This window comes from Oncorhynchus keta, unplaced genomic scaffold (assembly GCF_023373465.1).
Source record: "Oncorhynchus keta strain PuntledgeMale-10-30-2019 unplaced genomic scaffold, Oket_V2 Un_contig_18485_pilon_pilon, whole genome shotgun sequence".
Classification (NCBI taxonomy): Eukaryota; Metazoa; Chordata; class Actinopteri; order Salmoniformes; family Salmonidae; genus Oncorhynchus; species Oncorhynchus keta.
In genome coordinates, this window is record NW_026280944.1 from 5,073 (window position 1) to 76,973 (window position 71,901).

The 71,901-nt window shown below is 45.2% G+C and overlaps 2 protein-coding genes and 1 long non-coding RNA gene across 7 annotated transcripts in view; 2 read left to right on the top strand and 1 right to left on the bottom strand.

The window, feature by feature from the left end:
* Positions 1-3,324: 3,324 nt before the first annotated feature.
* LOC118378729 (A disintegrin and metalloproteinase with thrombospondin motifs 17-like) lies at positions 3,325-48,889 on the top strand. The gene is made up of 7 exons (XM_052503938.1): positions 3,325-8,255; positions 12,822-12,984; positions 22,266-22,401; positions 27,621-27,825; positions 28,688-28,840; positions 43,466-43,643; positions 43,964-48,889. Exons 1-7 carry the CDS (start codon positions 8,100-8,102, stop codon positions 44,113-44,115), a joined length of 1,143 nt encoding a protein of 380 aa, XP_052359898.1. The 5' UTR covers positions 3,325-8,099; the 3' UTR covers positions 44,116-48,889.
* A 2,346-nt stretch (positions 48,890-51,235) lies between these two features.
* On the bottom strand, positions 51,236-52,162 carry LOC127920145 (uncharacterized). 5 transcript variants are annotated; one of them, XM_052503942.1, is made up of 3 exons: positions 51,866-52,162; positions 51,533-51,727; positions 51,236-51,475 (listed from the first exon to the last, which is right to left on the bottom strand). In XM_052503942.1, the coding sequence occupies exons 1-3, from the start codon at positions 52,160-52,162 to the stop codon at positions 51,236-51,238; spliced, it is 732 nt and encodes a 243-aa protein (XP_052359902.1). The 5 variants fall into 5 exon arrangements, with proteins under 5 accessions (XP_052359902.1, XP_052359900.1, XP_052359903.1 ...); XM_052503940.1 differs by having other exon boundaries at positions 51,533-51,796; XM_052503943.1 differs by having other exon boundaries at positions 51,533-51,589; positions 51,728-52,162.
* Positions 52,163-65,822: 13,660 nt separating this feature from the next.
* The window catches only part of LOC127920146 (uncharacterized), a 6,719-nt gene continuing 640 nt past the window's right edge, over positions 65,823-71,901 (top strand). The window contains exons 1-8 of the long non-coding RNA XR_008105235.1: positions 65,823-65,895; positions 65,936-66,095; positions 66,176-66,244; positions 66,521-66,651; positions 66,761-67,120; positions 67,160-67,439; positions 67,480-67,559; positions 71,838-71,901. The exon at positions 71,838-71,901 is cut by the window's right edge and continues 640 nt beyond it. This is a non-coding gene — a long non-coding RNA (uncharacterized LOC127920146). The remainder of the gene's footprint in view (positions 65,896-65,935; positions 66,096-66,175; positions 66,245-66,520; positions 66,652-66,760; positions 67,121-67,159; positions 67,440-67,479; positions 67,560-71,837) is intronic.

Consider the following 71,901-nt stretch of genomic DNA (forward strand, 5'->3'; position numbering starts at 1 on the left):
AGAATTTGTTCTTAACTGACTTGCCGAGTTAAATAAAGGTTAAATAAAAATATCAAAAAGTCATCAAAGCTAGCTTTGAGGTTCTTCATCAGCTTCTGGATGAAATCGACATGGTTGGGAACATCTCTGTCTCCCTGCGTTTGCACCAGAAGATTGGAGTTCTCCCTGGGGATCATTCTTGAAAAGCTCCAATTTCAGACTGCTGCTATCATATCACACAATGTGTTGTCCTGTCCCTGCAGCTTAACATTCAGTTGATTGAGGTGTGATGTCATGTCTGTCACACTGTGTTGTCCTGTCCCTCCAGCTTAACATTCAGTTGATTGAGGTGTGATGTCATGTCTGTCACACTGTGTTGTCCTGTCCCTCCAGCTTAACATTCAGTTGATTGAGGTGTGATGTCATCTCTGTCACACTGTGTTGTCCTGCAGCTTAACATTCAGTTGATTGAGGTGTGATGTCATCTCTGTCACACTGTGTTGTCCTGCAGCTTAACATTCAGTTGATTGAGGTGTGATGTCATCTCTGTCACACTGTGTTGTCCTGCAGCTTAACATTCAGTTGATTGAGGTGTGATGTCATCTCTGTCACACTGTGTTGTCCTGCAGCTTAACATTCAGTTGATTGAGGTGTGATGTCATGTCTGTCACACTGTGTTGTCCTGCAGCTTAACATTCAGTTGATTGAGGTGTGATGTCATGTCTGTCAAAAATGCTACTGTTTCCCTCTACTCGTCATCAGAAAACTGAGTTGCCCTTGTCACTCTTTTGCTCTGATAAGAAAGCTTTGATTTCCTCCTGAATGGCCCAGAAAGGTTCCAAAACCCCGCCTTCACTGAGCCATCTGACATTGTGCAGTAGTAAGTCATCAAAGCTGGCATTAGCCTCTGTCAGAAAGCCTCGTAGCAGGCGGTGTTCTTGATCAGTTTCATCATCGTTGTCATGACCTCAGAATACTCTTTTCCCAGACTGGCACACAGGACAGACTGATGGATGATTTGATGTCAGGACAGGGTGGTCCTCTTTTAAACGTGTAACCAGTCCCCTCCTCTTCCTGCCATGGCTGGAGCTCCATCTGTGGTGATGGAGACCACTGACTTCAGATCTCTCCTCCTTTTGGTCAGCATCCCTTTGACCTTATCTCCCTGTGTGTCTGCTTCTAGATTTGTGAAGCCCAAACAGCTCATCCCAGAATTACGTCTTTGTTTCATAATAAAATCTGACAAACAACAGAAGCAGGGCATTATCAGTGTTATCTGTTGAATCATCCACAGCCAATGAAATGCTTGGTGCATTCTGAATGACCTCATCAAGTTGTGAAGTCAAATCTTCAGCTAATATTTAATTTCTCCTCATTGCTGTGGAATCAAATCAAACTTTATTTGTCATGCCGTATACAAGTGTAGACGTTACCGTGAAATACTTACTTACAAGCACTTCACCAACAGTTCAGTTCAAGAAGAGTTAATCAAATATTTACCAAATGAACTGAAGTAAAAAATAAAAGTAACACAATAAGATAACAATAACAAGGCTATAAACAGGGGGTACCGGTAATCTTTATTGTTTACCTGCAAACAAGGTGTCAGCAACTTCACACATGCGTTCTTTTACCATCTCAGCGTGTTTTCCCTAAACCCAAGCTTTCCTCAGTGAACGCTCCGTTGCACGTTGTTGGGCTTTCAGGAAATGGACATGGACTTTTTGTCTCATATTGGGATTTGAGTTGTTTAATCTAGTTTGTTCTCACCTCCGTGTTCAGAGGGTAAGTCTGATCTATATTACTATGCTTGGTGTAATGATGCTTAACATTGCCACTTTTCACGAGGGCGTCGGACTCGCTGCATATCAGGCACATTTGTTTTGTTCTGGTTGTGGGGAGAATGCATTTTCCGTTCACTCGCCGTCAACTTATTATTTTTTGAACAAGCCATATTAACAAGGATACTGGTAACTAAGCTCCTTCTATCTGTGATATTAACAGTGAAATATTTCTGTTTCTTTCTGCCTGCTTGTTCTGAGGTGTTGTGGAGGATATTTGCATTGATGTGATTGGGTAAGACATGGGCTCTTGCATTTAACCACGTGATTAGATTAGACGGGGCACTAGTAGAGGTGGGGGTTGCTTTGAGAGAGTGAGAGGAAGACAGGTTGCTGAGTTAGAGAGGCCGTGGCACCCGGGTCATTTTTGAAAGCTGTTTTAAAAAATTATTGATTGACTCTGCCAGTTGACTTTGGCTGCCCCATACAGTCTTAAGCCAGTGCTAAAACATTCTGCACTGTCTAGCATGTTTTGTTCTCTGTCGACTCTGCAGGGAAATTTGAAAGCCGATAAACACACTCATTTGTCAGACGCTTGTAAAGTGTTTGAACACTTCACTCTTGCGGTTTCCTTTTGAGTGTTCTGACAACAGCTATTAAACATTTGTCTAACTGTTAAGTGCTTTGTCAACAGGAAGGGTACACTGGGGACTGGAGACATCTAGTTCTGTGTGTAATGATAGGACAGGCTGGGATCCTCTCTAGTGATAGGAGGGAGTTGAGGGATGGAGGGAGTTGAGGGATGGAGGGAGAAGAGGGATGGAGGGAGAAGAGGGATGGAGGGAGAAGAGGGATGGGGAAGAGAGGAAGGGAAGTAGGGAGGGACAGAGGGAAGGGAGGGAGGAGAGTGAGGGAGGGAGAAGAGGGATGGAGGGAGAAGAGGGATGGAGGGAGAAGAGGGATGGAGGGAGAAGAGGGATGGGGAAGGATTACAGGCACATGCCGGGTGCGGTGGCATGTGCCTGTAATCCAAGTCACTGGGAGGCTGAGGTTGGTGGATCAAGTGAGCTGAGGAGCTCTGGGCTGCAGCACACTATGTCGAATGGGTGTCCACGCTAAGTTCGGTATCGATATGGTGTTCCTGGGGGAGCCCGGGACCACCAGGTTGTAAGTCGCTCTGGATAAGAGCGTCTGCTAAATGACTTAAATGTAAATGTAGGAAGGGAAGTAGGGAGGGACAGAGGGAAGGGAGGGAGGAGAGGGAGGGAGGGAGAAGAGGGATGGAGGGAGAAGAGGGATGGGGAAGAGAGGAAGGGAAGTAGGGAGGGACAGAGGGAAGGGAGGGAGTAGAGACTGAAAGGCTAGCCACTCCCTTTGAAAACACATCTAGTGATCTAAAGAAACACTCCAACACTACTTCCTTTTGTACAGTGTGAGGTATGTCTCCACCACGTTTTATATGATAAAGTTTCCCCAAGTCGCTGATCTTGGGTCAGTTTAGGATGTAGGTAGAGTTATTAAAGTGAATATGCATAGATAATAACAGAGAGTAGCTGTAGCATAGAAGGGGGGCAATGCAAATAGTCTGGGTAGCCATTTGATTAGCTGTTCAGGAATCTTATGGCTTGGGGGTAGAGGCTGTTTAGAAGCCTCTTGGACCTAGACTTGGCGCTCCGGTACCGCTTGCCATGCGGTAGCAGAGAGAACAGTCTATGACTAGGGTGGCTGGAGTCTTTGACAATTTTTAGGGCCTGACACCGCCTGGTATAGAGGTCCTGGATGGCAGGAAGTTTGGCCCCGGTGTTGTACTGGGCCGTATGCACTACCCTCTGGAGTGCCTTGTGGTTGGAGGCCGAGCAGTTGCCATTACAGACAGTGATGCAACCCGTCAGGATGCTCTTGATGGTGCAGCTGTAAAACCTTTTGAGGATCTGAGGACCCATGCCAAATATTTTCAGTCTCCTGAGGGGGAATAGCTTTTGTCATGTCGTCATGACTGGTGTGCATGGACCATGATAGTTTGTTGGTGATGTGGACGCCAAGGAACTTTTTTTTCTTTTCGAATGATGACCATGGAACAGTGATGCTAATATTCTGATGATGACCATGGGACGGTGATGCTAATATTGTAACGATGACCATGGAACAGTGATGCTAATATTCTAGCGATGACCATAGAACAGTGATGCTAATATTCTAATGATGACTATAGAACAGTGATGCTAATATTCTAATGATGACCATGGAACAGTGATGCTAATATTCTGATGATGACCATGGGACGGTGATGCTAATATTGTAACGATGACCATGGAACAGTGATGCTAATATTCTAGCGATGACCATGGAACAGTATGCAAATATTCTAATGATGACCATAGAACAGTGATGCTAATATTCTAGCGATGACCATAGAACACTGATACTAATATTCTAATGATGACCATAGAACAGTGATGCTAATATTCTAATGATGACCATGGAACAGTGATGCTAATATTCTAATGATGACCATGGAACAGTGATGCAAATATTCTAATGATGACCATAGAACAGTGATGCTAATATTCTAATGATGACCATGGAACAGTGATGCTAATATTCTAATGATGACCATGGAACAGTGATGCTAATATTCTAATGATGACCATGGAACAGTGATGCAAATATTCTAATGATGACCATAGAACAGTGATGCTAATATTCTAATGATGACCATGGAACAGTGATGCTAATATTATAATGATGACCATGGAACAGTGATGCAAATATTCTAATGATGACCATGGAACAGTGATGCTAATATTCTAATGATGACCATAGAACAGTGATGCTAATATTCTAATGATGACCATGGAACAGTGATGCTAATATTCTAATGATGACCATGGAACAGTGATGCTAATATTCTAATGATGACCATGGAACAGTGATGCAAATATTCTAATGATGACCATAGAACAGTGATGCTAATATTCTAATGATGACCATGGAACAGTGATGCTAATATTATAATGATGACCATGGAACAGTGATGCAAATATTCTAATGATGACCATGGAACAGTGATGCTAATATTCTAATGATGACCATAGAACAGTGATGCTAATATTCTAATGATGACCATGGAACAGTGATGCTAATATTCTAATGATGACCATGGAACAGTGATGCTAATATTCTCATGATGACCATGGAACAGTGATGCTAATATCCTAATCTAACGATGACCATTTTAAATTTTACCCCTTTTTCTCCCTAATTTCATGGTATCCAATTGTTGTAGTAGCTACTATCTTGTCTCATCGCTACAACTCCCGTACAGGCTCGGGAGAGACGAAGGTTGAAAGTCATGCGTCCTCCCATACACAACCAGCCGCACTGCTTCTTAACACAGCGCGCATCCAACCCGGAAGCCAGCCGCACCAATGTGTCGGAGGAAACACCGTGCACCTGGCATCCTTGGTTAGCGCGCACTGCGCCCGGCCCGCCACAGGAGTCGCTGGTGCGCGATGAGACAAGGACATCCCTACCGACCAAGCCCTCCCTAACCCGGACGACGCTAGGCCAATTGTACGTCGCCCCACGGACCTCCCGGTCGCTGCCGGTTACGACAGAGCCTGGGCGCGAACCCAGGGACTCTGATGGCACAGCTGGCGCTGCAGTACAGCACCGTTAACCACTGCTCCACACGGGAGGCCTGACGCCAAGGAACTTGAATCTCTCAATCTGCCCCACTACAGCCCTGTCGATGAGAATGAGGGCATGCTCTGTCCTCCTTTTCCTGTAGTCCACAATCATCTCCTTCGTCTTGATCACGTTGAGGAAGAGGTTGTTGTCCTGGCACCACACAGTCAGGTCTCTGGCCTCCTCCCTATAGGCTGTCTCATCGTTGTTGGTGATCAGGCCTACCACTGTTGTCATCAACAAACTTAATGATGGTGTTGGAGTCGTTCCTGGCCATGCAGTCATGAGTGAAAAGGGAGTACAGGAGGGGACTGAGCATGCACCCCTGAGGGGCCCCCGTGTTCAGGATCAGCGTTGCGGATGTGTTGTTACCTACCCTTACCACCTGGGGGCAACCCATCAGGAAGTCGAGGATCCAGTTGCAGATGAAGGTGCTTAGTCCTAGGGTCCTTAGCTTAGTTTTGAGCTTTGAGGTCACTATGGTGTTGAACGCTGAGCTGTAGTCAATGAATAGCATTCTCACGTAGGTGTTCCTTTTGTCCAGGTGGGAAAGGGCAGTGTGGAGTGCAATAGAGATTGCATCTTCTGTGGATGTGGTATGTTGGTGTGGTATGCAAATTTGAGTAGGTCTAGGGTTTCTGGGATAATGGTGTTGATGTGAGCCATGACCAGCCTTTCAATGCATTTCATGGCTACAGACATGAGTGCTACGGGTCGGTAGTAATTTAGGCAGGTTACCTTAGTGTTCTTGGGCACAGGGACTATGGTGGTCTCCTTGAAACATGGTATTACAGACTCAGACAGGGAGAGGTTGAAAATGTCAGTGAAGACACTTGCCAGTTGGTCAGCGCATGCTTGGAGTACATGTCCTGGTAATACACCTGGCTCTGCGGCCTTGTAAATGTTAACCTGTTTAAAGCTCTTACTCACATCGGCTGCGGAGAGCGTGATCACACAGTCGTCCAGAACAGCTGATGCTCTCATGCATGTTTAGGTGTTACTTGCCTTGAAGTGAGCATAGAAGTTATTTAGCTCGTCTGGTAGGCTCATGTCACTGGGCAGCTCTCAGCTGTGCTTCCTTTTGTAGTCTGTAATAGTTTGCAATCCCTGCCACATCTGACGAGTGTCGGAGCCGGTAGAGTATGATTCAATCTTAGTTCTGTATTGGCGCTTTCCCGGTTGGATGGTTCATCAGAGGACATAAAGGGAATTCTTATAAGCTTCCGGGTTAGAGTCCCGCTGCTTGAAAGCGGCAGTTCTACCCTGGTTAATCTTAAGATTGGGAGAGGAGAAGCTGATCCTCAGTCTGTACCTAAGGGAAACTTGTGAAATACTATGTGTAGAAAAGGAAAAGAGAATTTATGTTTTTTGTAGAGCTAGTAAACAACACAGTGATGACCATGGGACGGTGATGTTAATATTGTAACGATGACCATGGAACAGTGATGCAAATATTCTAATGATGACCATAGAACAGTGATGCTAATATTCTAATGATGACCATGTGACAGTGATGCTAATAGTCTAATGATGACCATGGAACAGTGATGCTAATATTCTGATTGATGACCATAGAACAGTGATGCTAATATTCTAATGATGACCATGGAACAGTGATGCTAATATTCTGATGATGACCATGGAACAGTGATGCTAATATTCTAATGATGACCATGGCACAGTGATGCTAATATTCTAATGATGACCATGGAACAGTGATGCTAATATTCTAATGATGACCATGGGACAGTGATGCTAATATTCTAATGATGACCATGGAACAGTGATGCTAATATTCTAATGCATTTTATTTTAAGTTGATTTAACGATGTGGCTAAAAGAGACGTGTTTAGAAAGAGTCCATTCACTGTGCAAGGTGTTTTATTTCTCTGGAGCTCTCTCTGGTCGTCGAGTCCTACCAAAAGACTAATTAAAACAACATGCATTTGGAAAAACCTGGCTCAAACATTCAATTCTTATGGAATGTCTTACAGTACACCCCAACAGTCTCTCTGTCTCGCTCTTTATTCTCTCTCTCTTTATTTTCTCGCTCTCTCTCCACCCTCGCTCTCTTTCTAATGCATTACCCAACAACCTTAAGTCAAGCATAACTGGATAACTGTGGACATGTGGTGAGGTAGTCTGTTTGCTGGACTTCACAACCTCCACAGTCTCCACATCAAGGGACACTCTCTTAGTTGGAACCGACTGGGTCTCTGATGCTGTGCTGCTTTCCTGTGGTTCAGGCACTGTGAGAAGTAAAACCTCACTGACCGGGGTTGGCTATTTCGAAAGCAGCCAATTTGGGCATCAAAAGTCATTTTCAGAGAAGTGAAGAGAAGTGTGTGTTCACTTTGCCTGCCTGCTACATTTTAATTGTTGGTTTGCTCCTCTTTAAATTAAAAATATAGATATTTTAGGTTAGAGACATGGTTTGAATTATGGGTTTGAATAAAGGTAGTGATTTAAAGGGAACAGTCAGAGTGGGAATTGAACCCATCAACCTGCGTGTACAGGTCTAGGCATGTTGGTGGAGACTGTGGTATGCTTACTTTCAATGGAAGTGATAGGGGCAAGTGATAGGGAACCATCTAACATCAAGTTGTCCTGAACTTCCTCTGAAATTAATTCTACATCCTGCTTGTTCCAGCAATGAAAGACTCTACCAAGAGGTCCATCAACAGCGACTGGAAGATCGAGCTTCCTGGAGAGTTCCAGCTGGCCGGCACTACAGTGCGCTACGTCCGGAGAGGACTCTGGGAGAAAATGTCCGCCAAGGGACCCACCAAGACCCCGCTGTACCTCATGGTAAACCTATCATGTAGAGAGAGATTGTGTGTGTGTGTGTGTGTGTGTGTGTGTGTGTGTGTGTGTGTGTGTGTGTGTGTGTGTGTGTGTGTGTGTGTGTGTGTGTGTGTGTGTGTGTGTGTGTGTGTGTGTGTGTGTGTGTGTGTGTGTGTGTGTGTGTGTGTGTGTGTGTGTGTGTGTGTGTGTGTGTGTGTGTGTGTGTGTGTGTGTGTGTATCCCTATCAGGCGAATGCATGTTGAGCTGATTTAACCTCCTCAGTCTACTCCACATGATGACAGAGATCAGAGAGGGACAGATAAAGAACATGGAAATTGGGCTTCAAAGGGAGGAAGTTGTTGTTAGTTTAAATGTAATCTTTATTTAACTAGGCAAGTCAGTTAAGAACACATTATAATTTACAATGACAGCCTACCAGGGAACGCTCTAACTACTAGGCTACCTGCCACCCCAAATGGCCCTCTGGAGGCATCATGTGATACAGATGTAGTATCTTAATTAGAGACAGTTTGCTACAGTAGGGAAATAATCCTGCAGCAACAGGAAATGTCAGTTATTATGTGGATTATACACTGCTCAAAAAAAATAAAGGGAACACTTAAACAACACAATGTAACTCCAAGTCAATCACACTTCTGTGAACTCAAAACTGTCCACTTAGGACGCAACACTGATTGACAATAAATTTCACATGCTGTTGTGCAAATGGAATAGACAACAGGTGGAAATTATAGGCAATTAGCAAGACACCCCCAATAAAGGAGTGGTTCTGCAGGTGGGGAACACAGACCACTTCTCAGTTCCTATGCTTCCTGGCTGATTTTTTGGTCACTTTTGAATGCTGGCGGTGCTTTTACTCTAGTGGTAGCATGAGACGGAGTCTACAACCCACACAAGTGGCTCAGGTAGTGCAGCTCATCCAGGATGGCACATCAATGCGAGCTGTGGCAAGAAGGTTTGCTGTGTCTGTCAGCGTAGTGTCCAGAGCATGGAGGCGCTACCAAGAGACAGGCCAGTACATCAGAAGACGTGGAGGAGGCCGTAGGAGGGCAACAACCCAGCAGCAGGACCTCTACCTCCGCCTTTGTGCAAGGAGGAGCAGGAGGAGCACTGCCAGAGCCCTGCAAAATGACCTCCAGCAGGCCACAAATGTGCATGTGTCTGCTCAAATGGTCAGAAACAGACTCCATGAGGGTGGTATGAGGGCCCGACGTCCACAGGTGGGGGTTGTGCTTACAGCCCAACACCGTGCAGGACGTTTTTCATTGGCAAATTCGCCACTGGCGCCCTGTGCTCTTCACAGATGAAAGCAGGTTCACACTGAGCACATGTGACAGTCTGGAGACGCCGTGGAGAATGTTCTGCTGCCTGCAACATCCTCCAGCATGACCGGTTTGGCGGTGGGTCAGTCATGGTGTGGGGTGGCATTTCTTTGGGGGGCCGCACAGCCCTCCATGTGCTCGCCAGAGGTAGCCTGACTGCCATTAGGTACAGAGATCCTCAGACCCCTTGTGAGACCATATGCTGGTGTGGTTGGCTGGGTTCCTCCTAATGCAAGACAATGCTAGACCTCATGTGGCTGGAGTGTTCAGCAGTTCCTGCAAGAGGAAGGCATTGATGCTATGGACTGTGCCGCCCGTTCCCCAGTCCCCAGTCCTGAATCCAATTGAGCACATCATGTCTCGCTCCATCCACCAATGCCTGTCCAGGAGTTGGCGGATGCTTTAGTCTCCCTCAGGAGACCATCCGCCACCTCATCAGGAGCATGGCAAAGGCGTTGTAGGGAGATCATACGGCAGGGTAGCCTAGTGGTTAGAGCGTTGGACTAGTAACCGAAAGGTTGCAAGTTCAAACCCCCGAGCTGACAAGGTACAAATCTGTCGTTCTGCCCCTGAACAGGCAGTTAACCCACTGTTCCTAGGCAGTCATTGAAAATAAGAATGTGTTCTTAACTGACTTGCCAAGTTAAATTTAAAAAATACAGACATGTCGAGGCCACACACACTACTGAGCCTCATTTTGACTTGTTTTAAGGACATTACATCAAAGTTGGATCAGCCTGTAGTGTTGTTTTCCACTTTAATTTTGAGTGTGACTCCAAATCCTCCATGATACATTTGATTTCCATTGATAATTTTTGTGTGATTTTGTTGTCAACACATTCAACTATGTAAAGAAAAAAGTATTTAATAAGAATATTTCATTTATTCAGATCTAGGATATGTTATTTTAGTGTTCCCTTTATTATTTTGAGCAGTGTATAAAACATTTGTAGGGATTGATACATTTTTGGAAAGGAAAAATCAAGTCTGAAATATCAAAGTGGAAATGTTCAAACTTCAGATGCCCTTTTAAACCTTAACCTTTCTAGGGCTAGCGGAGCCCCTCGACAACATTCCGCTGAAAAGGCAGTGCGCGAAATTCAAAAATATTTTTTAGAAATATTTAACTTTCACACATGAACAAGTCCAATACATAGCCAAGTCCAAAAAACACACAGCCATTTATCCAGCCAAAGATAGCCAAAGATAGAGTCACAAAAAGCGGAAATATAGATAGAATGAATCACTAACCTTTGATGATCTTCATCGGATGACACTCATAGGACATCATGTTACACAATACATGTATGTTTTGTTCGATTTATGTGCATATTTATATGCAAAAATCTCAGTTTACATTGGCGCATTATGTGCAGTAATGTCCGGTGACACATGACGGGGCCTCCCGGGTGGCGCAGTGGTCTAGGGCACCGGGTTGGATGCACGCTGTGTTAAAGAAGTAGTGCGACTTGGTTGGGTTGTGTTTCGGAGGGCGCATGGCTTTCGACCTTTGTCTCTCCCGAGCCCGTACGGGAGTAGTAGTGATGAGACAAGATAGTTACTACTAACAATTGGATACCATGAAATTGGGGAGAAAAGGGCGTAAAATTGTAAAAATAATAAGAAGAAGAAGAATTTAAAAAGAAATAAAAAAACACCCGTTGATTTTGCAGAAATACTCATAATAAACATTGATAAAATATACAACTGTTATTCACAGAATTAAAGATAGACTTCTCCTTAACCTCTAGTGACACCCCATCCAGTGAACGGGACCGTTGTCATTATCTGACACTAATTAGCATAACACACGTTTTGTTGGTTGTTTTGTCATAGTTGTGTCTAGGGGGGCATATTTGGGAGGAAATACTATCAGCTCCAGCTCAGTTTGTCCCCCTATGTGCTGAGGGTGTCAGGTTCTTGTCCAGTTCTGCCATTTAGGTCGCCACAGACTAGTACATGTCCCTGGGCCTGGAAGTAGTTGATCTCCCCCTCTAGGATGGAGAAGCTGTCATCGTTAAAGTATGGGGATTCTATTGGGTGGATATAGGTAGCACACATGAGGACATGTTTCTGTGTTGAGATAATTTCCTTATTAATTTATAGCCAGATGTAAAATGTTCCTGTTTTGACTAATTTAATAGTTGGTTAGGTCTGCTCTATATCAAATTAGCATACCTCCTGAGTCTCTTCCCTGTTTCACACCTGGTAGTTTGATGGATGGGACTACCAGCTCTCTGTAAACTGGAGTGTAACCAGTGGGTCTGTCTCCTCTATAGCATGTTTCTTGTAGGATGACAATGACTGTATTTCCAATTTCTATGATGAAGTCTAAGTTCCTGCGCATTAGGCCAAGAGCAGATAACCTTAGACCTTGTATATTCCAGGATGAGATAGTGAAAGCTTTGTGTTCCATTGTCTAGTGTTGTTTTTCATTACAGTAGGTGTGAGCAGAGCATGTTGAGCATCTGATACATACTTCTTAGGTCGTAAGATGGGGCTTGGGGTGTATTCATGGGGTTTGGGCCTGTTGCTCTGCTCAAGGCCTGGGCATATGTGTGGCTGTCATTTTGAGGTCTTTGCTGTGGGGGGCATAGGTCTGATCTGGGGGGACCTATATACTGTAGGGTGTGGCCAGGCTTTGTTTGGCCGGGTCTCAGCTGGTTGGGTTGTGGCTGGTGATGCTGTGGTCTAGGTGTCGGTCCTCTTGGCGTGGGTTCTCTCAGTGCAGGTCCTTTGGGAGGGGGTCTTGCAGGTCTGGGAGGGTGTCTCACTGGTCTGGGCGGGTGTCTCACTGGTCTGGGAGGGTGTCTCACTGGTCTGGGCGGGGTGTCCGTTGCTCTGTTGCTCCTGTTTGAGGTTCTGGGGCTGTGGTTGAGGGTGACATCCTTCAGGGTCCTGGCAAAAGTTGGGATTTCTGCCTTGTAGAGGTGGACCTCTCTCTCATTCCTTTACAAAGTATTTCAGGATGCTTGGGGGAGGCTGTATGTTATGCTAGAGAGGGCAGGTTAAATGTACGTCTGTAATGTGGATCTGCATTGTGCATTGTACTGATAATGTGGTTGTGCTTGGTGCTATGGATTTAGAAGGGGGGGCTCTATATATTATGTCTCTCTCCTCACTCACTCACTCTGTGTCTCTGAACATGACCCAGTCTCTCAACCCATCTCTGTGGTATACACTATCAGGACATTGTGTCTGAACATAACAAGCCAGTGTTTCTAAACATAACTCCCTCTCCCCTAGGTGCTGTTGTTCCATGACCAGACCTATGGGATACACTATGAGTACACAGTGTCTCTGAACGTAACTGAACGTGATGATGTCAGTGAGGAGCAGAGAGCACCAGAGCACCTCTACCTTTGGACACACAGTTCCTGGCAAGACTGCAACGTACAGTGTGGAGGAGGTATGACTCACACATACTTACACACATCCCAAGGAGAGTCTTTGCAGGCTTTCTGATAGCTGTTGACCTTGGGTTCATGCATAGTGAACTTTCAGCCACCCCCTCCAGTTCCCCACACCCCCCTTCAGTTACCCCCTTCAGTACCCCCCACCCCCCTTCAGTTACCCCCCACCCCCCTTCAGTTCCCCACCCCCCTTCAGTTCCCATCCACCCCTGCTGCTTCTATCCATTTCGGTTACATGTTAGATATGGGTCTCTAATCTTGACTGTGGAGCGTCACGTCTGTGCTCCATGCTGATGCACTAATCTGGGGCTGGTTGCCCAGCGCAGAGGATCCGCCAGGATCCCTGGTTCCACAACAAACATCAAACACAGCTTGGCTGGATGGCTGCCTGGGGCAATGAGGGATGGGGAGAGGGCACATGGGCTGGGCTGTTGCTCTCACACACTCACATGAGCAAACACACATATATACTGTTGAGGCTAGTGAGGTTGGGTTAGTGGGTTACACCTGGTTGGTGAGGCTGGAGCCATTCGGCTGGGACTGAGGTAGAGAGGGTTGGGGCTTGAAGGCTGGGCTTAGAGGCTGTGTCGGAGGGTTAGTTGGATTGATTGTTGGGACTGAGGTAGTGGGATGGGGCTTGGAGGCTGGACTTAGAGGCTGTGTCAGAGGGTTAGTTGGACAGACCGTTGGGACTGAGGTAGTGGGTTGGATCTTGGAGACGTTTTAGAGGCTATGTCAGAGAGTTAGTTGGATTGATTGTTGGGACTGAGGTAGTGGGTTGGATCTTGGAGACGTGTTAGAGGCTATGTCAGAGAGTTAGTTGGATTGATTGTTGGGACTGAGGTAGTGGGTTGGGTCTTGGAGACGTGTTAGAGGCTATGTCAGATGGTTAGTTGGACAGGCCTTTGGGACTGAGGTAGTGGGTTGGGTCTTGGAGACGTGTTAGAGGCTATGTCAGAGGGTTAGTTGGACAGGCCTTTGGGACTGAGGTAGTGGGTTGGGTCTTGGAGACGTGTTAGAGGCTGTGTCAGAGGGTTAGTTGGACAGGCCTTTGGGACTGAGGTAGTGGGTTGTGTCTTGGAGACGTGTTAGAGGCTGTGTCAGATGGTTAGTTGGACAGGCCTTTGGGACTGAGGTAGTGGGTTGGGTCTTGGAGACGTGTTAGAGGCTATGTCAGAGGGTTAGTTGGACAGACCGTTGGGACTGAGGTAGTGGGTTGGGTCTTGGAGACGTGTTAGAGGCTATGTCAGAGGGTTAGTTGGACAGGCCTTTGGGACTGAGGTAGTGGGTTGGGTCTTGGAGACGTGTTAGAGGCTATGTCAGAGGGTTAGTTGGACAGACCGTTGGGACTGAGGTAGTGGGTTGGGTCTTGGAGACGTGTTAGAGGCTATGTCAGAGGGTTAGTTGGACAGACCGTTGGGACTGAGGTAGTGGGTTGGGTCTTGGAGACGTGTTAGAGGCTGTGTCAGAGGGTTAGTTGGACAGGCCTTTGGGACTGAGGTAGTGGGTTGGGTCTTGGAGACGTGTTAGAGGCTGTGTCAGAGGGTTAGTTGGACAGGCCTTTGGGACTGAGGTAGTGGGTTGGGTCTTGGAGACGTGTTAGAGGCTGTGTCAGAGGGTTAGTTGGACAGGCCTTTGGGACTGAGGTAGTGGGTTGGGTCTTGGAGACGTGTTAGAGGCTGTGTCAGATGGTTAGTTGGACAGGCCTTTGGGACTGAGGTAGTGGGTTGGGTCTTGGAGACGTGTTAGAGGCTATGTCAGAGGGTTAGTTGGACAGGCCTTTGGGACTGAGGTAGTGGGTTGGGTCTTGGAGACGTGTTAGAGGCTATGTCAGATGGTTAGTTGGACAGGCCTTTGGGACTGAGGTAGTGGGTTGGGTCTTGGAGACGTGTTAGAGGCTATGTCAGATGGTTAGTTGGACAGGCCTTTGGGACTGAGGTAGTGGGTTGGGTCTTGGAGACGTGTTGGAGGCTATGTCAGAGGGTTAGTTGGACAGGCCTTTGGGACTGAGGTAGTGGGTTGGGTCTTGGAGACGTGTTAGAGGCTATGTCAGATGGTTAGTTGGACAGGCCTTTGGGACTGAGGTAGTGGGTTGGGTCTTGGAGACGTGTTAGAGGCTATGTCAGAGGGTTAGTTGGACAGGCCTTTGGGACTGAGGTAGTGGGTTGGGTCTTGGAGACGTGTTAGAGGCTATGTCAGATGGTTAGTTGGACAGACCGTTGGGACTGAGGTAGTGGGTTGGGTCTTGGAGACGTGTTGGAGGCTATGTCAGAGGGTTAGTTGGACAGGCCTTTGGGACTGAGGTAGTGGGTTGGGTCTTGGAGACATGTTAGAGGCTATGTCAGAGGGTTAGTTGGACATGCCTTTGGGACTGAGGTAGTGGGTTGGGTCTTGGAGACGTGTTAGAGGCTGTGTCAGATGGTTAGTTGGACAGGCCTTTGGGACTGAGGTAGTGGGTTGGGTCTTGGAGACGTGTTAGAGGCTGTGTCAGATGGTTAGTTGGACAGGCCTTTGGGACTGAGGTAGTGGGTTGGGTCTTGGATACGTGTTAGAGGCTATGTCAGATGGTTAGTTGGACAGGCCTTTGGGACTGAGGTAGTGGGTTGGGTCTTGGAGACGTGTTAGAGGCTATGTCAGATGGTTAGTTGGACAGGACTTTGGGACTGAGGTAGTGGGTTGGGTCTTGGAGACGTGTTAGAGGCTATGTCAGATGGTTAGTTGGACAGGCCTTTGGGACTGAGGTAGTGGGTTGGGTCTTGGAGACGTGTTAGAGGCTGTGTCAGATGGTTAGTTGGACAGGCCTTTGGGACTGAGGTAGTGGGTTGGGTCTTGGAGACGTGTTAGAGGCTATGTCAGAGGGTTAGTTGGACAGGCCTTTGGGACTGAGGTAGTGGGTTGGGTCTTGGAGACGTGTTAGAGGCTATGTCAGATGGTTAGTTGGACAGGCCTTTGGGACTGAGGTAGTGGGTTGGGTCTTGGAGACGTGTTAGAGGCTATGTCAGATGGTTAGTTGGACAGGACTTTGGGACTGAGGTAGTGGGTTGGGTCTTGGAGACGTGTTAGAGGCTGTGTCAGATGGTTAGTTGGACAGGCCTTTGGGACTGAGGTAGTGGGTTGGGTCTTGGAGACGTGTTAGAGGCTATGTCAGATGGTTAGTTGGACAGGCCTTTGGGACTGAGGTAGTGGGTTGGGTCTTGGAGACGTGTTAGAGGCTGTGTCAGATGGTTAGTTGGACAGGCCTTTGGGACTGAGGTAGTGGGTTGGGTCTTGGAGACGTGTTAGAGGCTATGTCAGAGGGTTAGTTGGACAGGCCTTTGGGACTGAGGTAGTGGGTTGGGTCTTGGAGACGTGTTAGAGGCTATGTCAGATGGTTAGTTGGACAGGCCTTTGGGGCTTGGGGGAGACAAATAGGCCCAGTGTTGGTGAACTTCTAACCTCTGAACTAGAGCACACCAGACAGATAGAGCTGGCTCCCACTGTGGGACTCTCAACTGGGTTACCACGAACATACACGCAAACAAAGTTAAGCACGTGCATGTACACGTGCACTCTCATGCAGGCACACACACAGTGGACAGCACACTGCACACATACAGTACGCATCTCTAGTTTTGCCTATTCAATTCTCAGTTCATTGCTGAGACTGCAAATATCTAGAGCTGATTCTGGTGATATTAAAAATAAACTTTGAGGAAAAAGCGTTATTTTTATTAACTCAGAGCAACAGTATTTTACCATCATCTAGCAGTAGATGTGAAGTGGATGGATAGGTGGCTAGTTAATGTTGTTTTAACCCTTAAGAGTAGATTACCCTTTACTATAAATTCAACTGATGTTGTATCTCAACCAGTGGAAAACAAGGCTGCAAAAATATATTACAATTATCAGTAGGTTGTACTTCAATTTGCTTTTGCACTCATCTCAACACTATTACATCAATGACATTATTTTTTTAAAGTTGATTACTTTGTAAAACTATTTAGTTATGAACTATGGTAAATCCATCCAATTATGAACTGAAGTAACTCTCGAAGCAAGTCTGGTAATAATTAGCGTGAAAACAGCACCATGACTATCCAGTGACTGATTAGCTATAATGCGTTGTTCAGTCTGAATCATCGATAACATATGTCATTTAGCTGTGATAGGTGTTTCAACCTTGGCTGGTGAGAGGGTGTGTGCAGGTTTAGGTTACCGCTTTCGTTTATTTGTCTGTTCACTCGTTTGGAGTGCTTTAACAATGTCAAGGGTGAAGCTTATTGTATCCAGCTAGTGGTTAGCTTATTGTAGCCAGCTGGCGGTTAGTTTGTTGTAGCCAGCTAGTGGTGAGTTTGTTGTAGCCAGCTAGTGGTGAGTTTGTTGTAGCCAGCTAGCAGTTAGTTTGTTGTAGCCAGCTAGGGGTTAGTTTGTTGTAGCCAGCTAGCAGTTAGTTTGTTGTAGCCAGCTAGGGGTTAGTTTGTTGTAGCCAGCTAGCAGTTAGTTTGTTGTAGCCAGCTAGCAGTTAGTTTGTTGTAGCCAGCTAGGGGTTAGTTTGTTGTAGCCAGCTAGCAGTTCGTTTGTTGTAGCCAGCTAGCGGTTAGTTTGTTGTAGCCAGCTGTCATTTAGCTGTGATAGGTGTTTCAACCTTGGCTGGTGAGAGGGTGTGTGCAGGTTTAGGTTACCGCTTTCATTTATTTGTCTGTTCACTCGTTTGGAGTGCTTTAACAATGTCAAGGGTGAAGCTTATTGTAGCCAGCTAGTGGTTAGCTTATTGTATCCAGCTAGTGGTTAGCTTATTGTAGCCAGCTGGCGGTTAGTTTGTTGTAGCCAGCTAGCAGTTCGTTTTTAAAGCCAACTAGCGGTTCGTTTTTGTAGCCAGCTAGCGATTAGTTGGTTGTAGAGAGCTTGCGGTTAGTTTATTGTATCCAGCTAGAAGTTAGTTTGTTGTAGCCAGCTAGTGGTGAGTTTGTTGTAGCCAGCTAGTGGTGAGTTTGTTGTAGCCAGCTAGAAGTTAGTTTGTTGTAGCCAGCTAGTGGTGAGTTTGTTGTAGCCAGCTAGCGGTCAGTTTGTTGTAGCCAGCTAGAAGTTAGTTTGTTGTAGCCAGCTAGTGGTGAGTTTGTTGTAGCCAGCTAGAAGTTAGTTTGTTGTAGCCAGCTAGTGGTGAGTTTGTTGTAGCAAGCTAGCGGTCAGTTTGTTGTAGCCAGCTAGAAGTTAGTTTGTTGTAGCCAGCTAGTGGTGAGTTTGTTGTAGCCAGCTAGAAGTTAGTTTGTTGTAGCCAGCTAGTGGTCAGTTTGTTGTAGCCAGCTAGAAGTTAGTTTGTTGTAGCCAGCTAGAAGTTAGTTTGTTGTAGCCAGCTAGTGGTGAGTTTGTTGTAACCAGCTAGAAGTTAGTTTGTTGTAGCCAGCTAGCGGTCAGTTTGTTGTAGCCAGCTAGAAGTTAGTTTGTTGTAGCCAGCTAGTGGTGAGTTTGTTGTAGCCAGCTAGAAGTTAGTTTGTTGTAGCCAGCTAGTGGTCAGTTTGTTGTAGCCAGCTAGAAGTTAGTTTGTTGTAGCCAGCTAGAAGTTAGTTTGTTGTAGCCAGCTAGTGGTCAGTTTGTTGTAGCCAGCTAGTGGTGAGTTTGTTGTAGCCAGCTAGAAGTTAGTTTGTTGTAGCCAGCTAGAAGTTAGTTTGTTGTAGCCAGCTAGTGGTCAGTTTGTTGTAGCCAGCTAGAAGTTAGTTTGTTGTAGCCAGCTAGAAGTTAGTTTGTTGTAGCCAGCTAGTGGTGAGTTTGTTGTAGCCAGCTAGAAGTTAGTTTGTTGTAGCCAGCTAGTGGTGAGTTTGTTGTAGCCAGCTAGTGGTGAGTTTGTTGTAGCCAGCTAGAAGTTAGTTTGTTGTAGCCAGCTAGGGGTTAATTTGTTGTAGCCAGCTAGTGGTCAGTTTGTTGTGGGCAGCCAGCTGTCTGATGACTTAAAGGGTTTTACCAAATTTGATCAGTGTTATTTCCTGAAAGTCGCTAGTTGAAAATACAATCTGTGGGGTCGTGTACTGTAGGTCACTTTGGATAAAAGCGCCTGCGAAATGTCATATATCAGGGGTCGGCAACAGGCCTGCAAGTGTTTTTTCCCCAAGTATTCCCACAAATACAAGAGACATACAGTATGTGATGGTGTCTCAATGTAATCAAGGTATGGAAATTCATATTATTTTTTAAACCCAACCTCTTTTTGAGCTAAGTTGCGGTCAATTTGCAGTGTACAAATGACTAGGATTATGTTACGCCCCCCCGACAAACCACTTAGACAAAAATCATACCGTGGCTGAATCTAGTTGCCTACATTTCATTCACATTTCAGCCATTTAGCAGACACTCTTATCCAGAGCAACTTACAGTAGTGAGGGCAGACTTTTTTGTACTGGTCCCACGTGGGAGTCAAATCCCCGACACTGACGTTGCAAACACCATGCACTACCAACTGAGCCACTGGGGACCCTGTAGCCCTGCAAACACCATGCACTACCAACTGAGCCACTGGGGACCCTGTAGCCCTGCAAACACCATGCACTACCAACTGAGCCACTGGGAACCCTGTAGCCCTGCAAACACCATGCACTACCAACTGAGCCACTGGGGACCCTATACTCCTGCAAACACCATGCACTACCAACTGAGCCACTGGGGACCCTGTAGCCCTGCAAACACCATGTACTACCAACTGAGCCACTGGGGACCCTGTACTCCTGTAAACACCATGCACTACCAACTGAGCCACTGAGGACCCTGTACTCCTGCAAACACCATGTACTACTAACTGAGCCACTGGGGACCCTATACTCCTGCAAACACCAAACACCATGTGGTCCTTCTGTAGCTCAGTTGGTAGAGCTTGTAACGCCAGGGTAGTGGGTTCGATTCCCGGGACCACCCATACGTAGAATGTATGCACACATGACTGTAAGTCGCTTTGGATAAAAGCGTCTGCTAAATGGCATATATATTATATATATATATTATATATATTATATATATTATATATTATATATATGGGGATCCTATACTCCTGTAAACACCATGCACTACCAACTGAGCCACTGGGGACCCTATACTCCTGTAAACACCATGCACTACCAACTGAGCCACTGGGGACCCTGTAGCCCTGCAAACACCATGTACTACCAACTGAGCCACTGGGGACCCTATACTCCTGTAAACACCATGCACTACCAACTGAGCCACTGGGGACCATGTACTCCTGCAAACACCATGCACTACCAACTGAGCCACTGGGGACCCTATACTCCTGTAAACACCATGTACTACTAACTGAGCCACTGGGGACTCTATACTTCTGTAAACACCATGTACTACTAACTGAGCCACTGGGGACCCTGTAGCCCTGCAAACACCATGTACTACCAACTGAGCCACTGGGGACCCTATACTCCTGTAAACACCATGCACAACCAACTGAGCCACTGGGGACCCTATACTCCTGTAAACACCATGCACAACCAACTGAGCCACTGGGGACCCTATACTCCTGTAAACACCATGCACAACCAACTGAGCCACTGGGGACCCTATACTCCTGTAAACACCATGCACAACCAACTGAGCCACTGGGGACCCTATACTCCTGTAAACACCATGCACAACCAACTGAGCCACTGGGGACCCTGTACTCCTGCAAACACCATGCACTACCAACTGAGCCACTGGGGACCCTATACTCCTGTAAACACCATGTACTACTAACTGAGCCACTGGGGACTCTATACTTCTGTAAACACCATGTACTACCAACTGAGCCACTGGGGACCATGTACTCCTGCAAACATCATGCACTACCAACTGAGCCACTGGGGACCCTATACTCCTGTAAACACCATGTACTACTAACTGAGCCACTGGGGACTCTATACTTCTGTAAACACCATGTACTACTAACTGAGCCACTGGGGACCCTGTACTCCTGCAAACACCATGCACTACCAACTGAGCCACTGTGGACCCTGTACCCTTGACAAATATTACGTGCGTAAACCTATTTAGCATAGAGTTCGACTTGACATTTTGTTGCCCACTTTTGGAGCATTTCAAAAAATGAGGAAAACCCGAAGTCCTCATAGGAGAGTCCGCACCTCACTGTGTGTGTGGAACAAATCTCTGTTTCCTTGGTAACCAGAATTCATTATTACTCTTCCAGTATCTTTCGGTTTTTAAAGTAAATATGACTAGTTTTCCCTCCAAATGAATTCTGCCGATACTGTCGCTCTGAGAAGAACACTAATGTCACGATCGTTGTTGTGATCATACTCAGACCAAAGCGCAGCGTGGAATCGGTTCGACATCTTTTTATTTTAAGGAGAACCGAACAACTAAACAATAAAGAATAACCGATACGTGACGTTCTGTAGAGCTCACAGGCATCAACACAAAAACAAGATCCCACAAAAACCCAGTGGGAAAAGCTGCCTAATTATGATCCCCAATCAGAGACAACGATAAACAGCTGCCTCTGATTGGGAACCATAACAGGCCAACATAGAAATACAAAAACTAGAGTGCCCAACCTAGTCACCTAACCAAATTAGAGAATAAAAGGCTCTCTAAGGTCAGGCCTTGACAACTAAGGGATGGGATGGGGGTTGGCATTATCGTCAGGGAGCCTGTACACTGTGTTCATAAAACATTTCCCATCACAGGATTTTGGGACGATGTAGGAACATGAAACCTGTGACATAAATATTGTATATTGTAGTGGGAAGCTAGATTTAGTCATGTCTGAGCCATGTAGTAGAAACCCATGAGCACATAACACAATATAACACAAACACACTGGTCCTTATATAGTGCACAACTTCTGGCCAGAGGGAAGGAGAAAGGTTTGATTTTCATAAAGTTGGAACAAAGCCCAGATCTCGGGCCCTGCACACACACACGCACACAGTAGTCGGGGCCTTACCCAGCAAGTGGTGGTTTGGATAGGGGCCAGCACAGCTCCAAATATAGGACTTCAGTCCTCTGATTTAGTGTTTAATTAACAGAGTTTTATTGTGTAATTACCTTCGCATTAGACCAGGTTATTATGTAGTTCACTGGAGGGTTATGCCGGTGGAGACAGAGGCTTGAACTCCATGTGTTTTGTGTGTGTGAAATAGTTTGACGTTTTTTTTGAGACAGCGTCTCACACTCTCACTCACACTCACTCACTCACACACTCTCTCTCTCTCTCTCTCTCTTTTTTTTGTCACTCTCTCTTTCGCTGTAATTTGTTTGTGTTTGTATACCTCAGATTATAACGGTGTGTGTGTGTTCCCAGGTGAGAGGAGGACAGTGGTGTCCTGTATGAGGCTGGTCAATAAAAGCATGACTCTGGTGAATGACAGCCTCTGCCAACCAGAGAACAGGCCGTTACCCCAAGTACGACGCTGCAACTCACACCCCTGCCAGTACAGGTGAGACACACTTCAAACACAAGCACATGCACACATACACTTATAATCGTGGGTTTACACACACACTGTATCAGGAATAGTTGAATGAGAAACAGGATGATGAAAAGAGTGCATCATCCTGTTTCTGAGTGATTATAAAAAACAGTTCCATTGAGTTGAATTGGCTGTAGAAGGAAGATCCAGAATACTGTGCAGTGGAGTGCCTGTCAGCGTGCACAGTGGGATTGTTTCATGTCCTACTCAGGCAGAGTTTTACATTAGAGGAACTTGCAGCAAGGAATGTTTCTGAGCTGTACCGCTGATGCATTTAAACCAGACCACTGATCTCTCTGTTCAAAGATACGGGGCTATATCTCAAATGGCAACCTATTCCCTATATAGTGCACTACTTCTATAGGGCACTGGTCAAATTAGTGCATTATATAGGGAATAGGGTGCGAGATGTGCGTGGTTTAAAGTGCCTTATTACCTTATCCACATAAAAGGCAGAGTGCCGTCTGGCCTATTGAACCGGCCTCACACTGACTCCCACTAATGTACTTGTATATCACTCAAACTTCAGGGTGGAGAATTCTGTTGTCGCTTTGAACTAGCTCACCTGATTCACCGAAACATGGGCTTGATAAGTAGTTGAGAAGTTGAATCAGGTGTGCTAGCTCAGGAATGGTTCAAATACATGGAACGACTGGAGTTCCCCAGGAGAGCCATTCCACTTCCTCCCTCTTCAGCTCACACTGAGACAAGCAACTGGGACCTCTGCCTCACAGATTCATGTGACTGCCCTCCTGAAATGCTTTTAGTCAGTTGTGCCACCAAAAAGCTGGCTATTAGTCAATGTGAGTGGGCACATTTCAGGCTGAGGAGTGAGGCTACAAATCCCCTTATGTTACACTCACTGAACTGTGGTTTCACTCTGTCTAGATTTTAGCCTCTAGAATCTAGATTCTAAAGATTCTAGAATTCTATTCTATTCTATCACGGGGTTCCGTATTTCTGTTCATTTAACTTTATTTAAATAAAAAAATATTCCTTTCAAGTTATTTTTGAGTGTTTTCTGTCAATACGGTGCTGACTTTATACGACAGCCCCCATAGACATTGTATATATTTTTGGGGAACAGAAAAAGGACCTGCCCCACTATATTCCCTATAGTGTACTACATGTGACCCAGGCCCGGTCAAAAGTAGTGCACTATACTGTATCGGGAGTAGGGTGCCGTTTGGGATGTAGACAAAGACTCCCTGTATTTGGACCCAGCCCAGTTATACGTTTCTAAGACATATATTGATGTGGATATATTTTGCAGTCTCTTGGCCCCTGTCCCCTTTGCATCCATTCAGTGGATCAGTCAGCTGCATCTCTACCATACAGGCAGGACTTGTTAGGTACAGACAAATATAGAATGGAAGTGGACAGTATTAGGACGTTGCTGTAAAGAAAGGAAGAGGAGGAGGGATAAAAGACATGGACATGGAAGCAGAACACACATGCATTCACACACATACACAGAAAGACAGACAGAGAGACAGACAGAGAGACAGACAGAGAGACAGGCGGACAGACAGAGAGACAGACAGAGAGACAGGCGGACAGACAGAGACAGACAGAGAGACAGACAGAGAGACAGACAGAGAGACAGGCGGACAGACAGAGAGACAGACAGAGAGACAGGCGGACAGACAGAGACAGACAGAGAGACAGACAGAGAGACAGGCGGACAGACAGAGAGACAGACAGAGAGACAGGCGGACAGACAGAGACAGACAGAGACAGACAGAGAGACAGACAGAGAGACAGACAGAGAGACAGGCGGACAGACAAAGAGACAGACAGAGAGACAGGCGGACAGACAGAGACAGACAGAGAGACAGACAAAGAGACAGACAGAGAGACAGACAGAGAGACAGACAGAGAGACAGACAGAGAGACAGGCGGATAGACAGGCGGACAGACAGACTGGGACCTCTCCATCTAGTTTATTACTACATCACCTGGAAAATAGAGGCCCAGTTTTCCAGAGGCCCCAGGTGCTTGGCTGTAACTCTTTATGACCTAATTTCACCAGGCCTGGTGCTGTTAACCCCAAACCCCAAACTCTGTCACATCTACAGGGTAATGTTCATCAGGCATCAATTGGAAGAAGATGTTCTGAAACTGGGGAGGGACTACCTGGACTTGGTCCAATAAGGAAGGTTCTTTTTCCTTTTCTGTTTCAAAACATTTTGCTACCATGTGCCCTACTGATCACGACCCAGTCGATTAGTCAACATTACTTCATTGGCGACATCGTAGCGTACAAAAGACGCTTGGTGCTTTTTAATACTGGGAGGATAGTGTGTTGGTACTGTTTATTGTTTTGAAAGAGAAGTGTATTTGAATTGCTCAGTTTCTGTCTTTGTTTTGTGTTGCATAGCGAACCACTCTTGTTTAACACAGAGAACACTTAAAGGTCCATTGCAGTTGTTTTTATCTCAACATCAATCATTTGGGTAACAATTAAGTACCTTAATGCGATTGTTTTCAATTTAAATGGCAAAAATGGCTTCTTAGCACAGAGCAATTACTCAAGCAAGAATTTTGTAGGACTGAGTGGGGGGTGGGAAACTCAGAAGTAGCTGTTATCGGAAGAGAGGTTTGGAACTCTTTTTCTTCTTATGAACTAATTCACTGCCTGGTGTACGGGAGTTGAGCAATGAGACAAGATAACAACTGGATACCACGAAATTGGGGAGAAAAGGGGGTCAAATGTCAAATAAAATAAAACATTAAAACATAGTGAAATGACGTTTTTGGCTGCACTAGGCCATTAAATGTTTACTGATTGATTAAAAGAGATGCTGCTTATTTCTACACTTTCATTTCTACATATCTGCCAACATTAACCTGTTGATCATTTTACTCTAATCAATTTAATCAGAAAATACTTTAATGGCATGGAACGGGTTATCACATTACCAAAGCAAATATTTAGAAACATAATAAAAAAACATACACATGGTAACACACACACTCTACACACACCATACACACAGATTTTGTATTGTAGATACACTACCGGTCAAAAGTTTTAGAACACCTACTCATTCAAGGGTTTCTTTATTTTTTACTGTTTTCTACATTGTAGAATAATAGTGAAGACATCAAAACTATGAAATAACACATATGGAATCATGTAGTAACCAAAAAAGTGTTAAACAAATTCAAATATATTTCAAGTAGCCTTTGCTTTGATGACAACTTTGCACACTCTTGGCATTCTCTCAACCAACTTTACCTGAAATGCTTTTCCAACTGTCTTGAAGGATTTCCCACATATGCTGAGCACTTGTTGGCTGCTTTTCCTTCACTCTGCGGTCCGAATCATCCCAAACCATCTCAATTTGGTTGAGGGATTGTGGAGGCCACGTCATCTGATGGAGCACTCCATCACTCTCCTCCTTGGTAAAATAGCCCTTACACAGCCTGGAGGTGTGTTGGATCATTGTCCTGTTGAAAAACAAACGATAGTCCCACTAAGCCCAAACCAGATGGGGTGGAGTATCGCTACAGAATGCTGTGGGAGCCATGCTGGTTACGTATGCCTTTAATTCTAAATACATCACAGACAGTGTCACCAGCAAAGCACCCCACACCATAACACCTCCTCCTCCATGCTTTACGGTGGGAAATACACATGCAGAGATCATCCGTTCACCCTCACCGCGTCTCACAAAGACACAGCGGTTGGAACCAACAATCTCAAATTTGGATTCCAGACCAAGGGACAGATTTCCACCAGTCTAATGTCCATTTCTCGTGTTTCTTGGCCCAAGCACTGACTTGACTTGACAACTGACTTGCCTAGTTAAATAAAGGTAAAAAAAAACATTTTTTAAATGAAGGCCTGATTCACGCAGTCTCCTCTGAACAGTTGATGTTGAGAGGTGTCTGTTACTTGAACTCTGTGAAGCATTTATTTGGGCTGCAATTTCTGAGGCTGGTAGCTCTAATGAATGTATCATCTGCAGCAGAAGTAACTCTAGGTCTTCCATTCCTGTGGCGGACCTCATGAGAGCTAGTTTCATCATAGCTCTGGATGGTTTTTGCAACTGCACTTGAAGAAACTTTCAAAGACTTGACTGACCATCTCTTAAAGTAAACATGGACTGTCGTTTCTCTTTGCTTATTTGAGCTGTTCTTGCCATAATATGGACTTGTTTTTTTTACCAAATAAGGCTATATTCTGTATACCCCCTCTTGTCACAACACAACTGATTGGCTCAAACGCATTAAGAAGAAAATAAATTCCACAAATTAACTTTTAAGAAGGCACACCTGTTAATTGAAATGCATTCCATGTGACTACCTCATGAAGCTGGTTGAGGGAATGCCAAGAGTGTGCAAAGCTGTCATCAAGGCAAAGTATGGCTATTTGAAGAAACTCAAATATAAATTACATTTAGATTTGTTTAACAGTTTTTTTGGTTACTACTGTACATGATTCCATATTTCATAGTTTTGATGTCTTCACTATTATTCTATAATGTAGAAAATATAAAAAAATAAAGCAAACTCTATTAGGTGTTCTAAAACTTTGGACTGGTAGATATGTGGTAGTAGAGTAGTGCCTGAGCGAACACACTTAATGTGTTGTGAAAAGTGTTATGAAATGTAATGTCATATAACTACCTTAATGTTGCTGTACCCCAGGAAGAGTAGCTGGTGCCTTGGAAAGTACTAATGGGGATCCATAATAAACCCCAGGAAGAGTAGCTGCTGCCTTGGCAAGTACTAATGGGATCCATAATAAACCCCAGGAAGAGTAGCTGCTGCCTTGGCAAGTACTAATGGGGATCCATAATAAACCCCAGGAAGAGTAGCTGGTGCCTTGGAAAGTACTAATGGGGATCCATAATAAACCCCAGGAAGAGTAGCTGGTGCCTTGGCGAGTACTAATTGGGATCCAAAATAAACCCCAGGAAGAGTAGCTGGTGCCTTGGCAAGTACTAATGGGGATCCAAAATAAACCCCAGGAAGAGTAGCTGCTGCCTTGGCAAGTACTAATGGGGATCCATAACAAACCCCAGGAAGAGTAGCTGCTGCCTTGGCAGGAACTAATGGGGATCCTTAATAAATACAAATGCAAATCATCTCTCTCTCTCTTACTTTCCCTCTCTCTGCCTCTTTATCTTTCTCCCCCTCCCCCTCTCTCTCCTCTCCACATCTATCTCTCTCTCCAGGTGGGTGACAGGGGAGTGGGGCCAGTGCTCGGTGACGTGTGGGAAGGGTCTCCAGCTGCGTGAGGTGGGCTGTGTGTACCAGCTGCAGAACGGATCCCTTATCCACACACGGGACTTGTACTGCCAGGGGGGCAAACCCCCCGCCCTGCAGGGCTGCGAGGGACGCCACTGCCTCACTGCCTGGGAGGCCTCTGAGTGGTCCAAGGTCTGTTGTGGTGGGGGTGGGGTGTGTGCTTGTCTATGCGACTATTCGTGGATGCGTGTTTGAGTGTTTCCGCACATCTGTGTGTGTCCACGTGTTTATGCGAGTTCCCGTGTGAGTGAGACACAGAGAGAGAAATAGTAAACCACTTACTTTCCTCAAAGTTTGATGCAGAATCATGTAGGAGCAGCGCTGCAGTAGTACTGCATAATATAGACATCTGTCACCCCCCCCCCCCTCTCTTCCCTCGCTCCACTGAAGAGGAGGTAGAGTGGGTTGGAGAGGGGAGCTAATGAACCACCACAGGACGCTTCTATAATGAGTAACACTCTGCCCTCTCTCTCTCTCGCTCCCTCTCACACACTCTCTCTATCCTCATATTTCTTTTCACTCATTTTCCTCCCTCTCTTTTTCCTGACATCACTCTAACCTCGCTCCCCCTCTTCCTCTCCCTCTCCTCCTCCACCTCACACTCCTCCTCTCACCTCCACTCTTTTTCTTCTCCTTTTCCCTCCCCTCTCTTCTCTCTACTGTAATTATTTTCCTTCCTCCCTCTTTCATGTTCCCTTTTCTCCCCTCTATATGTCCCTTCCCTTTGTCCCTCTCCCTCAACTCCAATGTTTCCCTCTCTCCCTTTCCCTCGTCTCCATCTCCCTTCTTCCTCTCCCTCCCTCTCTCCCTCATCTCCATCTCCCTCCCTCTCTCCCTTTCCCTCGTCTCCATCTCCCTTCTCCATCTCCCTCCCTCTCTCCCCACCTTTTCTTCCCTACCTCCTCTCTCTTCTTCCCTCGCTCCCTCCCCTGGTGTCCCTCCCTCCCTCCCTCCCCTGGTCTCCCTCTCCCTTCTCCCTCCCTCCTCTCCCCAGTGTTCTTCAGACTGTGGCAGTGGGGTCCGTCGGAGGACAGTGAGGTGCACCAACCCCCAGGGGAACTGTGACCCCCTCTCTCAGCCTGCTGACCAGGAGCCCTGTGAGGACCACTCCAAATGTTACGAGTGGAAGACTGGGGACTGGTCCAAGGTATGGGCCATACACACACATAAATGACACACACACACACACACTCTCTTTTTAATCAAATATCTATTTACAGAGATCTCCCATGTGGAGAGGACTCTAACCCCGGATGCCCCCTTCCAATTGATTAATCCCTCCCTGTGACACAGCAGTGTAGGTGATGCCAACATGGTGCCAACGCTGTGCCAGTCCTGATGTGGGCATCTTGACAGATAGCCTGACTGCACCTGCATCACTGTCTGACTGCATTCTCAATGGCAAACTATTCCCTTTATAGTGCACGCATACAGGCAGGCAGGCAGGCAGGCAGGCAGGCAGGCCCACACACACACCCACACACACACACACACACACACTCTCTCCTCTCTCTCTCTCTCTCTCTCTCTCTCTTTACTAGAGGAATGAATTAAGGCACCGTGGCCCTCACACCTTCCCAGCCACCAGTCTCTCTTCCCATCTGTCTAACTAGGGCAGGGCAATAGCAACAGGCTCAAGTCCATTTCAATTCTTGTGGATGAGAATGAACATGGGGAGTGTAGTTTAATTCCTGAAATGTAATTGACCTTGTCTGCTGTGGCTGGCTGTGAGAGGACAGGTGTCAACCTATTGCTGTACTCGTACTACACACAGACACATGAAGGAACACACACACACACACACACACACACACAGTAAAGTCCTCAGACCGGGATGGTACATACAAGCAAACCTCCTTATTAACACTTTGAACTACTGTAGGCACCAGTCGGCTACTCTGGATCTGCGTCCCAAATGGCACTACTTTTGACATTTGCCATTTGGGATTCATCCTCCGAGCTGAACTATACACTCGTCTGCTGGGCTCTGCTGTGGGTAAAAACCCTCCATTTACAAAACATGTTCACTAATCATTCTGTTTGTTTGCTTGTCTCTTTAGAGATCATTTCAAAACTGAGAGTTCAGGATGAATGAAAGCTCTGAGTAATGCAAAGTGTTTCCTCTCACAGATGAGTCCCAAATGACACCCTATTCTCTATATAGTGCACTACTTTTGACTACAGTCCTATGGGCCCTGATCATAAGTTGTGCACTATATAGGGAAAAGGATGACATTTGGGACATATCCTGTGTGATTGTAACCTCAACTAACTCATTCAGCTGCTCTGTTCTGTAATGTACTGCCAGGAATTAAAACACCCATATCTTAGTTAATTAATGTACAAATTGTCCAGATATCCTCCCCAAAGGGGAACTATAAAGCTACTATATGGGCGGTTACAATAAGTCCACACAGAATAACATGCTATAACGCTTTACTAGTCAAATAGAGACAGGAGCAACACAGTAGAATACTAATGGGAGACAGCGTTATACAGGAAGTATACCAACAAACAAGGACAACATATACGCTATATGTGTTCCAACATATTACAGATTATAAACTGGGTGGTTTGAGCCCTGAAGGCTGATTGGCTGACAGCCATGGTATATCAGACCATACACCACGGGTATGACAGAACATGTATTTTTACTGCTCTAAATACGTTGATAACCAGTTTTAAAATAGCAATGAGGCACCTCTGGGATATGTGGTATAACAGATTTAAGAGGTATATTTGTATTTATTTATCCTTGTTATAGTTAAGGAAACCGAGCAGTACATAATAAACAAAAGTCATCAAGAATATTGGCAAATATCTCTTTCATGTAGACAATGCCAAAATAAATGCCAAACAGTTTCTGGATGCTCATCACAAAGAGTACAGTTAATGTTAATGTCTTTTTCTTCAGGTAAGGATTCACAGAGTAATACTTATGGATCATTCTGAAAGAACTTGTTAACAAGCAGATAAGCAGCTATTTGTGTGGTAATAAGCAAACATTTTTCCAGAAGATATAATTAACTAATGTATTCCAGTAAGTTAGAAGTTAGGAATATATATAACATTTCCTTTGAAATAAAGCAGGTATTGTTCTGAGGGAGCAAGGAGAAACACATGTTCCTACTGGAGAGTCAACTGGACGAAGAGAGGATATCTCAAATCAAATCAAATCAATAAAGAGGGTGAGGTGAGGTCTGGTTACACCTCTAAACAGCAGTACAGTTCCAGATGGAATAGCATCAAAGACTATGCAAACTCTTTAGGTGTAACAGGGATATGTAAAGAGATCCCCAAAAAATCTGCAGAACTGAGTAACATCCCTTCTGCATTAAAAAAGTGACTCACCAGGAGGATATGATTATTAACCAAAAAACAAAGACTTGTTTCCAGACAAAATATTCTTATTGTTCCAAATGAAATACCTATGAGGGGGAAATGATTGTCATTACGCACACCTGGCCCCTATTCCCAGTGATTAGTACTTGGATAAGTGTGCACTTGGTTCACCATTGTCTTGTCGATTATTGTTACTATGTCCGTTGGTGTGTGTGAGGACCTGCGCTGTGTGTTTTAGCTTTCGTGCCATTGTGGATTGCGCAGATGATTACGGGTCTCGTCCTGTGTATTAATCATTTTACGCATGTGTTATTTATTCGAGGTACTCCTCGCTCTTTTGTTTGGGGTTAATCCCTGTGTTTTGTTATGTGTTTGTTTGGTCTTCGTCCCCATGCCTTTACACGGCTCGCCATAATTTGGGTTTAATTTAAAAAATCATTACACATTGCACTGCGCCTGTCTCCCGACCCTTCATACCAGCGTGACAGTGATGTATATATTTTAATACCACACCAAGGCTCATGTGTCTATGAAAGCAGATCATTTTTAATCTTATTAATGTTATAGTTACAAAGCAAAATGTAATTGAAGCCAGCAAAACAGGAGAAGATATAATGAGGGATGAAATTCCAAATTGAAGTTGGATTCTTTAAGAAATGTTTGGCCCAACTTACCTTCAAAGTATTATTCAAATACTAGCACCATATTCATATGCGTCCATAACGACAGATTTCCTAATATAATGTGTATACATTTTCCAGATGAAGTTGAAAAACATCTGGTCAACAGCTTTACCTATTGTGTTATCAACATGTAGGGACTGAGCTTCGTAAGAATGTCTGGAGATGCCCTCAGCTTTGGAAAGCAGTACTCAACCTTTCAAGGAGGAATCCCTCTGCAACAATTGGTTCAACCTCTTTTTGTTTTGTTCAATAATGGAATTTAAGTTTAATGAGCATCTTTCCTATTGATTCTTAGATATGGTAATCCCAAGGTATGTTACTCTTTCCTTGACTGGAATATTTCAGATAGAGGGTACCACACAGTCTTTAATTAAGCAATAAGGCCAGAGGAGGTGTGGTATATGACCAATATATACCACAGCTGTTAGCCAATTAGCATTCAGGGATTGAACCACACAGTCTTAATTAATTAAGCAATAAGGCACGAGGGGTGTGGTATATGGCCAATATACCACGGCTAAGGGCTGTTCTTATGCATGACGCAACGTGGAGTGCCTGGATTCAGCCCTTAGCCGTGGTATATTGACCATATACCACACCCCCTCGTGCCTTATTGCTATTATAAACCGGTTCAAATCAAATCAAATTTTATTTGTCACATACACATGGTTAGCAGATGTTAATGCGAGTGTAGCGAAATGCTTGTGCTTCTAGTTCCGACAATGCAGTGATAACCAACAAGTAATCTAACTAACAATTCCAAAACTACTGTCTTATACACAGTGTAAGGGGATAAAGAATATGTACATAAGGATATATGAATGAGTGATGGTACAGAGCAGCATACAGTAGATGGTATCGAGTACAGTATATACATATGAGATGAGTGTGTAGACAAAGTAAACAAAGTGGCATAGTTAAAGTGGCTAGTGATACATGTATTTCATAAGGATGCAGTCGATGATGTAGAGTACAGTATATACATATGCATATGAGATGAATAATGTAGGGTAAGTAACATTATATGAGGTAGCATTGTTTAAAGTGGCTAGTGATATATTTACTTCATTTCCCATCAATCCCATTATTAAAGTGGCTGGAGTTGGGTCAGTGTCAATGACAGTGTGTTGGCAGCAGCCACTCAATGTTAGTGGTGGCTGTTTAACAGTCTGATGGCCTTGAGATAGAATCAAGCCTACCACTGTTGTGTCGTCCGCAAACTTGATGATTGAGTTGGAGGCGTGCGTGGCCACGCACCCTTGTGGGGCCCCGGTGTTGAGGATCAGCGGGAAGGAGATGTTGTTGCCTACCCTTACCACCTGGGGGCGGCCCGTCAGGAAGTCCAGTACCCAGTTGCACAGGGCGGGGTCGAGACCCAGGGTCTCGAGCTTGATGACGAGCTTGGAGGGTACTATGGTGTTGAATGCTGAGCTGTAGTCGATGAACAGCATTCTCACATAGGTATTCCTCTTGTCCAGGTGGGTTAGGGCAGTGTGCAGTGTGGTTGAGATTGCATCGTCTGTGGACCTATTTGGGCGTTAAGCAAATTGGAGTGGGTCTAGGGTGTCAGGTAGGGTGGAGGTGATATGGTCCTTGACAAGTCTCTCAAAGCACTTACCAACATAACTAGAGCAAATAAGTGTTTTGTCATACTCGTGGTATACTGTCTGATATACCACCACTGTCAGCCAATCAGCATAGTGATTTTAGGGATGGTGACAGTACTGGCTAGTTGTATGTCAAAAATGTCTTAATGGTTAGGGTACATCATTATCACACCGTTGTGAAAGCACTGTATTCAGCCAGTTCATTATAATAAAGACTACTTCACCTCAAAGCACATGGAAGTGATTTGCATTGTATGAAGGTAACCTGCCGGTTCCACTAGTTACACTAGTGTTATCTGACAGTCTTTGTCAAATCTCTCCTTGATGAACCCCAGTTCCAACTTAGTTACACTAGTGTTATCTGACAGTCTTTGTCAAATCTCTCCTTGATGAACCCCAGTTCCAACTTAGTTACACTAGTGTTATCTGACAGTCTTTGTCAAATCTCTCCTTGATGAACCCCAGTTCCAACTGAGTTACACTAGTGTTATCTGACAGTCTTTGTCAAATCTCTCCTTGATGAACCCCAGTTCCAACTTAGTTACACTAGTGTTATCTGACAGTCTTTGTCAAATCTCTCCTTGATGAACCCCAGTTCCAACTGAGTTACACTAGTGTTATCTGACAGTCTTTGTCAAATCTATCCTTGATGAACCACAGTTCCAACTATATTACACTAGTGTTATCTGACAGTCTTTGTCAAATCTCTCCTTGATGAACCCCAGTTCCAACTTAGTTACACTAGTGTTATCTGACAGTCTTTGTTATCTGACAGTCTTTGTTATCTCAAATCTCAAATCTCCTTTATGAACCCCAGTTCCAACTTAGTTACACTAGTGTTATCTGACAGTCTTTGTCAAATCTCTCCTTGATGAACCCCAGTTCCAACTGAGTTACACTAGTGTTATCTGACAGTCTTTGTCAAATCTCTCCTTGATGAACCCCAGTTCCAACTTAGTTACACTAGTGTTATCTGACAGTCTTTGTCAAATCTCTCCTTGATGAACCCCAGTTCCAACTTAGTTACACTAGTGTTATCTGACAGTCTTTGCCAAATCTCTCCTTGATGAACCCCAGTTCCAACTTAGTTACACTAGTGTTATCTGACAGTCTTTGCCAAATCTCTCCTTGATGAACCCCAGTTCCAACTTAGTTACACTAGTGTTATCTGACAGTCTTTGTCAAATCTCTCCTTGATGAACCCCAGTTCCAACTTAGTTACACTAGTGTTATCTGACAGTCTTTGTCAAATCTCTCCTTGATGAACCCCAGTTCCAACTTAGTTACACTAGTGTTATCTGACAGTCTTTGCCAAATCTCTCCTTGATGAACCCCAGTTCCAACTTAGTTACACTAGTGTTATCTGACAGTCTTTGTCAAATCACCTTTTCCATTGATTCCAGCATTGGCTGATTCAACTAATCAAGGGCCTGATGATTAGTTGCCCAGTCAAATCTAGTGTGTTAGTTTGCTGGTAAAATCAAAGAAGTGAAAAGGCTGGGTTGTACTCGAGGAACGGTCTTGGAAACAGGTTTACCCAACTGAAAATCTACAGTGCATCTCCATTTCCCAATCGTAACAAACTGAGTCAGTCTGTTTTTGACATGCATGTAATTTATCATATGAAGTGTCATGTTCAGCTGCCTGATACAGGGTCAGATCTTATTTCCCCATTCTCTAACGGTTAAGGTTGGGATCGGGGAGAATGCAATCTAATCCTAGATCTGCAATTCTCTAGATCTGCAATTTGCCAGGCTTGGGGTCACTACAGCAGGTCAGGGGGAGGACCATTACATTTCTCTCCCTGTGTGGAACTGGAGACAGTGAGTGTATGTTTCCCCCCAGGATGCTGAGGAAGGTGCGTCCACCCCTCTCCTCTGCCCTTATTTAACTACAGATCTAGGATCAGATTGCTTTATTTCCAATCCAATCCATAACTGTTAGAATGTATCAGTGGCTCGAGACAACTTCTACCTATGATTCCACATGAGGGAATATACTTAAGTTTCTCCGTGAAACTGATCTAAGGTCTGTTTTGAGATTCTGTCCCTGATGCTTAAAGTAAGGATTTACAGGGTAAGCTTATCCTAGATCTGTAATGTCTACCTAGAGCTCTGTGAGGGGGCTGCGTGAGCACATCTGGTTCAGTCATCATCAGACAACATGGAGAACATCTGAAGGTTTTGTGTGTGTTTGTGTGTGTGCTGTCTGTCAGTGTGTGTGCAGACAGTGTAGACGCCATAGCCCAGTTCTCATTAACAGTAATCTCCACTAATCCTTCATCAGAACAATCTAGAGGGGTTTGTTAATCCAAACGGGCAATAACAGAGCTGCATTTTATTTTCTCCCCTTGTTTACACACACACACACACACACACACACACACACACACACACACACACACACACACACACACACACACACACACACACACACACACACACACACACACACACACACACACACACACACACACACACACACACACACACACACACACACACACACACACACACACACACACACACACACTGTTAGGTAAGTATCACTTCATTCAGGAGCACTACAGCAGGGCAGTTAACCCCCAACAACTGCTCCCTGGGCTCCGATGACGGGAAACACTGCCATATACAGTGCACTACCTTTGACCAGGGCCCATGCAGCTCTGTTCAAAAGTAGTGCACTATAAAGAGAATAGGGTGCTATTTGAGATGCACCTTTACCTCACCATTCCCACTGAGAAGGAACTTCAGTCCGGCATTTAGACATTCTGACAGAGCTGCTGCCGGAATTCCTTTAATCTTCCCAAGGTGATTTTTCCAGGTACACAAAACCTGTGTGTTCCAAATGGCACCCTATTCCCTATATAGTGCACTACTTTTATTCTGGGCCCCATTGGGCTCTGTTCAAAAGTAGTGCACTACTGTAAGTAACAGGGTGCTATTTGGGACGCAGACATTGACTACTGTTCCTCTACCTCCACATATTCTAACAGACTTTTTAAAAGGGATTTTAAATGAAAGCCACCCGACACTGACCTTTCCCTGTTAACACACCTAGTAGAGGAGCCTCTGATCGGACTGTCAGGTGTTCTGTAATGGAGCTGGGAGAGAGCTGGGAGAGAGCTGGGGATGGAGATGGGAGAGAGCTGGGGATGGAGATGGGAGAGAGCTGGGGATGGAGCTGGGAGAGAAGTGGGGATGGAGATGGGAGAAAGCTGTGGATGGAGATGGGGATGGAGCTGGGAGAGAGCTGGGGATGGAGATGGGAGAGAGCTGGGGATGGAGATGGGAGAAAGCTGTGGATGGAGATGGGGATGGAGCTGGGAGAGAGCTGGGGATGGAACTGGGAGAGAGCTGGGGATGGAGATGGGAGAAAGCTGTGGATGGAGATGGGAGAGAGCTGGGGATGGAGATGGGAGAGAGCTGGGGATGGAGATGGGAGAGAGCTGGGGATGGAGATGGGAGAAAGCTGTGGATGGAGATGGGAGAGAGCTGGGGATGGAACTGGGAGAGAGCTGGGGATGGAGATGGGAGAGAGCTGGGGATGGAGATGGGAGAAAGCTGTGGATGGAGATGGGAGAGAGCTGGGGATGGAACTGGGAGAGAGCTGGGGATGGAGATGGGAGAGAGCTGGGGATGGAGATGGGGATGGAGCTGGGAGAGAGCTGGGGATGGACTGAGAGCTGGGGATGGAGATGGGAGAAGCTGGGATGGAGATGGGGATGGAGCTGGGAGAGAGCTGGGGATGGAACTGGGAGAGAGCTGGGGATGGAGATGGGAGAGAGCTGGGGATGGAGATGGGAGAAAGCTGTGGATGGAGATGGGAGAGAGCTGGGGATGGAACTGGGAGAGAGCTGGGGATGGAGATGGGAGAGAGCTGGGGATGGAGATGGGAGAAAGCTGGGGATGGAGATGGGAGGGAGCTGGGGATGGAGATGGGAGAGAGCTGGGGAGCGCTGGGGATGGAGCTGGGAGAGAACTGGGGATGGAGCTGGGAGAGAGCTGGGAGAGAGCTGGGAGAGAGCTGGCGATAGAGATGGGAGAGAGCTTGGGATGGAGCTGGGAGAGAGCTGGAGATGGGAGGAGCTGGGGATGGAGATGGGGAGAGCTGGGGATGGAGATGGGTCTGGGAATGGAGGGAGAGAGCTGGGGATGGGGCTGGGAAGAGCTGGGGATGGGCTGGGAGAAAGCTGGGGATGGAGCTGGGGAAGATGGGGTTGGGAGAGAGCTGGGGAAGATGGGTCTGGGAGAAAGCTGGGGATGGAGCTGGGGAAGATGGGGCTGGGAGAGAGCTGGGGATGGAGCTGGGGAAGATGGGGTTGGGAGAGAGCTGGGGAAGATGGGTCTGGGGAAAGCTGGGGATGGAGCTGGGGAAGATGGGGCTGGGAGAGAGCTGGGGATGGAGCTGGGGAAGATGGGGCTGGGAGAGCTGGGAAGATGGGGCTGGGAGAGAGCTGGGGAAGATGGGGCTGGGAGAGAGCTGGGGATAGCGCTGGGAGAGAGCTGGTGAAGATGGGGCTGGGAGAGAGCTGGGAATGGAGCTGGGGAAGCTGGGGAAGATGGGGCTGGGAGAGAGCTGGGGATGGAGCTGGGAGAGAGCTGGGGATAGGGCTGGGGATAGGGATGGGAGAGAGCTGGGGATAGGGCTGGGAGAGAGCTGGGGATAGGGATGGGAGAGAGCTGGGGATAGGGCTGGGGGAGCTGGGGATGGAGCTGGGGAAGATGGGGCTGGGGGGAGAGAGCTGGGATAGGGCTGGGGGAGATGGGGATAGGGCTGGGGGAGATGGGGCAGGGACAGAGCTGGGGATGGGGCTGGGGAAGAAAGCTGGGAATGGGGGAGAGAGCTGGGGATGGGTTTCACTTTCCACCATTCCACCCATTTTCTGTCTGAAAATGTCTATGTCACGTACCTGATGAAAGGACGTTCAGGTGCCAGCGTCTTGGTCAGTTTCTCATTTTGGAAATCTAATAACAGTAAATAACTGTTGGCCGCTATTTAGTGCCAGGCTTATATCTGGTGTGTTGTTCTGACCCTGTGCTAATTGTGTTACTCCCCCCCACCCTCTAACCATCCTGAATGTATTACCTCATTTTCTCTCCTAATGATGTTAAAGGGGAATTCTGCAATTTAAAACTAATGACTCAGGTAAGTGGTGGGGTGTCAATTGTTGTTGTTCTTTGAATCCCCGATTGCCCCTTTAAAGTCCTCAAATTACTCCTCTGTCCCACTCCCCCAACGCTGGACAATAAACTGACCGGCTCTCCTCATCTCCTCTCTTCCCACCACTATCAGACCATAAGTCTATTAGCATGTCTTAGAATATCATTCAGATAAGCTGCTGATTCAATTGTGGTGTTCTTGTGAGTTATGAGGAGGTCATGCCTCTAGGGATGTGGCTATGATATTAGAGCTAGGATGCATCACAAACGCCAACCTGTTCCCTTTATAGTGAACTACTTTTGACCAAAGCCTTATGGGCTCTATAGGGGATAGGGTTTCATTTGGGATACAGATAAAGTCTTATGGGAGTGTTGCTATGATCGTGTCCCCATCAGCTTGTCTCCTAATGATGTTTCAGATAATGTTCTTTCTGTCTCTTTGTTTGTGTTTTCATTTGTTTGTTTGTGCTTCAGCAGTGTGTGTGTGTGTGTGTGTGTGTGTGTGTGTGTGTGTGTGTGTGTGTGTGTGTGTGTGTGTGTGTGTGTGTGTGTGTGTGTGTGTGTGTGTGTGTGTGTGTGTGTGTGTGTGTGTGTGTGTGTGTCTCTCTCCAGGGCCTTATCTCATAGACGTATCTCATTGTGATCATGTTCATCAGCGATAATGAAAGCTTGGTGAAAAAACCTTCTGAGAATCATTCTAAGTACCTATAGAGATGTGGGATCATGATAATCGGATTGTTTTTGAGCAATGTCAAGTCAACAAGTCCTTTGGTAGAACACCGGGCCGTTTACAATAGCTATTGAAATGGCTTCCACTAATTGCCTCTCTGTGAAGTGAATAGTAAATCCGCCTGCTTGAATCGAGGGCCTGGGAACCACTGATGTTCAGAGTTAATTATTGGACGAGGCTATAGCCGTTGGCTGCCAAGGCCTGTGTACAATGGGAATCCGTTGTCTGTCGCCTCTGGTGTTTCCGAGCTTAGAATATCAAAGTCCTCTTTCTTTGGCCCCATTCCATGTTGGTTTCTCCTAGCCCCTTACCTCCAGCCCCTACCTCCAGCCCCTTACCTCCAGCTCCTACCTCCAGCCCCTTACCTCCAGCTCCTACCTCCAGCCCCTACCTCCAGCCCCTTACCTCCAGCTCCTACCTCCAGCCCCTTACCTCCAGCTCCTACCTCCAGCCCCTTACCTCCAGCTCCTACCTCCAGCCCCTTACCTCCAGCTCCTACCTCCAGCCCCTTACCTCCAGCTCCTACCTCCAGCCCCTTACCTCCAGCTCCTACCTCCAGCCCCTTACCTCCAGCTCCTACCTCCAGCTCCTACCTCCAGCCCCTACCTCCAGCTCCTACCTCCAGCCCCTTACCTCCAGCCCCTACCTCCAGCCCCTTACCTCCAGCTCCTACCTCCAGCCCCTTACCTCCAGCTCCTACCTCCAGCTCCTACCTCCAGCCCCTACCTCCAGCTCCTACCTCCAGCCCCTTAACTCCAGCTCCTACCTCCAGCCCCTACCTCCAGCCCCTTACCTCCAGCTCCTACTTCCAGCCCCTACCTCCAGCCCCTTACCTCCAGCTCCTAACTCCAGCTCCTACCTCCAGGTCCTACCTCCAGCACCTTACCTCCAGCTCCTACCTCCAGCCCCTTCTCCAGCCCCTATCCCCAGCCCCTACCTCCAGCTCCTTATTCTAGCCTCTTCTCCAAGCCCCTTACCTCCAGCTCCTACGTCCAGCCCCTACCTCCAGCTCCTACCTCCAGCCCCTTACCTCCAACTCCTACCTCCAGCCCCTACCTCCAGCTCCTACCTCCAGCCCCTACCTCCAGCTCCTACCTCCAGCCCCTTACCTCCAGCTCCTACCTCCAGCCCTCTCTCCAGCCCCTACCTCCAGCTCCTACCTCCAGCCCCTTACCTCCAGCTCCTTATTCTAGCCTCTTCTCCAAGCCCCTTACTTCCAGCCCCTTCTCTAAAGCCCTTTACCTCCACCCCCTCTCCAAGCCCTTTTACCTCCAGCCCCTTCTCCAAGCCCTTTACCTCCACCCCCTCTCCAAGCCCTTTACCTCCAGCCCCTTCTCCAAGCCCCTTACCTCCAGCCCCTTCTCCAAGCCCTTTACCTCCACCCCCTCTCCAAGCCCTTTACCTCCACCCCCTCTCCAAGCCCTTTACCTCCAGCCCCTTCTCCAAGCCCTTTACCTCCACCCCCCTCTCCAAGCCCTTTACCTCCACCCCCCTCTCCAAGCCCTTTACCTCCAGCCCCTTCTTCAAGCCCTTTACCTCCACCCCCTCTCCAAGCCCTTTACCTCCAGCCCCTTCTCCAAGCCCTTTACCTCCACCCCCCTCTCCAAGTCCTTTACCTCCATCCCCTTCTCCAAGCCCTTTATCTCCAGCCCCCACTCCAAGCCCCTTACCTCCACCCCCCTCTCCAAGCCCCTTACCTCCAGCCCCCTCTCCAAGCCCCTTACCTCCAGCCCCTTTTCCAAGCCTCTTACCTCCAGTCCTTTCTCCTTTCTCCAAGCCCCATACCTCCAGCCCCTTCTCCAAGCCCTTTACCTCCACCCCCCTCTCCAAGCCCTTTACATCCAGCCCCTTCTCCAAGCCCTTTACCTCCAGCCCCCTCTCCAAGCCCTTTACCTCCTCCCCTCTCCCCATGCCCTTTACCTCCAGCCCCTTCTCCAAGCCCCTTACCTCCACTCCCCTCTTCAAGCCCCTTACCTCCAGCCCCTTTTCCAAGCCTCATACCTCCAGTCCTTTCTCCTTTCTCCAAGCCCCATACCTCCAGCCCCTTCTCCAAGCCCTTTACCTCCACCCCCTCTCCAAGCCCTTTACCTCCAACCCCTTCTCCAAGCCCTTTACCTCCAGCTCCCTCTCCAAGCCCCTTACCTCCAGCCCCCTCTCCTAGCCCTTTACCTCCACCCCCCTCTCCAAGCCCTTTACCTCCACCCCCCTCTCCAAGCCCTTTACCTCCAACCCCTTCTCCAAGCCCCTTACCTCCACTCCCCTCTCCAAGCCCCAAGCTCCAGCCCCTTTTCCAAGCCTCTTACCTCCAGTCCTTTCTCCTTTCTCCAAGCCCCATACCTCCAGCCCCTTCTCCAAACCCTTTACCTCCACCCCCCTCTCCAAGCCCTTTACCTCCACCCCCTCTTCAAGCCCTTTACTTCCAGCCCCTTCTCCAAGCCCTTTACCTCCAGCTCCCTCTCCAAGCCCCTTACCTCCAGCCCCCTCTCCAAGCCCTTTACCTCCACCCCCCTCTCCAAGCCCTTTACCTCCAACCCCTTCTCCAAGCCCCTTACCTCCACTCCCCTCTCCAAGCCCCAATCTCCAGCCCCTTTTCCAAGCCTCTTACCTCCAGTCCTTTCTCCTTTCTCCAAGCCCCATACCTCCAGCCCCTTCTCCAAACCCTTTACCTCCACCCCCCTCTCCAAGCCCTTTACCTCCACCCCCTCTCCAAGCCCTTTACCTCCAGCCCCTTCTCCAAACCCTTTACCTCCACCCCCCTCTCCAAGCCCTTTACCTCCACCCCTCTTCAAGCCCTTTACTTCCAGCCCCTTCTCCAAGCCCTTTACCTCCAGCTCCCTCTCCAAGCCCCTTACCTCCAGCCCCCTCTCCAAGCCCTTTACCTCCACCCCCCTCTCCAAGCCCTTTACCTCCAACCCCTTCTCCAAGCCCCTTACCTCCACTCCCCTCTCCAAGCCCCAATCTCCAGCCCCTTTTCCAAGCCTCTTACCTCCAGTCCTTTCTCCTTTCTCCAAGCCCCATACCTCCAGCCCCTTCTCCAAACCCTTTACCTCCACCCCCTCTCCAAGCCCTTTACCTCCACCCCCCTCTCCAAGCCCTTTACCTCCAGCCCCTTCTCCAAGCCCTTTACCTCCACCCCCCTCGCCAAGCCCTTTACCTCCACCCCCCTCTCCAAGCCCTTTACCTCCAACCCCTTCTCCAAGCCCCTTACCTCCACTCCCCTCTCCAAGCCCTTTACCTCCAGACCATTTTCCAAGCCTCTTACCTCCAGTCCTTTCTCCTTTCTCCAAGCCCCATACCTCCAGCCCCTTCTCCAAACCCTTTACCTCCACCCCCCTCTCCAAGCCCTTTACCTCCAGCCCCTTCTCCAAGCCCTTACCTCCAGCTCCCTCTCCAAGCCCCTTTCCCTCCAGCCCCCTCTCCAAGCCCCTTACCTCCAGCCCCTTCTCCTAGTCCTTTATCTCCAGCCCCCTCTCCAAGCCCCTTACCTCCAGACCCTTTTCCAAGCTTCTTAGCTCCAGTCCTTTCTCCAAGCCCCATACCTCTTCGTTCTTCACAGATCTGATTGGTTTGGGTAGGTCTAAGCTATATGGTGATGGCTCCATCCCCTAAAAAGTCAAAGTGGTGGTCACACCTATACTGTTACTTATACCTATCTAGTCCTTTCAGATCTGTGATCACTGAAGAGATATGAGCTAGGGAAAGAGCCTGAGGACAGAGATGGATCTTAGCCTCAGAGCATATATTACTATTGACACGAAGCACTCTGACAGGGTATTTAGGACTCGTAAATCAGTCTATTCAAACATAGAACACAGCCTCCATCTGTAATTAGGCCTGTTTGGGATTATCTTACCACTAGTAAATACCACACTACACCTTTATCTGTTATTCAGGTATAGTCTCTTCTCACATTCAGTCATGAAGTGATTTGGCCCCCTATAAACAATAGGGATGTGTTTCCATTAGCACCATATTCCCTATATTAAGCACTTCTTCTGACCAGGGTACATAGGGCTCCGGTCACAAGTAGTACACTATATAGGGAGTAGGGTGCCATTTGGGATGCACACTAGGTCTATGGAAGATTACAATGACCTAAAATGTGAGGGGTAAACATATTAGGAAGTGATTATGTCCTAAAAAGTCTAGGACATAGACATGGAAGACTGTTACAAATGGCTCTCAATGTCAAAATACTTCCTCTCGAGTTTGGAAGAGAAAGTAACTCACGTGATTGGATCTTTCCAGTGCTCGTCATCCTGTGGGAAGGGCCTGCAGTCCAGAGTGGTCCAATGTATGCACAGAGTGACAGGTCGCCACGGTAATGACTGCCCCGCGGTGTTCAGACCACCCACCTACCGGCCCTGTCACCAGGAGGCCTGCAATGACAAAGTCAACGTCAACACCATCACCTCCCCCAGATTAGGTAACATCGTTTGTGTGTGTGTGCTTGTGTGTGTGTGTGTTTTTGAGAGAGAGAGCAAGAGAGTGACAGAGAGAGAGAGACAGAAACAGACAGAGAAAGAGAGAGAGAGTGTGTGTGTGTGTGTGTGTGTGTGTGTGTGTGTGTGTGTGTGTGTGTGTGTGTGTGTGTGTGTGTGTGTGTGTGTGTGTGTGTGTGTGTGTGTGTGTGTGTGTGTGTGTGTGTGTGTGTGTGTGTGTGTGTGTGTGTACATGTGTGTACATGTGTGTACATGTGTGTACTGTGTTTCTCTGTCTGTTGACGTGGCCCCTGTTCCTCTCCAGCTGCTCTGACCTACAAGTGCACAGGAGACCAGTGGACTGTGTACTGCCGTGTGATCCGAGAGAAGAACCTGTGCCAGGACATGAGATGGTACCAGCGCTGCTGCGACACCTGCAGAGACTTCTACGCCAACAAAACACCCCGCAAGAGTTAATGATGAAAGCACTCACACACATACTGTACACAGACAGACACACACTTCAACTAGGGCTACGACTTTAGATGTTTCTGTAACACTTGACTTAAAGCTTGCGGGTGTAATGCTTTGTAAGTCGTTATAAGCATGAATGAGCCTTTATAATGTGTTATAATAAGGCTTATGATATGATATGTCTCTCTATGTATCAGCATATTAACCGACTCAAAATGTCTGTTATTTAGCCTGCTTCAGGAGATGATAGTAATATATTGTAAGGGTCTCGTGGCAGGTCTTTATGCCGGCAGGCTTTAAGTAAAGAGTTACGGATGTTTTTTCTCAATTATTCATATTCTTATTATTAATTATAGGACATTACATTTTGGAGAAAAAGTGGAAATGAGTGCAGAGACCATTTCAAGTGGGATCATAAGCTTGCTGTTGTCATGAAGACTTGAAAACATTCTTTAACTTGTTTTATTGCTGTAAACCAAAGCGAGGGACTTCACAGTCTGGGGAGTCTCTCGGTGGGTAGCCTGTCGCGTCAACGTTTGTTGTACAGTGTGATTTAACATTAGCGTTAACATATGTGATAACTCTTTATGTGGAAAGGTCATTGTTGTCAGATTGTCTATAGATGCTCAGTGAACTATCAGAACATGTCTGATTTTCAAATGCACACGCTGAATCTAATACAGCTAGGGAGGCTGATTATTGAGGAAATCTATGTTACTTGGAGCGGCAGGTAGCCTAGTGGTTAGAGCTTTGGGCCAGTAACTGAAAGGTTGCTGGATCAAATCCCCGAGCTGACAAGGTAAAAATCAGTTGTTCTGCCCCTGAGCAAGGCACTGTTCCCTGGGCCCTGAAGAAGTGGATGTGGATTAAGGCAGCCCCCCTCACCTCTCTGATTCAGAGGGGTTGTGTTAAATGCAGAAGACACATTTCAGTTGAATACATTCAGTTGAACAACTGACTAGGTTTTCCCCTTTCCCTTACTTACATAGATAGAATGTATGTACATCACAGGAGGCTGGTGAGGGGAGGACTGCTCATAATAATGGCTGGAATGGAGTGAATGGAATGGTATCAAATGTTTGATGTGTTTGAAACCATTCCATTTATTCCGTTCCATCCGTTAGTATGAGCCCATCCTTCCCAATTAAGGTGCCACCAGCCGCCTGTGACATACATACATACATTACTTACACACACGTACATTAAAAGACCTGTAAGGACTTTGTTATTGCCTGTTAACAGAGGTGCAGTTGACATGAAATACATCTAAATGGTAGTTGGTACGTAGTCTGAGCACGTAGATCTGTAGGGGACTATCCAGATAAACTGGGCCTGTATATTCTCTTGTGTTTAGTTCAGCTGGCCCTGTATTCACCAAGCCACTGGCTGGCCACTCACTAGACTGGGCCAAGAGACCTGGCTCGTGTTCATTAGGCACCAGATGGACTGAAACAGGTAGGGACTACTTGAACTTGTTCAATAAGAAACGCTCATTGTCTTTTTTCCGCTGCAACGTTTGAAAACTTTTCCCATTATGTGCTTTGATGAACATGACCCTGGTTTCTTCTCTTAGGGACAAACCTTAACTTGATGTCTTGACATCAATCCATAAGCTAAGTCTTGGTTACACATTTGAATCTCAAGTTAGGATTTGTCCCTTAGTTCCACGATAGATTATATGTACTTACATTTTGTTGTTGTTTTTTGTTGATGTCATTGTTATTTTTTGGCGGTTGTTGTTATTTAAAACTAGCCGGGAGCCGTTATAAGGTACTGCAGTTCTACATTGAAATGATCAAGCTAACGATAGGATTGGCCTAGTTCACTATTCCCTAGGCTCACCTGAAGGCCTTGGACAGCCCATGTAGCATCTGTCTCTCTCCTGAGGATCCCATGTTGGAGACAGTGCAGTTGTGGGGGTGTAATTTAAGAGAAGATTAGATGTATCTTAAGTTACTGTCGTCCTACAGTTAACCACATACAGTGTATTCAGTACTGTAGATGTGAGTGAAATCCACAGCCCAGTGTCGTTAACACCTTGCTCCAACTACGCTCCATGAACCAACTGAGCAATCTGGGTGAAGCAGGTTGCAGCTATATTGTTAGGTTCAATGTAAAACACAAATCCCTGTATCATGTGTGTATCTGTTGTCCTCCCTTGGTGCTTGGTACATCGTCATGATGATGTACCAAACATGACGTAAACTAGTCTCTGGTTTCAAACTTCACACTTACTCCAAACCTGGTGTTTGTTAACATTTCCATACATTTCAAACTTGAAATTGGTTTTAACTATTAAACAGTAATTCAAACACAATGTGAGGCTTACACCGATTTCAACAGCTTGCCCTTATGCATGAGTGTGGCAAACGTAGACGTCACAAACATCAACATGTAAACATTAATGGAGGCAGCTTTATGTTTGCTACAAAATGATGGTGCAGTAGATAACTGACTGTAAATAATGTACAGTTAGTTATCACAGACATTCTTTATCCATAAATGACGAAGTGTCTCCAGTTGTGTTCACGTTTTACAGATTATGATTTAAAGGGGTAATCTGCAGTTGTGTTCACGTTTTACAGATTATGATTTAAAGGGGTAATCTCCAGTTGTGTTCACGTTTTACAGATTATGACTTAAAGGGGTAATCTCCAGTTGTGTTCACGTTTTACAGATTATGATTTAAAGGGGTATTCTCCAGTTGTGTTCACGTTTTACAGATTATGATTTAAAGGGTTATTCTGCAGTTGTGTTCACGTTTTACAGATTATGATTTAAAGGGGTAATCTGCAGTTGTGTTCACGTTTTACAGATTATGACTTAAAGGGGTAATCTGCAGTTGTGTTCACGTTTTACAGATTATGACTTAAAGGGGTAATCTGCAGTTGTGTTCACGTTTTACAGATTATGACTTAAAGGGGTAATCTGCAGTTGCTACATACATTTTTTGATTTATAAATGAGCTCAGGTCAACTGTCTTACCCCATCAGAACCCCAAATGCTTGTTTTACATGTAAACAAACACTTTGAAGCCTTAAAACATGGTTAAAACTATCAACTTCATATCCTGGATGGTCAGTCCTTGCATCCATAGCTCGGTCTATGAATTTGATAGTGGTTACATTTCTCCAGACTTTTTTGATTGTTTTAACTGCTGATTGACGCTTTCCAAGTGTATTACGTAACATTCAGCACTGTAGTGTATATCTATGGCACTGGCCTAGTTCTCCTGGTTCTTGGGGTTGGCTGAAGCAGAAACAGATCTAGAGTTACCAGGCTATGTAGTGTATATCTATGGCACTGGCCTAGTTCTCCTGGTTCTTGGAGTTGGCTGAAGCAGAAACAGATCTAGAGTTACCAGGCTATGTAGTGTATATCTATGGCACTGGCCTAGTTCTCCTGGTTCTTGGAGTTGGCTGAAGCAGAAACAGATCTAGAGTTACCAGGCTATGTAGTGTATATCTATGGCACTGGCCTAGTTCTCCTGGTTCTTGGAGTTGGCTGAAGTAGAAACAGATCTAGAGTTACCAGGCTATGTAGTGTATATCTATGGCACTGGCCTAGTTCTCCTGGTTCTTGGAGTTGGCTGAAGCAGAAACAGATCTAAAGTTACCAGGCTATGTAGTGTATATCTATGGCACTGGCCTAGTTCTCCTGGTTCTTGGAGTTGGCTGAAGCAGAAACAGATCTAGAGTTACCAGGCTATGTAGTGTATATCTATGGCACTGGCCTAGTTCTCCTGGTTCTTGGAGTTGGCTGAAGTAGAAACAGATCTAGTGTTACCAGGCTATGTAGTGTATATCTATGGCACTGGCCTAGTTCTCCTGGTTCTTGGAGTTGGCTGAAGCAGAAACAGATCTAGAGTTACCAGGCTATGTAGTGTATATCTATGGCACTGGCCTAGTTCTCCTGGTTCTTGGAGTTGGCTGAAGCAGAAACAGATCTAGTGTTACCAGGCTATGTAGTGTATATCTATATTTCTGGCCTGGTTCTTTATGGTCTATGGAGACCACCATGACTAATCACTTATCCCCTAGGTAGAGACCCTGTCCCCCAGGTAGAGACCCTGACCCCCAGGTAGAGACCCTGTCCCCCAGGTAGAGACCCTGTCCCCCAGGCAGAGACACTGACCCCCAGGTCAGGAAGCCCCCAGGCAGAGACCTTGGCCCCCAGGCAGAGCCCCCAGTATTGGGATAAGAGCTGATATGGGCCCAGGTCTAAACAGAGAAAACAAACAGCCCAGCTCTCAGAACTCCTGAGTCCCACATTTCCAACCCTTCAGAGCAGAAACCATGAATCAATCAAACAATCTAACATGGTACTGTTTACCTACGTATTCAGAACACGTAAGACAGAGGACCACCCTGGCGGTACCGTGTGTGTGTGTGTTTACCTATGTGTTCAGAACACATAGGACAGAGGACCACCCTGGCAGTACCGTGTGTGTGTATGTGTGTTTGCATGCGTGTGTGTAATCGATGTATGTCTCTGTGGTACGAGCCGCCAGTGGTGAGATCTTCATTGAAAAGGTCACACTGTTCACAATTTGAAGACAGACTTGCAAAGAAAACATCACTGTTAAAGACATGCTCCGGTACTTTGGTGAGGGTGGGCCCAACGGCTCAGGAGAGAGAGAGAGAGAGAGAGAGAGAGAGAGAGAGAGAGAGAGAGAGAGAGAGACATAGAGAGAGAGAGAGAGAGAGAGAGAGAGAGAGAGAGAGAGAGAGAGAGAGAGAGAGAGAGAGAGAGAGAGAGAGAGAGAGAGAGAGAGAGAGAGAGAGAGAGAGAGAGAGAGAGAGAGAGAGAGAGAGAGAGAGAGAGAGAGAGAGAGAGAGAGAGAGAGAGAGAGAGAGAGAGAGAGAGAGAGAGAGAGAGAGAGAGAGAGAGAGAGAGAGAGAGAGAGAGAGAGAGAGAGAGAGAGACATATTTGAGTTTTAAATCATCTTTATTGGGTCTGGGGGCCCACCACACAATAGATACTCATACAAAACCACAGTTACACATCAATTAAAAACACAACTCCAATTCCTCCTCCACAGTAACTAAACACAACAGCCTCTGAATACCCCATATACTCTAAAACAGATCAATATTGTTGACAAGTTTATAATAGGCAAATTCAACCCTTAGTCTCGCTGCCAACATTCCCTCCAGCATTCCTACCACATCCACATACCACTGTCCCCGAATACTGTTCTTTCGGGTCTTCCATATCGCTAATTTTGCTGCCCCTAACACAAAATTAAGCAACACAACTACACCCCTTTTGACTGAACCTGTACTTTGGCCCAAATATATACAGTTGGGAAGAGAAAACCTCTCCCAACGTTGAGAACCAATCAGTGATCTGTTCAATCATCCCGACCAACCTAGGACACAGTAAAAACAGATGTGCCAGAGATTCAGACTCAGCACAGAATGGACACCCCTCCCCAATATTAATAGTAGGGTCCAGGTGTACCAGATGCATGTTGGTGGCTATAGCTCCATGTATTATCCTCCATTGGAGGTCAGCTGTCCTCTTATCAATAGGCAGTTTGTATAATGATCGCCAACTGCCTTTTGGAGAGGCACCTGGACCAAGCACATCCGCCCACCTCGTCGATTTTACCCCTTCCAGGGAAGAGGCATGGGACACCATTACACATATTCTGTACATGGCCTTCTTTCCCATCTCCTTGAACTCCCCCAGCTCCGGGGTATCGAAGGAAAGCAGCATCCCCACATCCTCGAGCACTAACAATCAGTGCAGGGAACACATAATCCCGACCCTCCTTCCACCGATCAGAATTGGAAGTGTCAGTCACATACTGCAGATGAAGCACTGGCAAGGAGTCGCAGACCTCAGCGACGACCTTCCTCAGTAGGCGAGATGATCGGATCCCCGCTCTTTCTCCCAGCTCCTCCAACGATCTGCTCCTGCTCCGCATCAGATGATCCAGCTTGGTACACCCCACGCCTAACAGGCATGAACGTAGGCTAGCTGAACCCAGAACACGGGACTGGATGGCAGTGTTATGAAAAAGAGGCTCTTCAAAAAGCCACATCCCTGGTGGCGTGCCGGCCTTACGGGACTTGACAAGGACTCTCCAAGCCTGCATAACAGACTCATAAAATGGAGTCAGGTCAGGCAAATCACCTGCCTCCAGCTATAAGAGGAAAAGGTGCTTGTCTAAGCCCAAACAGCCCAGTCTCCTCATCAATGTGTAGGCTGTTTCGACCCAGCTAAAACCGTCTCTGTACAACAATCTCTGGGCTGCTTGGAGCCGGAAAGCCGTGATCCTAGAAGAAATGTCCACCAGGCCTTGCCCACCCTCGTACAGTGGCAGGTACAGGGCTGCAGCTTTAATCCAGTGTTGTCCAGACCAGAAGAAATTGACAAGGGTCCTCTGAAGCTCTTGTATCAGACACTTTGGAGGCTGCAAAATCATTAGTCTGTGCCACAGGGTAGAGGCAGCAAGATTATTAGCTACCAGGACCCGTCCCCTATAAGACAGTTGAGCTGAGGTTGTGGCTCCCTCATTAGGAGCATAAACATACAAAAACAACACAAAAACCCCATTACATCCACCTTGACCAATAAAACCCGACCCTTGACATTCTCTGTTGTAGATACCACAGTCACCCCTAAGCCTGAGGAAAACAAGATTGCCACCCCAGCACTGAAATTAGTACCATGACTGAGTATATGCTGCCCCTCCCACCACATACCCCAGTCAACCTCATTTTCCTCATCACTATGTGTCTCCTGTAGGAAAACTACATTAAGCCTTTTCTGTTTTATTACTTCTAAAACCCAAGCCCTCTTATTCCTGTCCCTTCCCCCATTAATACTGAGAGAACCAACCCTTAGTACCTCCATGTAGAAAAGAGAAAGGAAAAGCAGAAGAAACCACAGAGAAACCAAGGAGAAAAAAGACACCCTATGAAGCATGATCATCATCATTATTTTAATCTTCTCTTAACCTGACCACGTTTCCCACCACCTTTTGCTGCAACAGTAGTAATACATTTCCTCAAGCGAAACCGCTTCTTCTCACTCAATTGCTGACCTCACAAACTTATCAACGTCAAAATAATCTGCCAATTTGACAGATTTCCCAAAAGTCTGATCCAGAAACTAATTTACCTCCTCTAGATTGTAAACTGAGTCCTCACCAGCAGCTGTCATATCAAAAGAGATATCCATATCCTTCTCCTGATCCTCAGCTGAGACCACAGACAACTGACTCCCCTCTACCACATCCCTTTCAACACTCCCCACTTGCACCTCATCACTCGTACCAGGCATCTCCTCCACTACCTGGGAGACTAGCCCCACCTGAACCTCATTACTTGTTGTGGGCATCTCCTCCACTACCTGGGAGCCTAGCTCCACATGAACCCCAGCACTCGTAGTGGGCATCTCCTCCACTACCTGGGAGCCTAGCTCCACATGAACCCCAGCACTCGTAGTGGGCATCTCCTCCACTACCTGGGAGCCTAGCTCCACATGAACCCCCTCCTGTACCCCGTTACTCGTAGTGGGCATCTCCTCCACTACCTGGGACCCTAGCTCCACATGAACCCCCTCCTGTACCCCGTTACTCGTAGTGGGCATCTCCTCCACTACCTGGGAGCCTAGCTCCACATGAACCCCCTCCTGTACCCCGTTACTCGTAGTGGGCATCTCCTCCACTACCTGGGAGCCTAGCTCCACATGAACCCCCTCCTGAACCCCGTTACTCGTAGTGGGCATCTCCTCCACTACCTGGGAGCCTAGCTCCACATGAACCCCCTCCTTTACCCCAGCACTCGTACTGGGCACCTGCTCACCAGTCTGAGGAACTGGCTCTATAGATACATCCTTACCTTCTACAACAATACTTTTCTGCTGCATAACATTTCCCTCTAATACAAGTTGCAACTCCGTGCCCTCAACACGGATAACTTGTTCCTCAGCAACAGGTGCTTGTGGCTGCTCTGCCGCTGTCGGCCCACCTCTCCCTACATCAGTGGGCCCAGGCGTTATGAGGACCACCTGCGCCCCTCCCTCGGCCTTCTCCATTTTCGGGCAAGCATGAACTTATGGCCAACATCCCCACACTCAAAACACCGTTGACTACCTGTACTAGCATAAGCCACATACAGTCTGTTGTCATACTTGACTTTAAACGATGACTCTAAAGTCTGCTCCGGTGAGTCCAAAACATAAACACCTGTCGCCGAAATGACATTACCTGTTTCAACGCCGGGTGTTTGCAACCCAACGGGAAAATCTTCATTGAACTGGCGAACTTCCCAAACCGCAATAACTCGCACTCCAATAGCTCATTGGGAATAAACGACATTCAAAATCGTTACCCTTGTTGACGGAGAAAAAAGCGGCGTAACTTGAATAAACATTCCTTTACACCATGCTCAACCATCCGATCAACCAGACACTCTCCTTTAAGAAATACACCATGCTCAACCATACGATCAACTAGACACTCTTCTTTAAGAAGTACACCATGCTCAACCATCCGATCAACCAGACACTCTCCTTTAAGAAATACACCATGCTCAACCATACGATCAACTAGACACTCTTCTTTAAGAAGTACACCATGCTCAACCATACGATCAACTAGACACTCTTCTTTAAGAAGTACACCATGCTCAACCATACGATCAACTAGACACTCTTCTTTAAGAAGTACACCATGCTCAACCATACCATCAACTAGACACTCTTCTTTAAGAAGTACACCATGCTCAACCATACGATCAACTAGACACTCTCCTTTAAGAAATACACCATGCTCAACCATACGATCAACTAGACACTCTTCTTTAAGAAGTACACCATGCTCAACCATACGATCAACTAGACACTCTTCTTTAAGAAGTACACCATGCTCAACCATATGATCAACCAGACACTCTTCTTTAAGAAGTACACCATGCTCAACCATACGATCAACCAGACACTCTTCTTTAAGAAGTACACCATGCTCAACCATACGATCAACCAGACACTCTTCTTTAAGAAGTACACCATGCTCAACCATATGATCAACCAGACACTCTTCTTTAAGAAGTACACCATGCTCAACCATACGATCAACCAGACACTCTTCTTTAAGAAGTACACCATGCTCAACCATACGATCAACCAGACACTCTTCTTTAAGAAATACACCATGCTCAAACATACCATCTACCAGACACTCTTCTTTAATAAATACACCATGCTCAACCATCCGATCAACCAGACACTCTTCTTTAAGAAATACACCATGCTCAACCATACGATCAACAAGACACTCTTCTTTAAGAAATACACCATGCTCAACCATCTGATCAACCAGACACTCTTCTTTAAGAAATACACCATGCTCAACCATCCGATCAACCAGACACTCTTCTTTAAGAAGTACACCATGCTCAACCATACGATCAACAAGACACTCTTCTTTAAGAAATACACCATGCTCAACCATACGATCAACAAGACACTCTTCTTTAAGAAATACACCATGCTCAACCATACGATCAACAAGACACTCTTCTTTAAGAAATACACCATGCTCAACCATACGATCAACAAGACACTCTTCTTTAAGAAATACACCATGCTCAACCATACGATCAACAAGACACTCTTCTTTAAGAAATACACCATGCTCAACCATCCGATCAACTAGACACTCTTCTTTAAGAAATACACCATGCTCAACCATCCGATCAACTAGACACTCTTCTTTAAGAAATACACCATGCTCAACCATACCATCTACAAGACACTCTCCTTTAAGAAGTACACCATGCTCAACCATCCGATCAACTAGACACTCTTCTTTAAGAAATACACCATGCTCAACCATACGATTAACTAGACACTCTTCTTTAAGAAGTACACCATGCTCAACCATACCATCAACTAGACACTCTTCTTTAAGAAGTGCACCATGCTCAACCATACGATCTACAAGACACTCTTCTTTAAGAAGTACACCATGCTCAACCATACGATTAACTAGACACTCTTCTTTAAGAAGTACACCATGCTCAACCATACCATCAACTAGACACTCTTCTTTAAGAAGTGCACCATGCTCAACCATACGATCAACTAGACACTCTTCTTTAAGAAATACACCATGCTCAACCATACGATCTACAAGACACTCTTCTTTAAGAAATACACCATGCTCAACCATACGATCAACCAGACACTCTTCTTTAAGAAGTACCATCCGATCTACAAGGCACTCTCCTTTAGGAAATACCATACGATCTACAAGACACTCTCCTTTAAGAAATACCATACGATCTACAAGACACTCTCCTTTAAGAAGTACCGTCCGATCTACAAGACACTCTCCTTTAAGAAGTACCATCCGATCTACAAGACACTCTCCTTTAAGAAGTACCATACAATCTACAAGACACTCTTCTTTAAGAAGTACCATACAATCTACAAGACACTATCCTTTAAGAAGTACCATACAATCTACAAGACACTCTTCTTTAAGAAGTACCATACGATCTACAAGACACCCTTCTTTAAGAAGTACCATCCGATCTACAAGACACTCTCCTTTAAGAAGTACCATACAATCTACAAGACACTCTTCTTTAAGAAGTACCATACGATCTACAAGACACTCTTCTTTAAGAAGTACCATACGATCTACAAGACACCCTTCTTTAAGAAGTACCATCCGATCTACAAGACACTCTTCTTTAAGAAGTATGGCTTCTGTGACTGAAAAGCTCCTCACCAAGTTGATAAGTAACTCCCCAATGGTGATGTCCATGCTAAAATAGGATTTAAGGCAATCCGATCTACAAGACACTCTTCTTTAAGAAGTACCATCCAATCTACAAGACACTCTTCTTTAAGAAGTACCATCCAATCTACAAGACACTCTTCTTTAAGAAGTACCATCCGATCTACAAGACACTCTTCTTTAAGAAGTACCATCCGATCTACAAGACACTCTTCTTTAAGAAGTACCATCCAATCTACAAGACACTCTTCTTTAAGAAGTACCATCCAATCTACAAGACACTCTTCTTTAAGAAGTACCATCCGATCTACAAGACACTCTTCTTTAAGAAGTACCATCCAATCTACAAGACACTCTTCTTTAAGAAGTACCATCCGATCTACAAGACACTCTTCTTTAAGACCACCAGTACCATCCGATCTACAAGACACTCTTCTTTAAGAAGTACCACCAATCTACAAGACACTCTTCTCCGGGAAGTACCATCCATTCTACAAGACACTCTTCTTTAAGAAGTACCATCCGATCTACAAGACACTCTTCTTTAAGAAGTACCATCCGATCTACAAGACACTCTTCTTTAAGAAGTACCATCCGATCTACAAGACACTCTTCTTTAAGAAGTACCATCCGATCTACAAGACACTCTTCTTTAAGAAGTACCATCCAATCTACAAGACACTCTTCTTTAAGAAGTACCATCCGATCTACAAGACACTCTTCTTTAAGAAGTACCATCCGATCTACAAGACACTCTTCTTTAAGAAGTACCGTCCAATCTACAAGACACTCTTCTTTAAGAAGTACACCATGGTCAACCATACGATCTACAAGACACTCTTCTTTAAGAAATACCACCATGGTCAACCATCCGATCTACAAGACACTCTTCTTTAAGAAATACCACCACCGCTTTATTCATCCGGGATGCATAAGCAACATTCTCATATCCTACCTTCTCTCCTACGGCGACCAGAAACTCCTCCACAAAAGTGACAAGTAGCTTCAGTAACACACCTAAAGCCGTAACCTTAATGACAGGGAAGAAATCCCCATTTAGGCTGCCATCCCCAACCAAAATCTTAATCACACGAACGAAAAACAAATACTTAATTCTACCACAACAAAAATAATAACCTAATCAGCACAAAAGAAAAACAAATACTTAATTCGACCACAACAAAAATAATAACCTTAATCAGCACAGAAGAAACACAAAAAGAAAGTTGTGAATATCTAACTCTACACGACACATGCACTCCTTCGCTCATACAATTCCCAGCATGCACCAAACACTCCCAGCATGCAGAGGGGGAGAGAGAGAGAGAGAGAGAGAGAGAGAGAGAGAGAGAGAGAGAGAGAAATGACGTGGTGCACATATCTGCACATACTGTATGTGACTTAGTACGCAATTTTCAGGGACCACTTATGGCTTGTGATTGCTACTTTAAGAACTACTAGTTAAAAAGTATACATAACTACTGGAGAATATCTTTAAACAGCTGAGATCGGCCCATAGAGTTAGACAGATGGCACATATTTGCATCGTTGCCATAATGGCTTCTGTGACTGAAAAAGCCCCACCAAGTTGATAACTTCAAAAAGTGTAACTCCCCAATGGTGATGTCCATGCTAAAATAGGATTTAAGGCAAGTGGGCCCTCTATAAAACTCTATGGCCTGGCCTGCAATTGAATGATACTGGTTACGGATAGAGGGGCCGAGGCATGTGGGTCTTGTTTCAACTCTGGTACCTACAGGTAGAATATGATACCATTCCAACTTATGCCTAGACCCTGTGGTTGTGGCTATGGAGACCCTGTGGTTGTGTTTACGGAGACCCTGTGGTTGTGGCTATGGAGACCCTGTGGTTGTGGCTACGGAAACCCTGTGGTTGTGGCTATGAAGACCCTGTGGTTGTGGCTACGGAGACCCTGTGGTTGTGGCTACGGAGACCCTGTGGTTGTGGCTATGGAGACCCTGTGGTTGTGGCTATGGAGACCCTGTGGTTGTGTCTATGGAGACCCTGTGGTTGTGTCTATGGAGACCCTGTGGTTGTGGCTATGGAGACCCTGTGGTTGTGTCTATGGAGACCCTGTGGTTGTGTCTATGGAGACCCTGTGGTTGTGGCTATGGAGACCCTGTGGTTGTGTCTATGGAGACCCTGTGGTTGTGGCTATGGAGACCCTGTGGTTGTGTCTATGGAGACCCTGTGGTTGTGTCTATGGAGACCCTGTGGTTGTGTCTATGGAGACCCTGTGGTTGTGTCTATGGAGACCCTGTGGTTGTGGCTAGAGAGACTGTGAATATACCATACAGGTGCAGTGGGGGGTGACACTTGTTAAAAAGGAGGCTTGACCTCAAATGTGGGATCACAGTTCAAAGTTCTGACCCCTTTCCGTTGGTGTGTTTCTGCTGAATAGAGGCCTTAGTCCTGGCTCTCCAGACAGCCTATGGGGTTTGAATGGTGCTAACTTACAATGTTTCTGTTGTTGTTGTTGTTTTCCCATATGTAATTGTAGATTAACATTTTGTTGGGGTGATTATTTAATACAGAAAAGTAGCTGCTTTTTTATGAGTAATTGTTGCAAACTGCTTCAACTGCTATGTTACTGACATAGTGCAAATACGCTTAAATATTCCTGTACTGTACGTTATTGTAGTTGCACATATGTTTGGTACATAAACTGCCACTACATGTATTTTATGGTGCTGATTCAGTTTAAAATACGGTTTGAACTGTTAATACTTAAATAAATGAATGTGTTGTTTTACAGGGATTTAACCATTTTAGTTTTTTTGTTAATGTGCCTTATAGTCATTCTATACCTGTACTGTTATACAGTGATACTCCAAGATTCACAGACAAATGTGACCTTAACAGAAATCTGAGTACAAATCTGAATGATTGGAAATATATATATTTTTCAAGTCTACTGTAAGTTGATTCGTTTTATTTTTGACATAATAAAATGTGATTTTACATGGAGACTAATACGATGTTATGTTTCTGAAATTGATTTTCTTCTCCTCTTTTATTGTGTTGTTAAAACCGCTGACTTTAGAAACAGTTCAAATGGGCTTATGCAGAACCAACCAGTGTCAGCAGAATTCAATGAGAGAGAGCGTTGGCTGAAGTGTTGAATGAGAAAGGCAGCTTCAACAGAATTCAATGAGAGAGAGCGTTGGCTGAAGTGTTGAATGAGAAAGGCAGCTTCAGCAGAATTCAATGAGAGAGAGTTGGCTGAAGTGTTGAATGAGAAAGGCAGCTTCAGCAGAATTCAATGAGAGAGCGTTGGCTGAAGTGTTGAATGAGGAAGGCAGCTTCAGCAGAATTCAATGAGAGAGAGTTGGCTGAAGTGTTGAATGAGAAAGGCAGCTTCAGCAGAATTCAACGAGAGAGAGTTGGCTGAAGTGTTGAATGAGAAAGGCAGCTTCAGCAGAATTCAATGAGAGAGAGTTGGCTGAAGTGTTGAATGAGAAAGGCAGCTTCAGCAGAATTCAATGAGAGAGAGTTGGCTGAAGTGTTGAATGAGGAAGGCAGCTTCAGCAGAATTCAATGAGAGAGAGTTGGCTGAAGTGTTGAATGAGGAAGGCAGCTTCAGCAGAATTCAATGAGAGAGAGTTGGCTGAAGTGTTGAATGAGAAAGGCAGCTTCAGCAGAATTCAATGAGAGAGAGTTGGCTGAAGTGTTGAATGAGGAAGGCAGCTTCAGCAGAATTCAATGAGAGAGAGTTGGCTGAAGTGTTGAATGAGGAAGGCAGCTTCAGCAGAATTCAATGAGAGAGAGTTGGCTGAAGTGTTGAATGAGGAAGGCAGCTTCAGCAGAATTCAATGAGAGAGAGTTGGCTGAAGTGTTGAATGAGAAAGGCAGCTTCAGCAGAATTCAACGAGAGAGCGTTGGCTGAAGTGTTGAATGAGAAAGGCAGCTTCAGCAGAATTCTAGAACAAGAAAGCGTTAATCAGATTCTAGACATGAAATGTCAGAATAATTCTATGAGAACATTGGAAGAGTTTATAATGAGAAAGCTTCAACAGAATTCTAGACATGAAAGCTTAAGCGGAATTTGATCAGAATTATACGAGACAATGTTGGCAGAATTCCATAATGAGAAAAGCTTCAACAGAAGTGTCTAGACATGAGAAAGGCAATTTGAGCAGAATTATACGAGACAATGTTGGCAGAATTCCATAATGAGAAAAGCTTCAACAGAATTCTAGACATGACAGCTTCAGCAGAATTTGATCAGAATTATACGAGACAATGTTGGCAGAAGTGTTGAATGAGAAAAGCTTCAACAGAATTCTAGACATGACAGCTTCAGCGGAATTTGATCAGAATTATACGAGACAATGTTGGCAGAATTCCATAATGAGAAAAGCTTCAACAGAATTCTAGACATGAAAGCTTAAGCGGAATTTGATCAGAATTAATGAGACAATGTTGGCAGAATTCCATAATGAGAAAAGCTTCAACAGAATTCTAGACATGACAGCTTCAGCTGAATTTGATCAGAATTATACGAGACAATGTTGGCAGAATTCCATAATGAGAAAAGCTTCAACAGAATTCTAGACATGAAGCTTCAGCGGAATTTGATCAGAATTATACGAGACAATGTTGGCAGAATTCCATAATGAGATAGCTTCAACAGAATTCTAGACATGAAAGATTCAGCGGAATTTGATCAGAATTATACGAGACAATGTTGGCAGAATTCCATAATGAGAAAGCTTCAACATAATTGTAGACATGAAAGTTCAGCAAAGTTCTATGAGAGAACATTGGCAAAATTTTGAACAAGAGAGCTTCAGCAGAAACCTAAAATGGGTATGCTTTATCAGCAATCTAAAATGAAAAAGCATTGGCAGAATTGTAGAATGAAGAAGCAACAGCAGAGTTCTAAAACAAATAAGTTGTGACAGAATTTTAGGAAAGGAGCATCAACAGACTTTTAGTATGATCAGGCCTTGGTGAGTCTGTTTTCATACTCGGTATATTTCAATATTCTGTCTGACAGCCGTACATATCTACTGCTCACTTCATGTATAGCACTAAATGAGAATGTCGGTTCTACTCATTCTAACTCTATACTATGGCCATCTGGCTTGCTCTCATTAACGGCTTTGAGGTGAGGTTTTCTCTCCCTCTCTCTGTGATGAGTGGAGATGTGAAATGTGATAAATCTCAGGGCACAGTAAAGGTTGGAGTGCATTTTAGCCGCTTCCTGTGCACTTTGACCTCTCCCTCCATTAGGACCTGCTCCACGGTTTTCATATATTTTATCATCCACTTGCTCATTCCACAGCCTCTTCCTTCTCTCTCTGTCTCTCTGTCTATGTCTCTCTGTCTCTCTCTCTCTGTCTCTCTCTCTCTCTCTCTCTCTGTCTCTGTGTCTCTCTCTCTCTCTCTCTTTCTCTGTCTCTGTCTCTGTCTCTGTCTCTGTCTCTCTCTCTCTGTCTCTCTCTCTCTCTCTGTCTCTCTCTCTCTCTCTCTTTCTCTGTCTCTGTCTCTGTCTCTCTCTCTCTCGTCTCTCTCTCTCTCTGTCTCGCTCTCTGTCTCTGTCTCTCTCTCTCTGTCTCTCTCTCTCTCTCTCTCTCTCTGTCTCTGTCTCTGTCTCTCTCTCTCTGTCTCTCTCTCTCTCTCTCTCTGTCTCTCTCTCTCTCTCTCTGTCTCTCTCTCTCTCTCTGTCTCTGTCTCTCTCTCTCTCTCTCTCTCTCTCTCTCTGTCTCTGTCTCTGTCTCTCTCTCTCTCTCTGTCTCTCTGTCTCTCTCTCTCTCTGTCTCTGTATCTCTCTCTCTCTCTCTCTCTCTGTCTCTCTCTCTGTCTCTCTGTCTCTCTCTCTGTCTCTCTCTCTGTCTCTCTCTCTGTCTCTCTCTCTGTCTCTCTGTCTCTCTCTCTGTCTCTCTCTGTCAAGCAGGTTGAAAAGTGGTGATAAATGTTGAATGTCAGACTTGGTCTCTCTCAGGAGTGGATTGGGAGGTTTTCTTTTCCAGAGACTCAAGGATATGTTGTTTTAACCCTCACAAGGCTGCTGGCCCAGACGTCATCCCCAGCCGCGTCCTCAGAGCATACGCAGACCAACTAGCTGGTGTGTTTATGGACATATTCAATCGCTCCCTATCCCAGTCTGTTGTCCCCACATGCTTCAAGATGGCTACCATTGTTCCTGTACCCAATAAGGCAAAGATAACTGAACTAAATGACTACCGCCCCGTAGCACTCACTTCTGTCATCATGAAGTGCTTTAACAGACTAGTTTAACAGACTAGGATCATATCACCTCCACCTTACCGGCCACCCTAGACCCACTTCAGTTTGCTTACCGCCCCAATAGGTCCACAGACGATGCAATCGCCATCACCTTGCACACTGCCCTATCACATCTGGACAAGAGGAATACCTATGTAAGAATGCTGTTCATTAACTACAGCTCAACGTTCAACACCATAGTACCCTCCAAGCTCATCATCAAGCTTGAGGCCCTGGGTCTCAACCCCGCCCTGTGCAATTGGGTCCTGGACTTTCTGATGGGCCGCACCCAGGTGGTGAAGGTAGGAAACAGCATCTCCACTTTGCTGACCCTCAACAATGGGGCCTCACAAGGGTGCGTGCTCAGCCCCCTCCTGTACTCCCTGTTCACCCACGACTACGTGGCCATGCACGCCTCCAATTCAATCATCAAGTTTGCAGACGACACAAGAGTAGTGGGCTTGATTACCAACAACGACGAGACGGCCTACAGGGAGGAGGTGAGGGCCCTCAGAGTGTGGTGCAAGGAAAACAACCTCTCACTCAACATCAACGAAACAAAGGAGATGATCGTGGACTTCGGGAAACTGCAGAAAGAGCACCCCCCTATCCACATCGAAGGGACAAATCAAATGTTATTTGTCACGTGCGCCGAATACAACAGGTGTAGTCGACCTTACAGTGAAATGCTGAATACAACAGGTGTAGTCGACTTTACAGTGAAATGCTGAATACAACAGGTGTAGTAGACCTCACAGTGAAATGCTGAATACAACAGGTGCAGTAGACCTTACAGTGAAATGCTGAATACAACAGGTGTAGTAGACCTCACAGTGAAATGCTGAATACAACAGGTGTGGACCTCACAGTGAAATGCTGAATACAACAGGTGTGGACCTCACAGTGAAATGCTTACTTACAGGCTCTAACCAACAGTGCAAAAAAGGTATTAGGTGAACAATAGGTAGGTAAAGAAATAAAAACAACAGTAAAAAGACAGTGAATAATAACAGTAGAGAGGCTATATACAGTAGAGAGGCTATATACAGTAGTGAGGCTGTATACAGTAGAGAGACTATATACAGTAGAGAGGATGTATACAGTAGAGAGACTATATACAGTAGAGAGGATGTATACAGTAGAGAGACTATATACAGTAGAGAGGATGTATACAGTAGAGAGGCTATATACAGTAGAGAGGCTGTATACAGTAGAGGCTATATACAGTAGAGAGACTATATACAGTAGAGAGGCTGTATACAGTAGAGAGACTATATACAGTAGAGAGGCTGTATACAGTAGAGGCTATATACAGTAGAGAGGCTATATACAGTAGAGAGGCTATATACAGTAGAGAGACTATATACAGTAGAGAGACTATATACAGTAGAGAGACTATATACAGTAGAGAGGCTATATACAGTAGAGAGGCTGTATACAGTAGAGAGGCTATATACAGTAGAGGCTATATACAGTAGAGGCTATATACAGTAGAGAGGCTGTATACAGTAGAGAGGCTATATACAGTAGAGAGGCTATATACAGTAGAGAGGCTATATACAGTAGAGAGGCTATATACAGTAGAGAGGCTGTATACAGTAGAGAGGCTATATACAGTAGAGGCTATATACAGTAGAGATGCTATATACAGTAGAGAGGCTATATACAGTAGAGGCTGTATACAGTAGAGAGGCTGTATACAGTAGAGAGGCTATATACAGTAGAGGCTGTATACAGTAGAGAGGCTGTATACAGTAGAGAGGCTGTATACAGTAGAGAGGCTGTATACAGTAGAGAGACTATATACAGTAGAGAGGCCATATACAGTAGAGAGGCTGTATACCGTAGATAAGCTATATACAGTAGAGAGGCTGTATACAGAAGAGAGGCTGTATACAGTAGAGAGGTTATATACAGTAGAGAGGCTGTATACAGTAGAGAGGCTATATACAGTAGAGAGGCTATATACAGTAGAGAGGCTATATACAGTAGAGAGGCTGTATACAGTAGAGAGGTTATATACAGTAGAGAGGCTGTATACAGTAGATAAGCTATATACAGTAGAGAGGCTATATACAGTAGAGAGGCTATATACAGTAGAGAGGCTGTATACAGTAGAGAGGCTATATACAGTAGAGAGGCTATATACAGTAGAGAGGCTGTATACAGTAGAGGCTGTATACAGTAGAGAGGCTATATACAGTAGAGAGACTGTATACAGTAGAGATTGGATACAGTAGAGAGGCCATATACAGTAGAGAGGCTGTATACAGTAGATAAGCTATATACAGTAGAGAGGCTGTATACAGTAGATAGGCTGTATACAGAAGAGAGGCTGTATACAGTAGAGAGGTTATATACAGTAGAGAGGCTGTATACAGTAGAGAGGCTATATACAGTAGAGAGGCTATATACAGGCACCGGTTAGTCGGGCTGATTGAGGTAGTATGTACATGTAGATATGGTTAATGTGACTATGCGGGTGGTGGTTGGCGGGACACAATGAGGATAGCCCGGTTAGCCAATGTGCCGGGGGCACTGGTTGGTCGGGCCAATTGAGGTAGTATGTACATGAATGTATAGTTAAAGTGACTATGCATATATGATAAACCGAGAGTAGCAGCAGCGTTAAAGAGGGGGGCGTAGCCTGTAGCCCGGGTAGCCTGTTCAGAAGTCTTATGGCTTATGGCTTATGGCTTGGGGGTAAAAACTGTTGAGAGGCCATTTTGTCCTAGACTTGGCACTCCGGTACCGCTTGCCATGCGGTAGTAGAGAGAACAGTCTATGACTGCGGTGGCTTGGGTCTTTGACCATTTTTAGGTCCTTCCTCTGACACCGCCTGGTGTAGAGATCCTGGATGGCAGGCAGCTTAGCCCCAGTGATGTGCTGGGCCATACACACTACCCTCTGTAGTGCCTTGCGGTCAGAGGCCGAGCAATTGCCGTACCAGGCAGTGATACAACCCAGTCAGGATGCTCTCAATGTTGCAGCTGTAGAACCTTTTGAGGGTCTGAGGACCCATGCCAAATCTTTTTAGTTTCCCGAGGGGGAATAGGCTTTGTCGTGCCCTCTTCACAACTTTCTTGGTGTGTTTGGACCATTCTAGTTTGTTGGTGATGTGGACACCAAGGAACTTGAAGCTCGCAACCTGCTCCACTACAGCCCCATCGATGAGAATAGGGGCGTGCTTCCTTTTCCTGTAGTCCACAATCATCTCCTTAGTCTTGGTTACGTTGAGTGATAGGTTGTTATTCTGGCACCACCCGGCCAGGTCTCTGACCTCCTCCTTATAGACTGTCTCGTTGTTGTCGTTGATCAGGCCTACCACTGTTGTGTCGTCTGCAAACTTAATGATGGTGTTGGAGTCGTGCCTGGCCATGCAGTCGTGGGTGAACAGGGAGTACAGGGGGGGACTGAGCACGCACTCCTGGGGGGCTCCAGTGTTGCGGATCAGTGTGGCAGATGTGTTTCTACCTATCCTCACCACCTGGGGGCAGCAGAGAAGGTGTAAAGTTAAGTTCCTCAGCGTACACATCACAGGCAAACTGAAATGGTCCACCCACACAGACAGTGTGGTGAGGAAGGCGCAACATTGTCTCTTCAACCTCACGAGGCTGAAGAAATGTGGCTTGTCACCCAAAACCCTGACAAACTTTTACAGATGCACAATCGAGAGCATCCTGTCGGGCTGTATCACAGTCTGGTACGGCAACTGCACCACCCTCAACTGCAATGCTCTCCAGAGGGTGGTGTGGTCTGCACAACGCATCACTGGGGGCAAACTACCTGCCCTCCATGACACCTACCGCATCCGATGTCACAGGAAGGCCAAAAATATCATCAAGGTCATCAACCACCCAAGCCACTGCCTGTTCACACCGCTGCTATCCAGAAGGTGAGGTCAGTACAGGTTCATCAAAGCTGGGACTGAGAGACTGAAAAACAGCTTCTATCTCAAGGTCATCAGACTGCTAAACAGCAATCACTAACTCAGAGAGGCTGCTGCCTACATTGAGACCCAATCACTGGCCACGTTAATAAATGTACAATGCACTCTAAATAAAGCCACTTTAATTATGTTTACATATCTTACATTACTCATATCACATGTATATGCTGTATTTTATACCATCTATTGCACCTTCGCCATCACTTACATGTACATATTCTCATTCAGCCCTTTAGATTTGTGTGTATTAAGTAGTTGTTGGGGAATTGATATATTATAGATGATGTGTTAGATATTACTGTTAGATATTATTGTTAGATATTATGGCACTGTCGGAACTAGAAGCACAAGCATTTCGCTACACTCACATTAACATCTGCTAACCATGTGTATGTGACAAATACAATTTGATTTGATTTGCTCTGATCAAAAGTCCTGCAGGCTCTAGTTTTGTCTTATCTTCATTATTGTCCAGTCATATGGTCGAGTGCTGAAGGAAAGACCTTGTTAAGCTGCATCTGGCAGAACAGAGCGGCACGTCTTGCTCTTCATTGTAATCAGAGGGCTGATATAAATACTATGCTGCCAGTCTCTCTTGGCTAAGAGTTGAGAGACTGACTGCATCACTTCTTCTGTTTATAAGAAACGTGTTGAAAATCCCATTGTTTGCATAGTCAACTTACACACAGCTATGACACACAGGTGATGAGGAACTGACAAATATAGGGGAGGAAATAAACAGGTGATGAGGAACTGACAAATATAGGGGAGGAAATAAACAGGTGATGAGGAACTGACAAATATAGAGGAGGAAATAAACAGGTGATGAGGAACTGACAAATATAGGGGCGGAAATAAACAGGTGATGAGGAACTGACAAATATAGAGGAGGAAATAAACAGGTGATGAGGAACTGACAAATATAGAGGAGGAAATAAACAGGTGATGAGGAACTGACAAATATAGGGGAGGAAATAAACAGGTGATGAGGAACTGACAAATATAGGGGAGGAAATAAACAGGTGATGAGGAACTGACAAATATAGTGGAGGTAATAAACAGGTTATGAGGAACTGACAAATATAGTGGAGGTAATAAACAGGTGATGAGGAACTGACAAATATAGAGGAGGTAATAAACAGGTGATGAGGAACTGACAAATATAGTGGAGGTAATAAACAGGTTATGAGGAACTGACAAATATAGTGGAGGAAATAAACAGGTGATGAGGAACTGACAAATATAGGGGAGGAAATAAACAGGTGATGAGGAACTGACAAATATAGAGGAGGTAATAAACAGGTGATGAGGAATTGACAGATATAGGGAGGAAATAAACAGGTGATGAGGAACTGACAAATATAGGAGGAAATAAACAGGTGATGAGGAACTGACAAATATAGGGAGGAAATAAACAGGTGATGAGGAACTGACAAATATAGAGGAGGAAATAAACAGGTGATGAGGAACTGACAAATATAGGGGAGGAAATAAACAGGTGATGAGGAACTGACAAATATAGAGGAGGAAATAAACAGGTGATGAGGAACTGACAAATATAGTGGAGGAAATAAACAGGTGATGAGGAACTGACAAATATAGGGGAGGAAATAAACAGGTGAGAGGTGATAGGGGAGGAAATAAACAGGTGATGAGGAACTGACAAATATAGGGAGGAAATAAACAGGTGATGAGGAACTGACAAATATAGTGGAGGAAATAAACAGGTGATGAGGAACTGACAAATATAGAGGAGGAAATAAACAGGTGATGAGGAACTGACAAATATAGGGGAGGAAATAAACAGGTGATGAGGAACTGACAAATATAGGGGAGGAAATAAACAGGTGATGAGGAACTGACAAATATAGTGGAGGAAATAAACAGGTGATGAGGAACTGACAAATATAGAGGAGGAAATAAACAGGTGATGAGGAACTGACAAATATAGGGGAGGAAATAAACAGGTGATGAGGAACTGACAAATATAGTGGAGGTAATAAACAGGTGATGAGGAACTGACAAATATAGTGGAGGTAATAAACAGGTGATGAGGAACTGACAAATATAGGGAGGAAATAAACAGGTGATGAGGAACTGACAAATATAGTGGAGGTAATAAACAGGTGATGAGGAACTGACAAATATAGGGGAGGAAATAAACAGGTGATGAGGAACTGACAAATATAGTGGAGGTAATAAACAGGTGATGAGGAACTGACAAATATAGTGGAGGAAATAAACAGGTGATGAGGAACTGACAAATATAGTGGAGGAAATAAACAGGTGATGAGGAACTGACAAATATAGAGGAGGAAATAAACAGGTGATGAGGAACTGACAAATATAGGGGAGGAAATAAACAGGTGATGAGGAACTGACAAATATAGTGGAGGTAATAAACAGGTGATGAGGAACTGACAAATATAGTGGAGGAAATAAACAGGTGATGAGGAACTGACAAATATAGTGGAGGAAATAAACAGGTGATGAGGAACTGACAAATATAGAGGAGGAAATAAACAGGTGATGAGGAACTGACAAATATAGGGAGGAAATAAACAGGTGATGAGGAACTGACAAATATAGTGGAGGAAATAAACAGGTGATGAGGAACTGACAAATATAGTGGAGGAAATAAACAGGTGATGAGGAACTGACAAATATAGAGGAGGAAATAAACAGGTGATGAGGAACTGACAAATATAGGGGAGAAAATAAACAGGTGATGAGGAACTGACAAATATAGTGGAGGAAATAAACAGGTGATGAGGAACTGAAAAATATAGGGGAGGAAATAAACAGGTGATGAGCAACTGACAAATAAAGGGGAGGAAATAAACAGGTGATGAGGAACTGACAAATATAGGGGAGGAAATAAACAGGTGATGAGGAACTGACAAATATAGGGGAGGAAATAAACAGGTGATGAGGAACTGACAAATATAGGGAGGAAATAAACAGGTGATGAGGAACTGAAATAAACAGGTGATGAGGAACTGACAAATATAGGGAGGAAATAAACAGGTGATGAGGAACTGACAAATATAGGGGAGGAAATAAACAGGTGGAGGAACTAAACAGGTGATGAGGACTGACAAATATAGGGGAGGAAATAAACAGGTGATGGGAGGGGAGAAATAAACAGGTGATGAGGAACTGACAAATATAGGGGAGGAAATAAACAGGTGATGAGGAACTGACAAATATAGAGGAGGAAATAAACAGGTGATGAGGAACTGACAAATATAGGGGAGGAAATAAACAGGTGATGAGGAACTGACAAATATAGGGGAGGAAATAAACAGGTGATGAGGAACTGACAAATATAGGGGAGGAAATAAACAGGTGATGAGGAACTGACAAATATAGGGGAGGAAATAAACAGGTGATGAGGAACTGACAAATATAGGGGAGGAAATAAACAGGTGATGAGGAACTGACAAATATAGGGGAGGTGATGAGGAACTGAAATAAACAGGTGATGAGGAACTGACAAATATAGGGGAGGAAATAAACAGGTGATGAGGAACTGACAAATATAGTGGAGGAAATAAACACGAGATGAGGAACTGACAAATATAGGGGAGGAAATAAACACGAGATGAGGATCTGACAAATATAGGGGAGGAAATAAACAGGTGATGAGGAACTGACAAATGGAAATGAACAGGTGACGAGGAACTGACAAATGGAAATAAACAGGTGATGAGGAACTGACAAATGGAAATGAACAGGTGATGAGGAACTGACAAATATAGGGGAGGAAATAAACAGGTGATGAGGAACTGACAAATATAGGGAGGAAATAAACAGGTGATGAGGAACTGACAAATATAGAGGAGGAAATAAACAGGTGATGAGGAACTGACAAATATAGGGGAGGAAATAAACAGGTGATGAGGAACTGACAAATATAGGGGAGGAAATAAACAGGTGATGAGGAACTGACAAATATAGGGGAGGAAATAAACAGGTGATGAGGAACTGACAAATATAGGGGAGGAAATAAACAGGTGATGAGGAACTGACAAATATAGGGGAGGAAATAAACAGGTTTTAGTTTAGTTTATTTTATTTTTACAGGGACAGTGCACATTAATCAACGTTTCAGTAAAAGTGCCGGTTTTAGCCAGCCGGCTAATTTTCAACCACAGTCCTTGGGCAGGTTATTAAAAACAATTACAATATAGACAATAGCACCATAGACATAGCAACATAGCAACATTGGACAAGCAAGACATAGCATACAGACAGAGCAACATAGAACAAAAAAGCAGGTGATGAGGAACTGACAAATATAGGGGAGGAAATAAACAGGTGATGAGGAACTGACAAATATAGGGGAGGAAATAAACAGGTGATGAGGAACTGACAAATATAGGGAGGAAATAAACAGGTGATGAGGAACTGACAAATATAGGGGAGGAAATAAACAGGTGATGAGGTGATGGAACTGACAAAATAGGGGAGGAAATAAACAGGTGATGAGGAACTGACAAAATAGGGGAGGAAATAAACAGGTGATGAGGAACTGACAAATATAGGGAGGAAATAAACAGGTGATGAGGAACTGACAAATATAGAGGAGGAAATAAACAGGTGATGAGGAACTGACAAATATAGGGGAGGAAATAAACAGGTGATGAGGAACTGACAAATATAGGGGAGGAAATAAACAGGTGATGAGGAACTGACAAATATAGTGGAGGAAATAAACAGGTGATGAGGAACTGACAAATATAGGGGAGGAAATAAACAGGTGATGAGGAACTGACAAATATAGAGGAGGAAATAAACAGGTGATGAGGAACTGACAAATATAGGGGAGGAAATAAACAGGTGATGAGGAACTGACAAATATAGGGGAGGAAATAAACAGGTGATGAGGAACTGACAAATATAGGGGAGGAAATAAACAGGTGATGAGGAACTGACAAATATAGGGAGGAAATAAACAGGTGATGAGGAACTGACAAATATAGGGGATGAATTAAACAGGTGATGAGGAACTGACAAATATAGGGGAGGAAATAAACAGGTGATGAGGAACTGACAAATATAGGGGAGGAAATAAACAGGTGATGAGGAACTGACAAATATAGGGGAGGAAATAAACAGGTGATGAGGAACTGACAAATATAGGGGATGAAATAAACAGGTGATGAGGAACTGACAAATATAGGGGAGGAAATAAACAGGTGATGAGGAACTGACAAATATAGGGGAGGAAATAAACAGGTGATGAGGAACTGACAAATATAGGGGAGGAAATAAACAGGTGATGAGGAACTGACAAATATAGGGGAGGAAATAAACAGGTGATGAGGAACTGACAAATATAGGGGAGGAAATAAACAGGTGATGAGGAACTGACAAATATAGGGGAGGAAATAAACAGGTGATGAGCAACTGACAAATAAAGGGGAGGAAATAAACAGGTGATGAGGAACTGACAAATATAGGGGAGGAAATAAACAGGTGATGAGGAACTGACAAATATAGGGGAGGAAATAAACAGGTGATGAGGAACTGACAAATATAGGGGAGGAAATAAACAGGTGATGAGGAACTGACAAATATAGGGGAGGAAATAAACAGGTGATGAGGAACTGACAAATATAGGGGAGGAAATAAACAGGTGATGAGGAACTGACAAATATAGGGGAGGAAATAAACAGGTGATGAGGAACTGACAAATATAGGGGAGGAAATAAACAGGTTTTAGTTTAGTTTATTTTATTTTTACAGGGACAGTGCACATTAATCAACGTTTCAGTAAAAGTGCCGGTTTTAGCCAGCCGGCTAATTTTCAACCGCAGTCCTTGGGCAGGTTATTAAAAACAATTACAATATAGACAATAGCACCATAGACATAGCAACATAGCAACATTGGACAAGCAAGACATAGCATACAGACAGAGCAACATAGAACAAAAAGCAGCAAGGTGATGAGGAACTGACAAATATAGGAGAGGAAATAAACAGGTGATGAGGAACTGACAAATATAGAGGAGGAAATAAACAGGTGATGAGGAACTGACAAATATAGGGGAGGAAATAAACAGGTGATGAGGAACTGACAAATATAGGGGAGGAAATAAACAGGTGATGAGGAACTGACAAATATAGGGGAGGAAATAAACAGGTGATGAGGAACTGACAAATATAGGGGAGGAAATAAACAGGTGATGAGGAACTGACAAATATAGGGGAGGAAATAAAGAGGTGATGAGGAACTGACAAATATAGGGGAGGAAATAAACAGGTGATGAGGAACTGACAAATATAGGGGAGGAAATAAACAGGTGATGAGGAACTGACGAATATAGGGGAGGAAATAAACAGGTGATGAGGAACTGACAAATATAGGGGAGGAAATAAACAGGTGATGAGGAACTGACGGATATAGGGGAGGAAATAAACAGGTGATGAGGAACTGACAAATATAGGGGAGGAAATAAACAGGTGATGAGGAACTGACAAATATAGGGGAGGAAATAAACAGGTGATGAGGAACTGACAAATATAGGGGAGGAAATAAACAGGTGATGAGGAACTGACAAATATAGGGGAGGAAATAAACAGGTGATTTGTAAGTCGCTCTGGATAAGAGCGTCTGTTAAATGACTTAAATGTAAATGTAAATGAGGAACTGACAAATATAGGGGAGGAAATACACAGGTGATGAGGAACTGACAAATATAGGGGAGGAAATAAACAGGTGATGAGGAACTGACAAATATAGGGGAGGTAATAAACAGGTGATGAGGAACTGACAAATATAGAGGAGGAAATAAACAGGTGATGAGGAACTGACAAATATAG

What these genes read in the sequence shown, in the direction of transcription:
- LOC118378729 (XM_052503938.1), top strand. Translation starts at nt 8,100, where the DNA reads ATGAAAGACTCTACCAAGAGGTCCATCAACAGCGACTGGAAGATCGAG. An exon ending in AGACCCCGCTGTACCTCATG is followed by an intron (nt 8,256 to 12,821) that starts GTAAACCTATCA and finishes CCTCTCCCCTAG; the next exon opens with GTGCTGTTGTTCCATGACCA. An exon ending in AGGCCTCTGAGTGGTCCAAG is followed by an intron (nt 27,826 to 28,687) that starts GTCTGTTGTGGT and finishes TCCTCTCCCCAG; the next exon opens with TGTTCTTCAGACTGTGGCAG.
- LOC127920145 (XM_052503939.1), bottom strand. Translation starts at nt 52,162, where the DNA reads ATGGAGAAGGCCGAGGGAGGGGCGCAGGTGGTCCTCATAACGCCTGGG. An exon ending in ATGTGGAGCTAGGCTCCCAG is followed by an intron (nt 51,476 to 51,532) that starts GTAGTGGAGGAG and finishes CTAGGCTCCCAG; the next exon opens with GTAGTGGAGGAGATGCCCAC.